Below are 60948 nucleotides of genomic sequence, written 5' to 3' on the forward strand. Positions count from 1 at the left end.
TGAGTGGTTTGTCTAGTTTCTCCACCCTAACCATAGGTTAATTCATGTCAATTATAACATTTTGATATAACATCTAACTACATTGCATTGGGTCTATCTAACAGTAGCACACAAAATGGTTTTTCTTTCTTTTGCTAGTCCAAGGAAAAACTTGATTCTCATAGGCTGCAATCAAGATGGATATGAACCCATCTGGCCCTAGAGCAGGCCTCCATCGATAAAGACAGCCTCTATGCTCCTCAGCAGTACTCGGCTTTGCAGCAAAGGACACACACCCTGAATATCAAACTCGCAACGTTCTTCAACTTATATGCTTTTAAGCGGACTCAGCCAGGTGTGCAGAGTTCATGGGATTTAAAGTGGTTAAATTTTGAGATTATGGATTTGACAAACTTGAACTTGATCAAAAGGATTTTGACATGGTTACATCTGATCAGCTGTATGTTTAAAACTGGTAACAAGATGTCAAAGAATTAAGAATCTGCCCCAAGGGAGTTTGGCGTAGCGGGATCGGGCCGCGGCCGCTAGGCAGATGGTCTAGGTTCAAATCCCAAGGGTGTCAACCTTTATGCAAGCCAAAACGAGGTGATTCCATAAGGGCAAGGGGTTAAGCCCACAGAGTTTTACACTGCCAGGACATCGACCCTAAGTATGGCAGGCAGAGCCAGCGCTCGGTGTAAATATCAAAGAAAAAAAAGATGTGAAAGAATCGTTTGGCTAGGACTAAGTATGCTGAACCAACAAGAATGTGTTCAAGCCAATTCATAGGATATAGGCGTACTCATTAAGCTAGACTCAAATAATATTCATGGACAGCTTATGTCCACTCTAACCGGGTGCAAGTCAAGGTGATTGCTGGTGATAAGCTGACGCTGAGAACTTTTATAGGTTAAGACAAGGCACCCAGCTGCAGCCACGTGTGTATGGTGAGGGGTGATGAAGAAATTAACAAAGTGGAGGGTAATTTTGAGAAAAGTTGAAGAAATCCTTACAGGTGGCAACATAGAATTGCATTAACTTTTCCCAACGATTTCATCAATCATTTTACTCTCGTGTATGCGCTTAATTGACGACATGAAGGTCTTTATGGCTATAAATATGATGTTAACAGATTGGATTTATCCGATATCCGACCCAATTCCAGATGTGATTATCTGGATACTATTATGAAAATTGAATCCAATTTTCTTTCAAAAAGAAAATTGAATCCAATTTAGGATTTCATTATCGGAATCCGATTACACGTATTAATTTGGATTTGTTATTTGCCTCTCCATTCAAATCTGAATCTGAAGTCAAGTCTGATTAGCCAATATCCAGTTAATCGGATTTGATATGGGCTATATCTGACCTGAATCTAGACTGTTTACATCCTAGCTATAGAGCACAGATCTGAAGATGCCTAACCCAACTGCTTTCAGACATACTAATACCCCCATCCAATCCATTTGGAAATTCATTTCCATTGAGTATCTTGTTCCTCCGTTTTTTTTTTAGGATAATTCAAGAAAAAAAATTTCCTCATCACTGACCGCACATTGGCTAGCCTTAGATTGGTAGAACTCTTGAGGTCTCTTCTGCCCACCGAAGATGCCACCCGTGGGTTTCAAACTCGCGTCATCCTGTCAGCTTGTTGACATTCACAAGTCACCCCTACCAAATGAGTGAAGTCCTTGTGGGCTACATTTGTTCCTCTTTTGACCTCTCAGATATTTCAGATTTGACATGAAACAGGTGATCTATCAAGATAATGAATCTTTGATGTAGTAAGATCGTTGCCGCCCATTCAAGAGATCAACGGCTCCTCAGTGGAGCCGCTGATGATGATGATGTCATGTGAGCCAATCAGCCTAGAGTCCTCTTGTTTGCGTAATGCAATGTGGCAAAAGGAAGGACGACGGTGATCTCAAAACTACTTTATCTCAATCAAAATTCCTAACCTAAGTGATCCATTAGTTATGCAATTTTGAGAGGAGAAGATGAACGACATCCAAATCACCATGGATGGAAATGCCAATTATTTGGCTTGGCCAAGAAGGGGCTATCATAAAATTTGCTTTGAGTTATGTTCAGTGTTCATTATAATGTTGAACGGACCAACGGGAGCTCCATTTGTTTGGTAGGAGCTGTTGGTGCACGTTACCTTGTGTTGGGACGTTGCAAGTTCAAATCCCAATGGTATGTTGTATAACTGGCAGGGTCAGACTAAACCCAGCTTGCCTATAAAAAAAAACATGAATGGCGTCCAAGGAACTTACATCAAATCACAAACTACACCAAAGTTCTCTTTTTTTATTAGTTTGCATTCAAAAATAAAATTTTGAAGAGCTAAAAGATAAGACCCCACCAGAAAGGGCAGTTATTGACCGATGCAATACACCCCTTGGAACATGTTTTTCTGACGCGTAGATCAGACTTGAAAAATCAATGGCTTAAAAATGAAGGATCTAAGAATTGATTCTCACTGTTTTGACCATGCTGAACACATTTACAGGGTGGGATTTGGTCAATACAGCCTGCCCCTATGAGCAAAGCCTTTTTTGGCAAATTCGAATCTTTGAACTAGGGAGCTTGAAACCCCAGGTGTAGCCAATATTTTTCAGATTAAGGGGTCTTGTCTAAAATGTTTAACTAAGGGCGTTTTTGAAAATGTCATACTTTGAAAACCCAAGTTCATCATCAATGTATTGAGGAACGACAAAGTATATAATTAGATGCAACTCTGCCCATAAATTAAGTGAATGAATACATAGTTGAACTAATGATCTGAAGAAAAATTGCTGAATCCAAAAATGAAAAAATTGGTCAAATTTATATTTTATTATACATTTCCCCTCATCCAAAATTATTCGATTACATATACAAACGTATTGTTGACTAATGATCTGAAGAAAACTTGGAATACATTGGGCTAATTTACAGGAGAAAATAATTCCTGAACAAATACAAAGGTCTCCCATATGTTTCTTCATTTAGTTTTACAAGGTAAGGTTTTCTTGGACCATTATAAAGGTCCCCAATATGTTCCCTCCACAATCGGGGAACGTTGCACAGCCAGCAAGTGCTTTCACCTTGCCTCTCGAATCGACCTCAATTGGGTATTTCAAAAGATGCCCTCTCATCTCTGTCACCTCGTCAGCTGCAAATTGTTTCCAGTTCAACTCCCCTAAATGGTTGATCCTTCTGATACATTCCAGACTCTCTGGATGTCTAAAACACTCTTCCAATACTCCAAGGTGCTCTGCCCAGAGGGACATACGGTAGCCATAGATCTACAAAAAGAAGACATTTACTGCAGCCCTTAAATGTAAAAAAATAGCATTCAGTAACCTGTAGCTCAATGTACAAGAAAACACAGCATTACATGATAGCTGAGAATTGAGTGTGCGCACACACTGTTGTGCAAGCAAAACATGTCATTACTTGATAGCAGAGTGTGTGTGTGGGCATGCACACACACACACACACACACATGGTATCTCAAGTATGAATTTAAGGTTGGTATCATGGGACCATAATTGAAATAATTTTGCACAATAAATTCCTTGAGATTCATCAAATTACAAGGCATCTCATGCATGAAATAAAGGTTGGTAGTGGGATCAAACATAGTTGATAGCATTTGCACAATAAGTTCATTTCGATTCATCAAAATAGTTCAAGCTTATTAGAATTGAGATTATTTTACAATATGAATCTTTTGGTGTTAGTATCTCCGGTGCCATAAACATGAAGTGAGAACATGAGAGAAATTTTGGTACACATAAAATTAGTCCATGACGTGCTATAGCTGTGAAAGCACGTTAATAAGAAAATCACACATGGGAACATATGATCACATTAGATTAGATACATAAAGAAGATATTGGAAGGAAAACAAGGGACCTTAACAATTAAGATGTGTTAAAGATGAAAATCAAAAGATTATAGTGAAAAGTGATGATCTCAAATAAAATGTGTATTTATCCTGACATGGTAAACGAAGAATGATAGAATGAAATAGACCGACAACAAGAGCTCAATCAAGAGACAACCATAAAATAAGTTTGGAAGTTGAAATTGTTACAAAAATATGATAAAAAAGCATGACACTTGGCTACAATCATGCTCATTAAGAAGTAGCTTCAATGGGCAAGACAAAATGCAAAATCATGTTTTCTGTAAGTTATTGGATATATGAAAGATGCCTAAAGACTGGAGAAAAAAGGTTTAGCTGACGTATTAGAAAAGAAATGGAACAATCTGCAATTACATCAACCTTAATGTATTAGCATTATGAGCCAAATATTAAGCTTTGATAAAAAGTGCCGGACTAGCATTTAAGAAGAGAAATAAATTTTTCTTTGAAAAAAAAAACAAAAACAGAAACAAAAGAAGAGAACCAAATTTGTGTAAGCTGAGATAGCACCATCCCAGAAAGGAGAAAAATATAGGCCAATTTCTTAGCAAGGACAACTTATCTAAAAATTTAGACAGTATGAATAACTTGCATGCAATTTTTTTGTTCAAACTAAAAATAAAACTTAAAAGGCAACTTATCTAGTCAATCCTAAGGAGGAACATACATCAAATGTCTCCTAAAATTACTCAGGATATGTATGTCAAGATAAGAACTATAACTACATCAAGAGAGAGGTGTGTATTGCCAACTAAGAATAGATTACATCAAAGACATGCTTCAAACCAAGGTTGCCAGACTAGGAAGCGGATGCGGGAAACGATACGGGAAGCGAAAACGAGAAGTAATGCATTTAAAAATGTATAGGAAGCGGGAAGCGATAAATAAATAAAAAAGCAATATAAGAATTGAATGAGAATCGAAATGGAATGCAAATAAAAACTAAAATAAAAGTGATTATTCTTAAATTTCATGATTTTTTTGTGTGAAAAATAAATTTTTAACAAAATCTAAAAATGATCACTGCCAATTTAGAGAAAGCACATGGAAGTGAGTGAGAAGCGTGAGAAGAAACACATAAAAAGTAGAGTAAGAGAACATATAAGAAGAATAGATGAAGCGTGTGGAAAGCATAGGAGAAGCATGGGAAAATCGAGATTCTCATCGTGTTCGGAAGGTGGCTTCCCACTTATCTAAGAAGCTTCTGGTAACTTTGCTTCAAACCCTACTTACATTAGTTTTAGATGAAGTAATGCCATCTATATAAGTCCAGGTGAGTATTTCTCTTGTACAAGATAATGTCAGCAATATCATGGAGGATGCACACAGTAAATTTGAATAAAGTCAAGTCTCAAAGTAGAAAGATAAGTACAATATAAATGGGACAAACAGATTGCAAGCTCAATTTTACCTGCCCACGTGGATTAGAAGATTTTCTTGCCAATGTATGCTGAGGTTGATAAGCACCCATTGCAATCTCTGAGTCCCTTGTCCCATCCATAGAGCGCTGGTTGATATTTGCTGACCCCAAGATTACATACTCATCATCTACTATCATTCCTTTGGAATGGACATAGATCATGAAGCGACGGTTCTTCTGAGAAAGTGCCTAAAATGTTGAATAAAATACATTAACCAACTAATAGTGACATAAGATGAAAATAATTTGCAACTTAAAGTGTTGCACATGACACAACAATGTTAAATTAAATAACAATGGTGTCAATAAAAAATCGGGAAACTTTGGCTTTTGACATTGAGATAAATTAAAAAATCTTGAAAAAGAAACAATCTAACACTGAATGAGGTAGCAGTTTATACTAAGGAGGACTAAGATTACTTGAGGAGAGTTTTCTGGAGCTGCAGTTGGATATGATACAACGTTCCCATCTGCTACCTCACGGTTCCCAAGGCAGAAGAAGGTCAAATAATCTTGTGGGTGGTATGTCTTCTCAAGGCCAACTTCTTCAAGAGCTTTGTAAACTGTCTCATACATCATTTGCATTGTTTTGTTCTGTATACATGAACAGAAATGACAGAAAACAGTGCTATCTTAGCAACAAAATATAATAAAAATATTTCTAATTATAATAGACAATAAGATATTATGTAGACTGGTTAAATCTACCAAAGCAATCTAGACCTCATTTAATGATAGAACCTATGTTGCTTGGACACTGACACAGGAGGTGGTGTCAGACACAGTGAGTTCTGAAAAACTAGAAGCGTGAACACGGCTAATATTTATATTTATATATATATAGAGAGAGAAGTAATTAAGTAAAAAATAAAACAACTATTTCAAAAAAAATGAGGGAGACATCCTCGGTTCTCTCTCCCTTGCATGTGGCACCACACAATTTAATAAATATCAAAATTGTGAAAGAGGCGAGTTAGTTCTTAAATGGGGCTTAGCAGGGCTCGGTTGAGTGGGGCTCGACGGTAGTAACAATGAGAGAGAAAGTCTTTGTACCAACTAGCTTGACCCTTTCATCTTTGAGAGAGAGAGAGAGACCTTTCTGTAGGGCATGCCGACAAAATTTGAGATGCAAAAAGTTTAAGGAGAGAAAATAGGGTTTAAACAAGATTGGCACAAAGTGTTTGTCATTAAGCACTTCGTATCTAACCCATTCAAAAGTGTAGGACACACGACACTAAGTGTTCATTTTTTGTTGGACACTTCTATGTTAAAGAAAGAAGTGTATGAAGTGACTAGGAGTGTCAGTGCCCAAGTGTCCAAGTGTCAAGGCGACACGTTGGCTCTCCAGAAGTGTCAAGGTAACATAGGACAGGGGAGAGCTCTGTACCATATAACATTTCCACAGAATAAATCAGTATATACTCTTCAAAGTAGTATCAAAATAATCATATAATAAACTTGCCTAAAATGGGTGGAGTCGAGTCAGTGTAAAATGTACAGATGCAGATGACTGCAGAATAGGCTGCCAAAGTCATAGTTGGCAAACCTGGCGACTCAGATCAGACCCGACTGGGTCATTGATTCAGGTTACCGATCCTAATGCCGATTATAATTTTTTATCATGTATCTTATGATTTTAATGCACAATTCTTATATAAAGTCACTTGTTATGAAGAATCTAATATTGTTCAATGAAAAAAGTTAATAATCACGTATAATTATATGTTTTTGTAACTTAATTATTGGCACATTAACTTGAAGTTTAGTTATTTTCATGTCTTATTCATGTGCTTACACTATAAAATATAGAGTCCTGACTCGTCCGAGTCACTGAGTCAACCCGCTGACTCACGAGTCAAGGATTGGGCGATCCGAGCCCGAGCCACGAGTTTGCCAACTATGGCCAAAGTAGTAACTGAGCAGAACCCAACAGAGTCCAGACACAGTTTCTGGTGCTATGCCAGGCCTGGTTCCAGTTCGAATACGCAGGACAGTCCAGGTCTAGATTCAGAAGCAAGAGCCAGACCCGGTAAATATTTTTGCTAGAAGTATTTTACACAGAAATCCCGGTCCATCACAGTAAAATTCTCTGTTTTAAAATATTTTGTATGAAAAAGCTCCAGATCCTATTTGCATCTCAGGCCAGACTCAAGTTATAAACTTACAAACCAAATCTGAGACCATCAACTACTTGGATCTCGTGGGTATGACTGATTACATAATCAGGCCTAACTTAGTAGGTGCAGATCCTAATACTGTTGAATTGGTTGGTAAGAACAAGAAACTGACCAGTTGACAGGCCCAGTGCAGAATAATTTTGGAATACAGCTTGGCTTCATACATGTGTCATGAATTACATTCCTCAACTAATGCAGGATGTAGAAAAGCAGAAACCCTCACTAGGATTACGGTATGATGAAATTCCTACCCCTTTCAGCCCTGGGTTTGGTTAAAGCAACAAACTTCAAACAACCTTCTCTGGCTGGACACTCACTGGAGGAGCCTTATATATTAATGCAGATCATGTTACATGTTAATTTTGGCCTACATTCAAATCAACTCAAATGGCTGACCACTATTAGTCACTACATTTCTAAACTTTGTGGTACAGTTTCAGACGCATTATCATGCACCCTTCCATTGCTTATCTATCCCTCACTTGATACTCTCCATAAGGAAGAAAGTCAAAATATTTTGGCTACTGGTGATATGATGGTAGAAGCTAAAAACAAATTTTATCAACCAAGGACACCAATTTGTTGATTGAAGCACAGCTCATTTGCTAAATTTACAACCAATCCCAGACAGTGAAAAGAACTTAAAATGCCTTCTGCAATCACCCGCACACACACACACACACATGGAGGAGTATAGAATCTAGAGGATGTCTTGCCTGATAGGAAGTATAAAAACCCTTCATTCTAATTTTTACTCATTGATTTGCACATCATTGAGTCATTAAGATGAGGTATGTCTATCTCTATCTCATGCTAAGCTGGAAAATTCAGCTATATATGTTAAAATATGTTATATATATAGACTATGACACACACATATATTTTACATATATATGTATGTGTCATAATCTGTTAGAAAATAATACATATATGTATATTTTAATTCTGTAATTTTTCTTTTTTATTTTTTATGTAATCTGTCATCAGCTAATGACAGACTGTGCAGCTAATGACAGACTATGTGTTACACAGTTTGTCAGCTAATGATAGACTGTGTGCACAGTCTGTCAATAGCTGACAGACTGTGCGCACAGCTAATTACAGACTGTGTGTTGCACAGTCTCTGTCTACTAAAGAGACGTTGGGACTGTACAACGACTCCCTCTCTTTCACCCCTCTATAAATAAGAGCCTCCCAGCCCATTGTATTATTATTCAATAAGGGTTTTTATTCTCTTGTGCTTGTTAATAAAATAGTGCATTTTATGCACTTTCTTGCTTTTGTGGTGTGTAACATTTGAGTGCAACTTTGTGCTAGCCTGTGTTTGAAATATCAAGTTATTGTTTGTAAGGCTCTTTACATGGTATCAGAGCTATGTGTATGATCAACGGTGCATCGGTGGGCTGCCTCGTAAATCGTGCTTATTCTATTTCGTGGTGGTGATTTCTTTTCCTCCTTTAATTCACCATGGGTGAATCTTTTCCACACAATACAAGCAATTCCAACTTTATTCCGCCGTTCAAACTTGAAGAAAGCAACTATAATATTTAGGCGGGACACTTGGAGACATTCATCAAAGGTCAAAGTTTGTGAGGATTCGTAAAAGGTACTATTCTTAGACCCACTCCCAAAATTTCATTAGATGAAAATGAAGTTGAGACTAGTCTTGAAGAAAGAAACAAAGCCATGGAAGAATACTACAAGAAATTAGATGAATGGAAAATAAGAAATGCAAAAATTCTTTCATGGATGCTAAGTGGAGTTGAGACAAAAATCGCCTCAAATCTATTATGTTACAAAAAGGCAAATGAAGCGTGGGAATATCTTAAAGGTATGTTTACCGAAAAAGATATGGCTCGCAAGTATTATCTTCAAGAAAATGTTAGAAATATCAAACAAGGAGATAAAAATGTAAGAGATTACTTTATGGAGTTATCTTCAATTTGGACCCAACTTACCCAATTTGAACCCAAATGAGAAGGTAAGTGTATAGAAATGCGAAGAGTTCAAGTTGAAGAAGATAGACTCTTTGCCTTCCTCTATGGTTTGAGACCCGAATTTGAACAAACAAAGGCCTCATTGCTATTATGTTCAACACCCCCTCCTATTCATGAGATTCTCACTAAACTTAGTGGAGAAGAAACTAGGCTAAACATGAGTAAAAATGTTAGTGTTCTTGCTACTTCTAACAATGGTCAAGAAGAGGATTGCGCTCTTGCAGCATCAAAATCAGGATATTATATTAAGTCATATAAACCACCCCACTTCAATAGGAATAAAGGTGAATAAAAAATCATTTGCCACAACTGTAATGAGCTCTGTCACATTAAGCCTCAATGTCCTAAATACAAATATAGGCCTCAAGAAAAACGTGTTGCCGATGCACCATCAAAACAAGATGAAGATACTTTAAATCTCAAGGACCTCACCAAATCATTATCTCAACTGACGGAGGCATTACAACTATTGCTTAAAGGATCTACGTCAGGAGCGGCCATTGCATCATCTTCTACTCCTGGTATGTGCTCTTGGCTTCTAGATTCAGGAGCTTCTTTTCATATGACTCTACATAAGTCTATATTATCTGAATGTCAATCTAATTCAAATACATCATTTGTTTTCACTGCTGATGGTACTGCTTTAGAAATAGAAGGTGTTTGAACTTTTAAAAATAATAGCAAATTTTATATTTCAAAAATAAGATTTATACCAAAACTATATCTTAACCTACTTTCAGTTTCGCAAATCTCGACTCATGGATGTGATGTCATTTTCTTATCGAATAAATGTTGGGTGCAGGATCGCCAGTCCGAAAAATTGATTGGGGAAGGTTCTAGGCAAGAAGATCTCTATTATATGAATTTTCTTTGTATTCCAAAGGAATCATTTTGTAACATTGCCCAAACAAAAGATATACGGACTTGGCATCATAGACTTGGGCATCCAAATATAAAGAAATTAAATTTTGTACCAGTTATCAAAAATATTTGTAAGAAAAATTTTGAATGTAAAGAATGTTTACTTGGTAAAATGGCAGCCTTGCCTTATGGTCAAAGAACTTTTTGTTCTTCAATGCCTTTTGAATTAGTTCATTCAGATGTGTGGGGTCCAGCACCCGTAGCTTCTAAAGGAGGATTCTCCTACTATGTTGTGTTTATTGATGATTTCACTAGATGTTGATGGATTTACTTTCTTAAGTTTAAATCCGATGTATTTAAAATCTTCAAAACATTCCATAACATGATTAAAAATCAATTTGAAAGTAAACTCAAAATCCTCAGAACTGACTCTGGAAGAGAATATTTGTCAAATGAATTTAAACAATTTTTAGAAAATGAAGAAATCCTACATCAAAGATCGTGTCCTAGAACTCCACAACAAAACAGAATTTCAGAAAGAAAACACAGGCACATTATGGAAACTACAAGGACTCTTCTTATTGCTAAAAATGTTTCAAAAAATCTTTGGGCAGAAGTTGCATTAACTTCAGTATATCTTATAAACAGGATGCCTTCAAAAACATTGTCCAGTGAAATTCCCTTTGAAAATTTATTTAAATATCAATTTGACTATCAAAGACTGAGAATCTTTGGTTGCAAATGTTATGTTTTAAGTGATAAAGGAGATAAATTGTCCTCTAAGGCTATTCCCTATGCATTCATTGGCTATTCAGAACACAAAATGGATTCAAATGTTATGATATAAAAAATGATAAACTTCTCGTATCATGGAATGTCAATTTTGTTGAAAATGAAAGTGAATTTGAAGAATGTAATGAGATATTGCGGAAATATAAAGAGTGCATACAAGCACATACAACAATGAATAAAAGAGAAAATATCACAAGTCCACGAAGGGACAATACAAGCACAAGCCTTTAAGAAGGCAACAATACACAAAGCCTCTTATTGAAAAGAGAGAGAAGCTCTCCAAGATGAGAATATACAAGGGGATCACCCCTATTTATACAAGAGGAAGAGGAGGAAAAAGGAGGACCAAAGGGCCTCAAAAGGAAAGCCAAAAGGGGGCTCCCATAGAGTCGTTGGGAGCCCCCAACGGTCACATTTGTGACCGTTGGGGGCTCCAACGACTTCTATGTTGGAGCCCCTTTAGGTCCTCAAAAAGAATAAAAAAGAAATGAAAAAAATAAAAAATAAAAATTACATTTATTCAAAAAAGAAAAAATAGTTGTTTTCTAAAACAACTGTGAAATTACAAAAATACCCCTATCGGGTATTGATGTAATATACAGAATATATATATATATATATATATATATATATATATATATATATATATATATATATATATAATAGGTACATTTTAACACCCCCCTCAAACTTTACGGGGGAATGACGGAAAGTTTGCCGAGAAGAAACATGAAGCGAGGAGCCGGAAGAGCTTTAGTGAAAAAGTCTGCCAACTGATATTCTGAAGTGACATATGGCAGAGCAATAGTTCCTCGTAAAAATTCGTCACGAACATAGTGGCAATCCATTTCGATATGTTTCGTACGTTCATGAAAAGTATGATTGCTCGCAATATAGATGGCACTCTTATTGTCGCAACACAGCTTTGAGGCTTCAGTAATATCAACTCCCATATCTTTAAGCAAACTGCGAAGCCATACAAGTTCCATTGTTGTGGTTGTCATTGCCCGGTACTCAGCTTCAGTAGATGATAGTGAAACTTTCTGCTGCTTCTTGCATCGCCAGGCATTCAATGAGTCCCCTAAAAAGACACAAAAACCAGTAGTTGAGACTCTATCATTGGGATTACCTCCCCAATCTGCATCAGTATAAGCAAGAAGATTCAAAGGGGAAGAGGAGGATAGAAATAGCCCTTTATTGATGGTATTCCGAATGTAGCGGATGATTCGGAGAACCGCACTCATATGCACGGTTGTAGGAGCATGCTGAAATTGACTGACTGAGTGAACCGCATGAGTGATATCTGGTCTGGTGATGGTTAAATATGTAAGAGACCCAATGAGTTGTCTGTACGGTGTAGGATCTTCCAGAAGAACCCCATCCTCTAACCGCAAATTGGCATTAATAACCTCGGGAGTCTCTACCTTCTTATCATCAGAAATCCCAGACTTAGAACATATATCTGCAGCAAGCTTCATCTGTGACAAAATATATCCTCTAGGAGAATATGCAACCTCAATTCCAAGAAAATATCTGAGAAAACCTAAATCAGACATATCAAAATTATCTTTTAACATATTTTTAACATTAATAATACTACTTTGATCATTTCCAGTGATAATCATATCATCAACATAAAGCAACAAAATTACGATACTAGAACCTGCATTTTTAACAAAAAGAGCAGTGTCAGTATAACAAGAATGAAATCCTAATTTTATCATGATATCACTAAAACGATCATACCAAGCCTTAGGGGCTTGTTTAAGACCATATAATGCCTTTAAAAGCCGAAGTGTTTGACCTTGCTTAATATTTATTCCGGGTGGTGGATCCATATAAACTTCTTCACTTAAACTTCCATTTAAAAAAGCATTTTTTACGTCAAGTTGATAAATAGGCCATTTTTTGGTTGATGCGACAGCTATTAAGGTTCTGACACTTGTCATACGAGCTACGGGGGCAAATGTTTCTTCGTAATCAATACCATATTCTTGGGAGTATCCCTTAGCAACCAATCTGGCTTTATATCGTTCTAAAGAACCATCGCTTTTAGTTTTAACTTTGAAGACCCAACGACAACCAATAGGTTTTTTGTGTGAGGGTAGATCAACTACTTCCCAGGTATTGGCCTTTTTTAAAGCATTTAGTTCAACTTGCATTGCTTCAACCCAATGAGGTATAGATTTAGCTTGATTATAGTGAGCTGGTTCAAAATAAGAGTGTAGAGTTATCAAACATGCCCGATAGTTGGGAGTTAAAGAGTCATAGGAGACAAACCTATTTGGGGGTATTGATATTCTAGAAGAATGCCTAACTTGTGGTTCCTCAATGGATTCGGAAATTTGAGAGTATTTTTCGAGGGCACTAATAGGTTTTTCTTGATTTCTTCTTGAGTAAACATTTATATTGGCATCGCTATCATGAACATTTGTATTTGAATTACTATCATTTGAGAGTGTTATGTCAAGAGGGGATACCTCGTGAGTGTCATCTATGTTTTCAAGAGAATCTTCTTGTATGTCATCAATAAGATCATATAAGAATATATAATTGATTTCATTTGTCTCTTCTATTTTATCAAAACCGTTTTCTTCTTCAAGAAATGTTACATCTTTTGAAACATATAGTTTATCATTCTTAAAATCATAACATCTATACCCTTTTTTATTTTCACCATATCCAAAAAATACACATTCAATTGCTTTTGGAGATAACTTATCCCTTTTATGTAGTAGGACAAAACATTTGCAACCAAAAATACGAAGTCGATTAAAATCGGGTGAAAACTTAAAGAGTTTCTCATAGGGAGAAGCATTTTTTAACTTAGAAGAGGGCATTCTATTGATTAGATAGGTTGAGGTAAGAACGGCTTCCGCCCAAAAATTTTTTGGAATATTTCTAGACACAAGTAATGTTCTAGCGGTTTCTATAATGTGCCTATGTTTCCCTTCCGCTAGGCCATTTTGTTGAGGAGTCCTAGGACATGACTTTTGATGACAAATGTCATTTTGGTTTAAATAGTTTTGGAATTCGTGAGATAAGTATTCACCACCGGAATCGGATCTTAAAATAGATATGTTACTTTGAAATTGATTTTGAACCTTTTTATGAAAATCTTTAAAGAAAGTAAATACTTCCGACTTATGACTAAGGAAATAAATCCAAACATACCGAGTAAAGTCATCAATAAACGTAACATAATATGAATAGCCCCCTTTAGACATAACCGGAGAAGGACCCCAAACATCCGAATGCACCAATTCAAAAGGCCTTGATGAGAAAAAAGATCTAGTTGGAAAAGGAAGACTTCATTTTTCCAAAAATGCAATCTTTGCAATTAATTTCTTTTTCCTTACAAAATTTGTTTCCAAAAGGAAAGAGATACATTTTGGAATAACTTGGATGACCAAGTCTTTTATGCCAAGTTTCCATATTTTTTTCTTGGACATAAGAACAAAAAAAATTTGTAGGGAGATCAAGATGGTTCATATAATAGAGGTCTCCCTTTCTATGGCCTTGCCCAATCCGCTTCCCGGACCGGAGATCCTGCACAAAGCAACCATTAGATGAAAAAGATATTTCACATCCATGGTCGGCAATTTGAGAAACCGAAAAAAGGTTTAAATTTAATTTGGGAAAACTCTTACTTTTGGAACACAAAAATTTTGAGAATCTTTAAAAGAACCAATACTTGAAATTTTCGAAAAAGTTCCATCGGCCGTTGAGACACAAGAGTCCTTTGAATTGATGCAAACATCACTAAGTGCATTCTCATGAGGGGTCATATGAAAAGAAGCTCCGGAATCAAGGATCCAAGAATACGTACCGGGTGATGATGTTGAAGCAATGGCCGCACCCGATGTGGAGGAAGAAACTTTTAGCATTTGTTGGAGAGTCATAGATATTTGTCCAAGAGTTTCTTTAATGTCATTGTTTTTGCCTTCATCTTCTTTGGTGGTGGTTTCTTCAAGAGAGGCTACTTTAGGCTTGAAGGCTCCCATAAGCTTTGGACAAGCGGGTCTAATGTGACCCGGCTCATTGCAATAATGACAAACAATCATTTTTCTTTCTCCATTGTAGTTCCCTTGTTTCCCAAAATGAGGAGGCTTATAGGTTCTAACATTGTTACCCGGTTTGGATACGGCTAGGACTTCATCAACATGCTTACTCATGCCAAGCCTTGTCTCCTCTTGAGTGATTTCGGCAATAGCATCCTCAATAGGAGGAAAAATAGATCTATGGAGAAGTGAGCATCTCACTTGCTCAAATTCGGGACGTAGCCCAAAAAGAAATTGAAACAATCGCTCTTGTTCCATTTGTTTTTGTCTTAAATCAACATCTTCCATAGAAACCCACTTTGGCTCTAAAAGAGCCAATTCATCCCATAGTGGGTTAAGGGCACTATAGTAGTCTTGAATGCTAGAATCACCTTGCTTGGTGGTTCTAACCTTTTCTTGCAAGAAGTATGCTCTTGCAAGATCCTTTTGGGTATACATACCCCTCATAAAGGACCAAGCCTCATTGACTCTACGAAATTTAGCTATATTAGCACATACCTTAAGCTCCACATTGTTCATAAACCACGCAAGGATTTTTGCGTGATTGCTTTCCCAATCTTCCACTTCCTTTTGATGATTTTCAATGGCCTTGAGACGAGCATCTCCCTCAAGAGCTTTTTCTTGATCTTCTTCCATCTTCGTGAGCATAAGCTTAGGTTCCGGAACGGTCCCCATGACATAACCCCAAAGCTTCTTTCCTTTGAGATTATTCTCCATTGCCGATGCCCACATCATATAGTTCTTTCCATTGAGCTTGAAAGAAAGATCAATCTTTGTCTCCATGATGTTGCCAAGAAGTGAGAAGATGTTCACTAAAATAAGAGATACACGAACCACACCTTTCCTTCAAGAATCGAGTGGCTCTGATACCATGTAATGAGATATTGCGGAAATATAAAGAGTGGATACAAGCACATACAAAAATGAATAAAAGAGAAAATATCACAAGTCCACGAAGGGACAATACAAGCACAAGCCTTTAAGAAGGCAACAATACACAAAGTCTCTTATTGAAAAGAGAGAGAAGCTCTCCAAGATGAGAATATACAAGGGGATCACCCCTATTTATACAAGAGGAAGAGGAGGAAAAAGGAGGGCCAAAGGGCCTCAAAAGGAGAGCCAAAAGGGGGCTCCCATAGAGTCGTTGGGGGCTCCAACGACTTCTATGTTGGAGCCCCTTTAGGTTCTCAAAAAGAATAAAAAAGAAATGAAAAAAATAAAAAATAAAAATTACATTTATTCAAAAAAGAAAAAATAGTTGTTTTCTAAAACAACTGTGAAATTACAAAAATACCCCTATCGGGTATTGATGTAATATACAGAATTTATATATATATATAATAGGTATATTTTAACAAAGAAAACATGTCAAAAGACATAAATTTTGATTATTCATTCTTATTTAAATTATTGTCTAATGATGAAAATATTTATGTAGAACCTCCTATTGAGAATATAACAACAGCTGAACCAATAGTATACACTAGAAGGAATCAAAATGCAACCAATGAAGGTGTAAATCAAAGTAATCATGAAGCTTTAGAAATCCCCTCACAACAATCAACTATTCGTAGATCTGAACGAACCTCAAGGATCCCAAGTAAATTTGTGTCTTATGATTCATTCTCTCCTAAACATAGAGCATGTCTTATAGTCATTCATTCTTACTTTGAACCTTCATGTTACAATGAAGCAAAAAATTTACCTAAATGGATAAAAGCTATGCATATAGAATTATATGCTCTTAAATAAGCTAATACTTGGGAAATTCTAAATTTACCTATTGAAAAGAAGACCATAGGTTGTAGATGGGTTTTTAAGGTAAAAACTATTAGAATAGGGAGTATGGATTGGATATGGATCCGATAAATGATCCATATCCAATCACGTGTTTTGTTTCCTTTGTACTCTAATGTAACATGTGTTACTAATGAGGGGCATTTTTGTCCTTGTAAGGTTATTGTAACCCTATTAAGAGTAATGTAGCATTACTGCAGCGGCCAAGGGAAACCAGGGGCAGCCGATTCCCAAATATCGAGTTCTCTCTCCTCTCTCTCTCCCCTCTTTCTCTCTCTCACACTGATTCCTTGATTATTTTAAGAGTTCTTTCATGGTATCAGAGCAGATCACGTGAACTGCAAAAGCACTTCATCTGGTCCTACTGAAAAAGGGTACCCCAGTCCTCTCTGCGTGAACAACAGATCACGTGTCTGCAGTTTCCTACTGAACTGCAGTTTCCTGCTGAAAAAGTTGCCACTGCTGAAAAAGGCTGCCCAGCCTTCTGCGTGAAAAGCTGCCCCAACTCCTCTATTCCTTTGCGTGAACAACAGATCACGTACCTGATCTGCGTGAAAAGCTGCCCCAACTCCTCTTCCTGACCAGCGTGAACAGCAGATCACGTGTCTGCAGTCTGCGTGAAAAGTTACCCCAACTCCTCTATTCCTTTACGTGAATAACAGATCACGTACCTGATCTGCGTGAAAAGCTACCCCAACTCCTCTTCCTGACCAGCGTGAACAGCAGATCACGTGTCTGCAGTCTGCGTGAAAAGCTGCCCCAACTCCTCTCCCTGATCTGCGTGAACAGCAGATCACGTGTCTGCAGTCTCCTGCGTGAACAACATTGTTAAAATATGTGTATTATCGACATTTGTAATCTCGTATATATTTATATTCATATATATATATAGATATATATACATATATATATATGTATATATATATCTATATATATATGAATATAAATATATATACTTTATTTCACCCAAAAGGGTATTTTTGTAAATTCCTGTTTTACGCATATTCCATTTTGGAATAATGCTTGTAATTTTTATTTTTATTTTTATTTTTCTTCTTTATTTTTCTTCTTTTTCCCTTTTTTATTTTTTGGCTTTTGCGCCACATAGGGAGGCTCCCCAAAGAGTCGTTGGGGAGCCTCCAACGGTCACATATGTGACCGGGGGCTCCCAACGACTCTCTTGGGAGCCCCCTTTGTGGCTCCTTCTTATGCTTATAAATAGGAGCTCTCCCCTTTGTATTTTTGTATCCTTGAGGGAGCTTATGCTCCATTGTAATGGGGTTTTTACCCCTTCTCCATTATTCTTCAATGATATGCAACTTATGACTTTATGTCATATTTTTCCCTTTTTATGGGTTTTATGTGTTAGCACATTATGTGCTTATGTTGTTTCCCTTTAATGGGTATATTTGCACTTCAAGTGCATAAGTATGGGTTCATTATTGAACCCAATGTATTCCAAGTCACTTTCTAACATGGTATTAAAGCGAGGTCACGATGGGGTTGTCCTTTGGTGCAACGGAAAGCGTGTCGCTCAAGAAATGGTGAAGTATTCATTGCTCTTCCTTTTTTCTTTGAAGTTATTCGGTATGTATCCCTTTTCTTAAAATATTATGCATTTGAAAATATGTTTCTTGCATATAGTTTGTTCGTTTAATGGTTATGATAGTTGAATTATGTTTTTTCCCATTTCGTTTGCTCGTATATTTTAAAATTATCTCCCTCAAATTTGGTGAACTCGTTTGTTGTTCAAATATATAATTTGTGTTTATCGAACTACTCATCGCATATAATAGTAATTTATGTTTTTTTTTAAAATTACCTTCAATTATGTGAGATTTATAATTCTTACATAACTATTTCATGATTGACCTATAAGTTAATTTTTAAAATTATATATATGATTTCTTGCTAAAGTAATGATCTTTGCTTAAAATTTCTTAACTCTCATATGAACCCATATTTGATTTGAGTTCCTCTTTTGATTATAAATTTTAGTGCATTTTTTGAAAAATTTGATATAATCCTTATATGAAAACCTCTCACATCTAAAAATCTTTGTTGAATCCTAAAGTAGTTCTTGTTAATGATAACTTATAAGAACTCCTAAAAGTTTTTCAATGTTTCTTTTTTGAAAAATTGTTTATGATAAACCATTAGGAAAGATTTTTTAAAAGGAATTTCTCACACTACATAGAGTGCATAGTTCATCTTTTGCATCCTTTTGGTATAAATGATTTCATTTTTCATCTTTATAAACTTGTTGGTTTGTATTTTTCATAAGGTTTCGAAACCTCTTAATAATATCTTTTAAAAATGCCTACATTGACCATAATATGGTTTTCTTTGTCCTCAATTGCAATTGTTAAATTTTGAGAATTTCAAGCATTGCTCTTTTTATAAAGTGCATACTTGCTCACTTTTATGTATTTTTGTGTTTTGTGCACATTTGTTTCTCAAATATTTGCGCTTGTATGCATTCCCTTTTTTTTATGAAATACATGCCTTAGTGCATGTTTGTTTACACCTTGGTGTGTATTTGTTCAAGTATTGTATGAGTGCCTTCGTGCACATCTTTCATAAAGCCTTCTTTGTGAACCATTACGGTTCTTATGATTTCTTTGATTAAAAGCTTGATTGTCTTGATGAATTCTTTATGTTGTGTTTATTGCTTAATAAGTCCTTTTTGGTATAAATGACTTGTTTGAAGATTAAGCATAATTTGTGTTTATGCAAAATTGTTGTTATAAAGCACATTATTGATTATTGGACCTTTTGATTCAATTTTTTAATCGGTCCTCTTTTCTTTATTCCTTAAGTGTTTATTGCCTTTTTGTGGCATTTATATTTGTCCATCACATGTTATTTAATGCATCTTCTATTTGGCCTTATTATTATATTAGAGATGTTTGTTGAGGTGAGTTATGGGCACCTCGTGTTATATCATTTTAGTTTGTCCACCTTCCATATTATAGATGGTTGTTGAGGTGAGTTATGGGCACTTTGGGACTCTAAAATGATTTGTTGTATGATCTCTAATTATGAGTGTGTCACTCATTTTTTCTCTTGTGGCCATTGATATTATGGATGCTTCTATGTAAATGTGATGGACATATGGTGTTTTTAAAACCTTAAAAGTTTTAAGGTATATTAAATCAAGGGTTTTGGGATTATTGCCCAACCTTTTCTTGTTTATGAATCTTATGAGTGCATTTGCACATTTATGATTTTGTGTTCTTGTGATTTTGCACAAGTATTCTAAGTGTTCTTGGTGTGTGTATGTTCACACATTTGTTCTCAAGAATTTTATTTTATCAATTATAGTATCTTGTTGAAGATATTTTTTTACATGCATGTTATTGTTATGAGAATTCATTTTAAAAGGAGTATTGTTTTATTCGAGGTTTATTTTCATTACAAGTTTATTGCCTCAAAAGTCTTTTCCTTTTATGCCCATTATCTAAGTGTCATCATATGTAGACAAGAATTTTATTACACCTTCGTGTGTTTTTAGCCCTTTGTTGGCTTTTGCTCTCTTGGTCTAGTAGCTGAACACACTTGTCTTGAGTGTTTTTATATGTAGACAAGGCACGTTGATTCACACCATGGTGTGTGATTTTTAGCCTATGTTGGCGTTTGTGTCCTTGTTCTAGTCGCTTAAGATGTATGCCCATGGTTGACTTATTTCACTCATTTCAAGTGCTATCATATGTAGACAAGAGATATATTATGTTTTAGCCCATGGTTGGCTTATTACTCTTGTTCTAGTAGCTGAACATACTTGGTTTTAAGTGTATTTTTTACGTAGACAAGAGATACTTTTTAGTCCATGTTGACATGTATTCTCTTGTTCTTGTCGTAGATACACTTATTTCAAGTATTATTATATGTAGACAAGAGGTTCTTTTACACACCTTTGTGTGTGTTTTTGGCCTTTAATGGCTTTATATTCTTGATCTAGTAGCTTATACACTTGATTTATGGGTTTTGGAGGACTAATGAGGAAGATGTTTGTAATGGATAAACTATTGTTGAAATTTGCAAAATTTCATTCATGACTTGTGTTTTCAAGCAAATCATATTTTTGATAAGCATGTCAAGTTGATTTCTTAGCATTTAATCTATATATTAAGTGCTTATGGTTTTTGCCACCCTTATATGCAAAATGTGTATTAAGTATGTCTTTCATAAATGATTTTAAAACCTTGTGAACTCTTGGGTTTATTTTGCCTAAAGTATGCTTGGAGACTTTGTTTCTCTTGTTTGGCACTTCATTACATGTTTGAAGCATGTTCATTAATGAGTTCTTTGAGTATTAATTCATTTCATGATAAGTATATGCATATGCTCTTTATGGCCTTTTTGGGCCCTCATGCAATAATGTTTTTGTATATCATGCCTCTTCGTAGGCTTATTGTGGTGTCCCTTAGTAGACCAGTTTATTATTCCCCATTATGGGGTTATATTTGTCCAATATTGGACCTTATGAATGCATTATGCATTCTTGCAATTTATTTCTGCATAATTTGCTTCCGCTCATTTTGTTTTAACATGATGTATGATTTTGAAACTTTGGTGTCATTTCTACATAATTTGCATAACTTCTAACATGTGTCATCCATAATTATGCTAGTTAGAAATGTTCCATTTGAGTAAAAGTGCAAAGATATGTTTTACTTGTTTCTTTGTTGTTTTTCTACAGGATCGCTAAGATGTGGAACATCAGGTACATCATGGATTCGATCGATGGTGAATTGGATTTGAAGACCTAGCTCAACTGTCATGAAGATGGAGTTTTTTCCTTAAAGATTTTTTGAAGAATTGGACTTTGTTTCAAGACTTCCCTCTGTTTTGAAGAAATGTTTTTCCAAACTTTCGGGTTTTTTCCCGCAAAGTTTGAGGGGGGATGTTAAAATATGTGTATTATCGACATTTGTAATCTCGTATATATTTATATTCATATATATATAGATATATATACATATATATATATATGTATATATATATCTATATATATATATATATGAATATAAATATATATACTTTATTTCACCCAAAAGGGTATTTTTGTAAATTCCTGTTTTACGCATATTCCATTTTGGAATAATGCTTGTAATTTTTATTTTTATTTTTCTTCTTTATTTTTCTTCTTTATTTTTCTTCTTTTTCCCTTTTTTATTTTTTGGCTTTTGCGCCACATAGGGAGGCTCCCCAAAGAGTCGTTGGGGAGCCTCCAACGGTCACATATGTGACCGTTGGGGGCTCCCAACGACTCTCTTGGGAGCCCCCTTTGTGGCTCCTTCTTATGCTTATAAATAAGAGCTCTCCCCTTTGTATTTTTGTATCCTTGAGGGAGCTTATGCTCCATTGTAATGGGGTTTTTACCCCTTCTCCATTATTCTTTAATGATATGCAACTTATGACTTTATGTCATATTTTTCCCTTTTTATGGGTTTTATGTGTTAGCACATTATGTGCTTATGTTGTTTCCCTTTAATGGGTATATTTGCACTTCACGTGCATAAGTATGGGTTCATTATTGAACCCAATGTATTCCAAGTCACTTTCTAACACAACATATCCCTTTTTTCTGCTGTAAAATTGGTACCTAATCTTCCTTTCTTTTCAGCATGAAAGTTGGTATCCCTCTTTTCTTTTCTGCACCTATTTCTTTCCCTTTTCTTTTCTACACCTATTTCTTTCCTTCTATTATTTTGCAGGTCTGATATTATCGTGTCTCTCCTTCAGATTTATTATCGTGTCTCTCTCTCTCTGTCGCAAATCTGAAAGTTGCGACAGATCTGCCTTCTTCTATTCCTCGCAGATCTGAAAATATTTTCAGATCTACTGTCAGTCCTTTATTTTTTGTCCCAGCCACCAGTTTCTTTCCGCTGTCAAACAGTCTATCAATGGATTCTTCGGGTAATTCAGGTCTCTCTTCCAGTTTCCTGGGGCAGTTAGTTTCAGAAAAGTTAACTACCAACAACTATTTGACTTGGAAAAGGCAGATTGCCCCTTTTATTCGGAGTCAAGATCTTTTAGGCCACTTAGATGGATCGACTCCAATGCCTCCAGAATTTATCACCACCGAAGCCAAAGAGGATGGATGATTGCCGAATACTATTCGCAACCCTGCATTTGTTACCTGGATGAAGCGTGATCAGGCACTCGTCGCATACATCACTTTCACATTGTCACAAGAAGTCTTGATTTCCATTCCTGATGATTGCACATCTAAAGTTTTGTGGGGTGCTTTAGCTCAGACCTATTCTCAAATATCAGAGGCTAAAGTGTTGTTTCTTAAACGCGAATTTCAGATGTTAAGAAAGGGTGGAATGAGCATTGTTGAATTCTTAAATCAAGTCAAAAGCATCACAGATCAATTAGCCATGGTTGGATGTTCAGTCTCAGATAAAGAAAAGGTGCAACAAACACTGAATGCCCTGGGATCAGAATATCATGTTCTTGTTACATCCTTATTATGCTTGCCTATGCTGCTCTCTTTTGAGGAATTACGCGCCAAACTTTTTCAGTATGAGATGACACTGAAAAGCATGTCTGAAGCTTCAACAGGACAATCATCTACGCATGAGGTCCTTGCCACAGGGGTGATAACTGATCGTGCACGAGGAGGACGTGGCAGAGGCAAGGGAAATCCAATCCAGGGTGGACGCGGGTTACTATCTACACCAACTTCCAATGTCAGTTTTTCAAAGAATGTTCCCACATGCTATCAGTGTAACAAATGAGGTCATATCAAGGCCAACTGCTGGTTCAACCCACAAAATCGGAATAGAATGCAAAACAATAGAAATGTTGGTATATCAGGAACTGCAGGTACATTTCGGGTCAGTGATGATGCTAAGGATCTCCTACTATCTGCTATGGCCAACTTGAATCTGAAGCAGAATGATGATGGAATATGGTATGTTGACTCTGGGGCAGCAACTCATGTCACTGGCAATGCAGGTAAGTTCTCTACTTTGACTCCCTATTTTGGTAAATCTAATATTGTAACCGGAGATGGGACTCACCACCCTATTTCAAACCTAGGCAATGTCCTTATTCATTTGTTTGAGTCATCTATCCCTTTATCTGATGTTGTTCATGCACCGAACATAAAGAAAAATATTGTATCTGTTTCTAAACTTGTTGATTCTACCAATTCTTATGTGGAATTTACTCCTACTTCTGTCTTTGTCAAGGATCTTCAAACGAAGGAGATGTTCGCTAAAGGAGAGCGACGTGGAGACATGTATGTCTTTAATGAAGATCCAGCCTCCAGTGTCCTGAAGCTCAAGTCTGATCTCATCTTTAAAAGCGTCCTAAGTACATCCAAATGTAATAAGTCAGATCTCTGGCATTCTCGTCTTGGTCATTGTAGTCAAGTCTTTATTGAAAAGTTAGTGTCCAATGGTTTTCTTTCAGAGTTTGTTTCACCCTCATTGAAGGATAAAATATGTCCCAGTTGTCAGGTCTGCAAAAGTCATGTACTCCCTTTTCATCAAATAAATAAAAGAGCTTCCATGCCTTTTGAGATAATATGTTCAGATGTTTGGGGCCCAGCCCCTAATCCCTCCTCTTTTGGAAGTAAATATTATGTATCTTTTATTAACAGTTTCTCTCGTTTTACCTGGATATTCTTTGTGAAACACAAATCAGAAGTTTTTTCCATTTTCCGTCATTTTCATGCCTATGTTAAAAATCAATTCTCTCAAAATATCCAAATTCTCCAATGTGATGGAGGTGGTGAGTATTCCTCCGAAGAATTTTTAGATTTTCTCCAAGATAATGGGATGCATCGTAGAGTTTCTTGCCCGTACACTCCACAACAAAATGGAATTGCTGAACGTAAACACAGACATATTGTGGAAAGTGCAATGAATATGATGCATGGGAGTAATTTACCCATTAGTCTTTGGACTGAAGCTTTTCACACTGCCACTCATGTGATAAATCGTCTTCCTATGCCTATTCTTGAAAATCAATCTCCCTATTATGTTCTCTTTGGTGCACATCCCGATTATAATGAGTTACGAGTTTTTGGATGCACATGTTATGTACATATTGACAAATCCATGAGGACTAAATTTCAGGACAAAGCCTCTATATGCCAATTTGTAGGTTATGCAGATGAACACAAGGGTTACAGGTGTTATGATTCTGCCAATAAGAAGATTAGAATTTTCAGAAATGTTGTTTTTGATGAAAATAGTTTTCTGGAAAAAGGAGCAGACGTTAATCGTGAACATATTGGTGCAGTTGCTAATTGGTATGACCCATGGCTTAGTGCTGAACTTATTTCACATGCTACTGAGCATACTATTTTGACTCCTGAAAACAGACATGGTGAGACAGTTTCAGATGATACATCACAAGCAGAGTGTCTGAGATACAAAGGTAATGTGTATACCAAGAGACCTAGAGAGCAAACGAATGTACCTGCTGAAGAACACATTGCATTATCTAATAACAGAGAAGCACCAAGAAGATCAGGCAGGATAAGGCATCCTATTGAAAAGTGGGTTAGTTATGACAACTTTTCTATGGACTTTCAGATTTTTCTATCCCAGATTGAAAAACACGATGAACCTCTTGGTTTTCATCAAGCTATCCAATCCAACAAATGGATTGAAGCGATGAATGAGGAGATTGAGGCACTTCATGAGTGTCAAACATGGGAGATAGTTGGCCGCCTTCCAGATAAAAATGTTGTTGGTTCCAAATGGGTTTATAAAATTAAATATAAACCGGATGGTAGCATTGAACAGTATAAGGCGCGTCTTGTAGCCAAGGGTTTCACTCAAGAGTATGGTCAGGATTATGATGAGACATTCAGCCCAGTGGTAAAAACGGGAACTATTCGCATTATACTTGGCTTGGCGATTGAACATGGCTGGATCCTTAGTCAGCTTGATGTTAAGAATGCATTCCTTCATGGGGACTTAAAGGAAGAGGTCTACATGGAGCAGCCTCAAGGTTATGCAGAGGGAGACCCAAAAGAATATGTATGCAAATTAACCAGAGTTTTGTATGGATTGAAGCAAGCTTCTAGGTCATGGTTTGAAAGTTTTTCCTTAGAAATCCAGAAACATGGTTTCTTTCGTTCCCAACTTGACCATTCTCTGTTTATATATAGGGACGGTACCACTATGGTTTTCTTACTCATATATGTTGATGATATTGTTATCACCGGTAATGCTCCATACCACATTCAGCGAATTAAAGTTTTGTTGAGTATGCGATTCAAAATGAAAGACCTTGAGGAGCTGAGATACTTTTACTAGACCAGACATTGTATATTCTGTTAATCAAGTATCTCAATTTATGCATGAACCAAAGACTAGTCACATGGATGCTGTCAAACGCATCCTTCGCTATCTAAAAGGAACGGTGGGTGATGGACTCACATATATTCAATCTTCATGGAAGACACCAAAACATGACATACTGGCCTATACAGATGCAGACTGGGCAGGGGATCCAGATGAGAGGAGGTCTGTTTCAGGATACTGTGTTTTCATTGGGAGAAATCTTGTCTCATGGAGTAGCAGAAAATAGAAGGCAGTGGCAAGATCTAGCACAGAGGCAGAGTATAGATCTATGGCAGCTGCCACAACAGAAGTGACTTGGATTAGGCATCTACTTACAGAGATGGGAGAGGATATCTCAAACTCAACACTTATGTGTGATAATAGAAGTGCTATACAAATTGCATTCAACCTTATTCATCACAGTCAGACTAAGCATATTGAGATTGATCAACACTTCATCAGACAAAAGATAGCCGACAAAGAGATTGAACCAGTTTATGTCCCTTCGGAAGACCAAGTTGCCGATATATTTACAAAAGGTCTCACAAGTCACCGCTTCTGGTATCTGAAGAACAAGTTGCACATGGTTTAACCCCATGCACAACTTGAGGGAGGGTATTAGAATATGGAGTATGGATTGGATATGGATCCGATAAATGATCCATATCCAATCACGTGTTTTGTTTCCTTTGTACTCTAATGTAACATGTGTTACTAATGAGGGGCATTTTTGTCCTTGTAAGGTTATTGTAACCCTATTAAAAGTAATGTAGCATTACTGCAGCGGCCAAAGGAAAACAGGGGCAGCCGATTCCCAAATATCGAGTTCTCTCTCCTCTCTCTCTCCCCTCTTTCTCTCTCTCTCACTGATTCCTTGATTATTTTAAGAGTTCTTTCAAAAACCAAAAGTGACGGATCCTTGGAAAAACATAAAGTCAGGCTAGTTGTCAAAGGATATTCTCAAGAATACAGAGTTGATTATGAAGAAACTTTTGCTCTTGTTGTCAGAATGACCACTGTTCGGATGCTTGTAGCTATTTCAGCTATTAAAAATTGAAATATATTTCAAATGGATGTTAAAAATGCCTTTTTGAATGCGCATCTTAATGAGGAAGTATATATGGATGTTTCACCTGGATTGATAATTCCTTCAGGTAAAGTGCTTAAATTGAAAAAGGCATTGTATGGTCTCAAACAAGCACCTAAAGCTTGGTTTGATACTTTTAACGACGTTATTACAATATATAGTTTTAAAACATGTTATACTGATACAGCTTTATTTATTAAGAATTCTCTTGTAGGTATTATAATTTTACTTTTGTATGTGGATGATATGTTGATTACAGGTAGTGACAAAGAAGGAATCAAGAAAGTAAAACAGTTTTTGAAAAATTCTTTTGAAATGACAGATCTTGGGTTTCTAAGATACTTTCTTGGTATAGAAGTATCCTACTCTAACAGAGGATACATATTGTCACAAACAAAGTTTGCTTCATATATTATTAACAGGTCAGGACTATCAGATGATAAAGTTGTTGACAGCCCAAAGACAGTTGGAATGAAGATACGAGTCGATGATGGAGTTCCTTTGGACAACCCAACCCCCTTCAGACAACTAGTGGGATCTCTTATGTATCTAAGTATTACAAGACCGAATATAGCTCATGTTATACATATAGCCAGCCAATTTCAACATGCTCCAACATCAGCTCATATGAGTGCAGTCATGAGAATCATTAAATATGTCAGATGTACAATAAATAAGGGAGTTTTTCTATCTTCTTCTTCCTCCTTAGATCTTATTGCATACTCTGATACTGATTGGGGAGGGGATCCAAATAATAGGCGTTCAACAACTGGTTTTTGTGTGTTTCTAGGTGAATCATTGATTTCATGAAGATGCAAAAAACAACAAAAAGTGTCTCTATCATCTACCGAAGCCGAATATAGAGCAATGACAACTACTACTATGGAAATCGTGTGGCTCAAACAACTAATTTCAGATATGGGAATTCATCTTCAGAATCCTACAAGATTATGTTGTGACAACAAGAGCTCCATATACATTACTCGAAATCATACGTTCCATGAAAGAACTAAGCATATAGAGATGGATTGTCATTTTGTTCGTGAAGAACACTTAAAGAAGACTATTGATCTTCCTTATGTAACATCAAAATATCAACTTGCGGATTTCTTCACCAAGGCACTATGCTCACCAAGATTCAACTTTTTACTTGACAAACTTTCGGTGATTTCACCATAAATTTGAGGGAGGCTGTTAGAAAATAATACATATATGTATATTTTAATTCTGTAATTTGTCTTCTTTTTTTTATGTAATCTGTCATCAACTGAACATTGTCAGCTAATGACAGACTATGTGCTGCGCAATCTGTCAGCTAATTACAGACTGTGTGTTGCACAGTCTCTGTCTACTAAAGAGACGTTGGGACTGTACCCAACGGTCGTTGGGTACAGCCCAACGACTCCCTCTCTTTCACCCCTCTATAAATAAGGGCCTCCCAACCCATTGTATTATTATTCAATAAGGGTTTTTATTCCCTTGTGCTTGTTAATAAAATAGTGCATTTTATGCACTTTCTTGCTTTTGTGGTGTGTAATATTTGAGTGCAACTTTGTGCTAGCCTGGGTTTAAAATATCAAGTTATTGTCTGTAAGGCTCTTTATATATATATATATATATATATATATATATATATATATATATATATATATATATATATATCCCTTGTAATACCCACTAGGGGTAAAATAGTCATTTTACTATTTCATGCACAATGCTTTCTTTTTTCTTTCTTTTCTGTTTTCCTTTTTCTTTTTTTTTTCTTTTTCCTTTTCACCTTGGGAAGGCCCCCTTAGGGGACGTTGGAGCCTCCAACGGTCACATTTATGATCGTTGGAAGGGCTCCAACGTCCCTTAGGAGCCCTTCCAAGGGCCCTCTTTTTTGCCTATAAATAAAGGGGTTCTCCCCCATGTAATGTATGCTTCTTTGAAGCCTCTCTTGAGTGGAATATATTTTTTCCTCTTCTTTTGTGTGTTTTGCCACTTTTATGGTTTGGTGTAATCTTGCCCATTAGTGGCCACTTGTGTATGTGCATGCTTTCTTGTTTGCCCTTGGAGATATCACTTTCGGCACTTCATTACATGGTGTCAGAGCCTTGGTTGTGAAAGCTTCATCGGATACTCTCTTGTCAAGTAATATCTCTCCTCTCTCTTGCTTTTAAACTCTTTTTCTATAAATGGCCAACAAGGATGCCAAAATCGATCTCTCATTTAAATTAAATGGGACCAATTATCGTATGTGCGTGGCCGCTATGGAAAATAACCTCAAAGGTAAAAAACTTTAGGGTTATGTGTGTGGAACCATTCCGAAACCACAATTGAAATTAACCAAGGTTGAAGGCAATGAGGAAAAAACATTAAATGAAGAAGAAAAAGAGAAAGTCATTCTTGACTTCTCTTCAAAAATGGAAGATTGGGAAAGTGAGCATGCTAAAATTTTAGCATGGTTCATGAATAATGTTGAATTAAAAATTTGTGCAAATCTAACAAAGTTCAAGAAGGCCAATGAAGCTTGGTTCTTTATGAAAGGCATATACACAAAAAGAGACCTTGCTAGACATTTCTTCTTACAAGAAAAAGTAAGAGAAACCAAGCAAGGTGATATGAGTATTAGGGACTATTATAGTGCCCTATCTTCTTTATGGGTTGAACTTGTTCTTCTCGAACCGCAATGGAAAGGTATTGCTATTGCCATGAGGCAAGAGCAAATAGAAAAAAAAAAGATTTTTCCAATTTATTCATGGGCTTCGTCCCGAATTTGAGCAACTAAGAGAATCCCTCCTTCATAGGGCTTCTACTCCTTTAAGTGACATTTTGGTTGATTTATGTCAAGAAGAGACTCGTTTGGCCTTGCAAAGAGATGTTGATGAAGTTCATGCCGTGTCTAGACCCGACAACAATGTAAGACCTGAAAAGAAGTCATTGTTATCCTCATTATGTATGTCTGACCCGATCCATTTATGTAATGGATCGGGTCTAGACCCAGTTCATGTATAATGAAGAAATTGAGGCCTTACATGAATGTGGGACATGGGAGATTGTACCTAGACCACTGAACAGAAATGTTGTTGGGTCAAAATGGGTGTACAAGATAAAATATAAACCAGATGGGAGCATCGAAAGGTACAAGGCTCGACTTGTAGCCAAGGGATTCACACAAGAGGAAGGTCAAGACTTTGATGAAACTTTTAGTCCTGTAGTTAAAATGGGGACCATTCGCATTGTGTTGAGCCTAGTCATTAAACATGGATGGACATTGAGCCAGCTGGATGTAAAAAATGCTTTTCTGCACGGGGATTTAAAAGAAGAGGTCTACATGGAACAACCCACTGGATATGCAAAACGAGACGCCAAAAAATATGTATGCAAATTAAAGAGAGCACTCTATGGTTTGAAACAAGCTTCTTGTTCCTGGTTCGACAGTTTTTCTCTAGAAATACAACGGCATGGCTTCTCTCGGTCTCTTCTGGATCACTCATTATTTATTCACAATGAACAAGGAGTTACTACTCTTCTGTTGATATATGTAGATGACATCATCATCACAGGGAATTGTAAAAGTCACATTGAGCAGGTGAAGAAGTTATTAAATCAGAGATTTAAGATGAAAGATTTGGGAGAGTTGCGATATTTCCTTGGGGTAGAAGTTGATAACAAAAATGATACACTTACCCTTACTCAACACAAATATACGTTGGACATTCTCGGCAGAGCAGGCATGACAGATTGTAAGCCGTTAACAACTCCAAGTGTCATTCATCAGAAATTGAGTTCACAGGAAGGGGATATATATGGAGATCCCACTAAGTATCGTAGTTTAGTTGGCATGTTGCAATACCTGACTTTTACTAGACCCGACATAGTATATTCGGTTAATCAGGTATCTCAGTTTATGCATGAACCTCGTGTGTCACATATGGAGGCAGTCAAACGTATACTTCACTACCTAAAGGGTACAGTGGGTGATGGGCTGGTATACAAAAACAAGGAAGAATTAGATCCAGGCGGGGGCCATGAGATCGTCACTTATGCTGATGTTGATTGAGCGGGTGATCCAGACGAACGACGATCAGTATCTGGTTATTGCAGCTTCATTGGGCCAAACTTGGTATCCTGGAGCAGTAGAAAACAAAAGGCAGTTGCTAGATCAAGCACTGAGGCTGAATACAGATCGATGGCCACTGCCACGGCTGAGGGTACATGGATAAGACATCTCCTGACAGAAATGGGAGAACCGATTGCTCGGTCACTGTTGTTGTGTGACAATCAAAGTGCCATCAACATGTCATTCAATCCCATTCACCATAGTCGAGCAAAGCACATTGAAATAGATCAACATTTTATTAGGAAAAAGGTTAAAGACAAAGAGATTGAGCCTATGTATGTGCCAACTGAAGAACAAGTTGCTGACATCCTCACTAAAGGGTTGACAAAGGATAGATTTTGGTTTCTGAAGAACAAGTTGTTCATGGTCCAACACCATGCACAACTTGAGGGAGGCTGAAAAGAAGCCATCGTTATCCTCATTATGTATGTTTGACCCGATCCATTTATGTAATGGATCGGGTCCAGACCCAGTTCATGTATAATGTAAATTAACACTCTGTTAAGGGGTATTTTCGTACCCTAGTGTTTTACATCTTTATTATTAATAGAATGAGAGGGCAGTCACGATGGACTGAACCCTCTCTCTCTCTCTCTCTCTCTCTCTCTCTCTCTCTCTCTCTCTCTCTCTCTCTCTCTCTCTCTCTCTCTCTCTCTCTCTCTCGATGATAGGGTTTCCTTCTTATAAGACCCCCATTTTTTAAAATACAATGGTGGTGGAGGAAGAAAAATTATTTATCATAATTGTAATGAACTGGGCCATATTCGTCCGGATTGCCCCAAGTTCAAGAAGAAGGTGACTTTCGTTGGGGAAATTCCTCCAAACACCAATGAAGATTCAAAGAAGGATGGAGACATAAAGGAGTCCATCGCTCATCTTACAGAGACTCTACAACAATTCATAAAGATGAACTCCTCTGCATCATCCTCTACACCTTGCACTTCCGGTGTCGCCATCTCGTACTTTCCAGGTATGACCACTTGGATTCTTGACTCGAGTGCCTCCTTTCATATGGCTCCGAATGCATCACTTTTGTCAAAACCAAGTCTCAATAAATTCAAATCATATGTTTTCACTGCCGATGGAACATCTTTAGATGTTGAAGGCATTAGAAATCTTGAGAAAACTTATGATCAAAACAAAGAATTTTTTGTTCCCAAAATATGAATTATTCCAAAACTTAACCTAAATCTTTTTTCTATTTCTCAAATTACCGATTTTGAATGTAATGTCTCTTTTTCATCTACCCATTGCTATGTGCAGGATCTCCAGTCTGGTAAGCGGATTGGGCAAGGTCATAGAAGAGGACATCTTTATTATATGAATTTTTTGTCTTTGTCATCCAAATCTTTTTGTAATCATGTTCAATCTAAAGATATCGAGACTTGGCACAAAAGGCTTGGACATCCTAGTATCTCCAAGTTGTATCTCTTTTCTTTCTTGAAAAATTTTTATAATACAAATACATTTACATGCAATGATTGCATTCTTGAAAAAATTCATTCGCTTCCGTATTCTCATAGTAATTTTGTGTCAAAAAGACCTTTTGAACTTGTGCATTCCGATGTATGGGGGCCATCACCTGTTATGTCCAAAGAAGGATACTCTTACTATGTGGGTATATATTATTAAAAACAAATCCAATGTCTTCACTAATTTTAAAGAATTTCATGTTCTCATTCAAAATCAATTTCAAAACACTATAGTCATACTTAGATCCGATTCTGGAGGTGAGTACATGTCTAAAGAATTTCAAAATTATCTCAAATTAAATGGAATTCTATACCAACGATCTTATCCTAAGACTCCACAACAAAATGGTCTTGCGAAAAGAAAACATAGACATTTAATTGAAACCACAAGAACACTTCTTATCTCTAAAAATGTTTCTAAGAATTTTTGGGCCGAAGTTCTTCTTACCGCAACATATCTAAATCGTATGCCCTCCTCTTCTTTAAAAAATGTATCACCATTTGAAAAATTATTCAAAATTATTCTAGATTTTAATAGATTAAGAAACTTTGGATGTAAAGGCTTTGTGCTTGTTCAAGGACAAGACAAATTATCACCAAAAGCTCTTGAATGTATGCTCATTGGCTATGGTGAAAATCAAAAATGCTATAAATGCTATAATATACAAAACAATAAACTCTATATGTCAAGAAATATAAACTTTCTTGAAGAACAAAATGGTTTTGATATTCACACAACTAAAGAAGACAGTGATTATTCCTTCTTATTTGACTTAGCTCCTAGAATTAAGTTCCAAGATGCAATTATTTGCGATAATTCTTGTGATGACATTTTACATCATAATGATATGCCACAACATAATGATGATTCTCAAAATGAGAACCGTAATGATATTAATGTATATACCCGGTGGCTAGGAAATGAACATCAATCTGCCCTTGAAAGATATTCCCAAGATTTCTCTTTAGAAGAACCAGTTGAAGACAATCAACTTAGGAGATCCGCTCGTAATAGTAGGCCACCACAGAAATTTGTGTCCTATGAATCGTTTTCACCTAACTATAGGACTTTTCTCATGTTGATACACTTCTATAATGAGCCTGCCTCATTTAAAGAAGCTAAGGATCATCCACATTGGATTGAAGCTATGAAAATTGAATTAGAAGTTATTAACAAAGCCCAAACTTAGAGCATTATTCGTCAACCCTTTGAAAAAAAGGCAATTGGGTGTAGATGGGTTTATAAAGTTAAAACCAAATGCGATGGATCTCTAGAAATATACAAAACTCGGTTGGTTGCAAAAGGCTACGTCCAAGAATATGAGATTGATTATGAAGAAACATTAGCCCCAGTAGCTAGAATGACTAATGTGTGAACTTTAATTGCCTTAGCTTCTATTAAACAATGGTTGATATATCAACTTGATGTTAAAAATATTTTTTTAAATAAAACTCTATGTGAAGAAGTCCTTATGGACCCTCCGCCAGGTCTTTGAATTAGACAAGGGAATATCCTAAAGTTAAACAAAGCTCTTTATAGTCTTAAACAAACATCAAAAGCTTGGTATGATCTCTTTAGCAAAGTAGTTCTCGATAATGGTTTTTCTTCTTGTTATACTAATACTGCTTTGTTTGTTAAAAAGTCTGATAAATACATAACAATTTTGTTACTATACGTGGATGACATGATCATCACAGGTAATGATAAAAAAGGTATTGAATCTATTAAAAATGTCTTAAAAGAAAATTTTGATATGTCTGACCTTGGTTTTTTAAGGTATTTTTTAGGAATTGAAGTTGCATACTCCTCCAAGGAGTATGTCCTCTCTCAAATGAAGATTGCATCCGACATCATTACTCGATCTGGGCTAACAGATGACAAGAAGGTGGAGACTCCAGAAGTGATCAACGCCAAGATGAGAGCCAGTGATGGCGCTCCTTTAGCAGATCTCACTCTTTATCATCAGTTAATTGGGTCACTAACATATTTATCTATCACCAGGCCCGATATTTCTCATGTGGTTCATAGTGCAAGCCAATTTTAGACATCTTCAACCATTCACATGGCCGCAGTTATGAGGATTATCAGATATTTGAAAAACACCATAACTAAAGGATTATTCTTACCCTTCTCTTCACCTCTTACTTTACTTGCTTATACTGACTATGATTGGGGGGTAACCCCGATGATCGTATTTTCACAATAGGTTATTGTGTGTTTCTTGGAGAGTCACTTATTTCATGGAGGTGTAAGAAGTAACAGAAGTATCTCTCTTCTACCGAAGCGGAGTATCGTGTGATGACCACTACCACCACTGAGATTGTATGGTTAAGAAGTTTGCTTAAAGATATGGGCGTCTCATTCTCAACTCCTTCCAAGTTGTGTTGCGACAACAAGAGTTCTATCTACATTGTCAGCAATCACACCTTCCATGAACGAACAAAGCACATAGAGATGGACTTCCATTATGTTCGTGATGAGTTCCTACGGGGCACCATTCAACTTCCATATGTTCCTGCCGAATACCAATTGGCGAACTTCTTCACCAAAGCTTTGCTATCGCCTCATTTTTACTTTCTCCTTAACAAACTCACGGTGATCTCCCCGTGTGTTTGAGAGGGGTGCTAAAATATGTTATATATATAGACTATGACACATACACATATATTTTACATATATATGTCTATGTGTCATAATCTACATATACATATATATATGTATTTCCCTTGTAATACCCACTAGAGGTAAAATAGTCATTTTACTATTTCACGCACAATGCTCTTTCTTTTCTTTCTTTTCTTTCTTTTCTTTCTTTTCTTTCTTCTTTTCTTTTTTCCTTTTTCCTTTTTCCTTTTCACCTTGGGAAGGCCCCCTTAGGGGACGTTGGAGCCTCCAACGGTCACATTTATGACCGTTGGAAGGGTTCCAACGTCGCTTAGGAGCCCTTCCAAGGGCCCTCTCTTTTGCCTATAAATAAAGGGGTTCTCCCCCATGTAATGTATGATTCTTTGAAGCCTCTCTTGAGTGGAATATATTTTTTCCTCTTCTTTTGTGTGTTTTGCCACTTTTGTGGTTTGGTGTAATCTTGCCCATTAGTGGCCACTTGTGTATGTGCGTGCTTTCTTGTTTGCCCTTGGAGATGTCACTTCCGGCACTTCATTACAATATAAAGTATAGACATAGACTATTACTATTATTGATTCAAAAGGAGAAGAAGAGGCAGGAATGAGAAGAGAAATATCATTTGATTTGGTGATCCTCAAAAAGAAAAAAGCAAAGTTTTATCGTTGAGCAAGAAGTGGGAAATTTATTCCCCACCACATAATAGTGCGCATATATATGTCTTCATCAACATTGTTTTTCTAAATGGAAAACCTAAAGCTAACTATGGAGGCTTTGGGCTATCACATGTACTCTGCAAATTGGTTCAAGCATGTAATCAAAACTTCAACAAATTGTGCATGTAAATAACAGAATGACCAAAATTTCACATCATATATCAAAATATTGGATTTAGAATCTCAGAAAGAGATAGAACTCTAAAATATGAAAAAGGCATTACCTGCCAAAAGAGAATCCGCTGGGTAGTAGTAGTAGTTGGAAGACCCTCAGGCCACATTGGGATTACAATATAAGCAGAAAATCTTTCATTTGCTTTGATCTTATTTGCAATTTTCAGTGCTATTTCCATAGGTATTAGGTTGTTAGCACCTGCATGCAATGATTAATAAAGACAACCAGCAATGAAGAAATGAGCATATGAAAAAAAATTGTCATCAAATAACGATCTGAGACTTACAGTAGGAAGAACTCAATATTCCACTTATAAAGAATGAAATATGGGAATGGAGCAAGTAACATAGACTGCTAACGTACACAGAAAGATTCATAATGAATATACACCACAGAAAATAATACCAAAAGATTAATCAGGGGTTTCACATAGGCATGAGCAGGAGTTAGAAAGCCTATTTCCAGCAACAGGCAACCTATAGCATCTAAGGCACATAGAGCAAATATATCATGTGGGTTTGTATTCTACAAACTTGAGATGCTTTTATTATGGATCACTCAGTATTTTTAGGTCAAGCAATATTGATGGAAAATAGTCCAGGTCAAAGAGATGCAATGGTCAATTTTTGTTAAAGATACACTATCATTTCCGCCAACTTACACAGAACACAATTAAAGAACAGGTTAGTAAGAAAAACTAAAGCCTAGTATGGTTATTATACAATCATGACATTACAATATATGGTTTGTACCTTGTAACCACACTAGTTCTTCTAGATATAATACAGCATAAACTTTATACAAGTTCATCAACATCCCCTATAAGTAGACAAACTGTCAAATCGATTAGTCTGAAACATACCTACATCATTGTGAGAAGACCAGTTGTACGAGGACCCAATGAAGTACTGATTCTCAATATAAATGAAATGTTGTGAGGCTCGAATGGCCTCAACATACGCTGTATGTATGCTCATATCAATTGTTACATTTTTCCCGCATGTCAAATTCTGTCACATATAAAGTTCATCTTAGTAGAGCTAAAATGCAACCATTAAAGTAAAAAAACTTCAAAAATATCAAATATCAATTTTAACCTTGCTCATAGCCATTTTTGGATCCTTTGGAAATCCTTTGACAGAATTGGAGTCAATTGAGCGGAATATCTGCAATCATTAAGGAACCTAAAAATCAATAACATAAATGGTAGTGAAAGATGGACTAAACATGTTGCCACACCTCAGTGAAGCACATGAATAACCTGCAACTTTTTCTAAGGAACAACGAATTTACCTGTACATGCCATGCCTCTGGGTCACTTTCATCCAAGCATGGTGTATCTGCTATTCCAAGTATGTCAGGAATTCTTGAAAGCTTGAGTAATGAATCATCCTCAGACCTCTTGAGTTTTTCAATCCCACGGTGCTTTGAAGATTTGGACCACCTCTCCTCAAAGTTGGTTAAAACATCGTAAGCAGCAGGACCATCAATTTTGCAGTGCAAGTCATGCCATGGCTCTCTTGGGGAAGTCACACCTGCCTGTAAGGGGCCAAGCACAACGAAAAAATGAATGTCCCAATTGTAGATTTTATAACATATGACTGTTAACATATATATATATATATATATATATATATATATTCCTTCAAATACACCATAATACCCGATAGGGGTATTATGGTCTTTTCACATAATACCCGATAGGGTATTTCTTTTCTTTTCTTTTTTCTGTATTTTTCCTTTTTTCTTTTCTTTTATTTTTCTTTTTTTAAGCCACATAGGGGAGGCCACCATAGAGTCGTTGGGGCCCCCAACGGTCACAAATGTGACCATTGGGGGCTCCCAACGACTCTATTGGGAGCCCCCTTGTGGTCCCTTGAAGTGTATAAATAGGGGCACTCCCCCTTGTGCTTTGTAAGACTTTTGGAGCTCCTCTTTTAATAAAAAGAGTATATTCTTGTTATGTGTAGCCTTCTTGTAAGGCCTTTTCGTATTATCCCTTAGTGGATTTCCTCTTTGTGTGCTTTTGTGCCAAGTCCATTGTTGGACATTATGAATGCATTTGCATTCTTGATTCATTCGCATACTTCATTACAATGACTTCCACAGAGTTGCCTCAAAAAACTTAAAAGGAGACATAACATTCATGATTATGTGAATGTTGCTCATTAATGTGTGCATAAAGCAATAATAAATCCATTTGATTAATCCTTTCGAACTTTACAGTAATGGGATGCTTCAAGGAATTCAAACCAGGATTCAGAAATACATATAAGCAAGAATTTTTCAAATAGGAATAGCTTAGAAAGCAAATATCAGGTTTAAGGAGAATGAACATTCCAATGGGAGATTGTTCTGGCCACTAAAAGTCAATCAAAACTTAGAAGACTTCACAGACTGTATTATATGTGTATCAAGAATGACCTCATCAGAGGGTCGGTTGCTCTAGGAAAAGAGAAAAGGCAGATGATCAACATGATGAACAATCAAAATGATAACATTATGTGTCACATCGACCAGAACCAGAATGGAAGGCCAAAAAGTGTATTAGACTATTCACTCCATACGTTAGCAATAATGAAATAGAAATAAATATATTGCAAGGGAAAAGGAAAAGCAAACAACAGAGAGAATATAATTACTGGAAGAGATGGATTGTGATAATCTTCTTTATGCACAGTTTGTAATGTCCTGAACAAGGAATGCTTTGGAGTATCATATCGCCCATCACATAAATCTAGCCCTCCAACAAAAGCAGCAATCCTTCTCTTGCCATTACCAGCATCACAGTCCAAGATCACTGACTTTTGATGATGAGTATAGATTGCCCCAGTTTCCTGTCAACAACAAAGCCAACCACAATAAATATTTCCAGTCCCAGATGCAGGTATCAGAATATCTGCTTAATGAGCTCAGCCCTGAACAGTATGACCACTGGGAAACTCATAAGGGATTTGGTAAAAAAACCAACAAGCATTTTTCACATCTCTTGTGAAGAATTTACAAGCCACTGTACTCCAGGGAGGGCCAGTGCCAGTTAGAAAATGTCTACCCAGCTGCTTAGACATTCTCCAACCTTACCAGAACTCAACAGCTGAAAAGAGAGAGAGAGAGAGAGAGATAAAATTTCAGACACAATTTTTGTGTTTAGTTTTGTCCAAATTTATTATAGTTCAGACATCCCGTTGTGGGCCAAGAGGTGCCATGTTGACCGCGGCCCTGTTTTGATGTTCATGGTGTAAACCTCCACGAGTACAACCCCCCATCCCCACTCACTGGGGATAGTTTCCCATTGTCTCTTACCTTGTGGCAAGGGATGCATACCCTGGGTGTCAAACTTGTGACATCCTCCAACTTGAACACCTTAAAGCAACCCACCTAGCCAGGCGTGTGGAGCCCTTGGGGGCAGCATCTTGATGAACTAATACTAAAATTACAAAAATTACCAAGCAAAGAACTAGAAAATAAAATACTACCAATTTACTGATTTATAGTCTCAAACATTATGATACTATGTAAGAAGATGAGTTCTTGGATTATCACCAAGTGAATCTTTAAATGGCAAGCGAATCTTCAAATGGCTTCAATCAAAATACCAAAGAGATCATTCACAAGAACCACAAGGGTTCATACACAATACCCAAAAAAGGGTATGCCACAACACAAGAAAAAAACATATTTTATTAGCTGGGGAAAACACCCACTAAAAATCATACTTTACAAGGCGGCAAAGCCCCATATTTATAATACAAGAGAGGGGAAGAGGGAGTCGTTGGGCTCCCAATGGCTTTCTTTTTGACTTAAGTCAAAAGTTCAAAAAGACTAAAAATGTCAAAAACTAAAAAGAATAAAAACATAATCTAACTAAACTACATAACTAAACTAAAAAGAAAAGGATTACGCGTGATGTTATATTTTATTTAATCATTATTTAACACTCCCCCTCAACCGAAAGATTGTACAAGACAAAGTGAAATCAAGGAGCAGCAAGAGGTTTGGTAAAGAAATCTGCTAGTTGATATTATGAAGAAACATAGGAAAGATCAATGGTGCCATGTAGAAATTCCCCTCGCACATAGTGACAATCTATCTCAATAAGATTGGTGCGTTCGTGAAATGTCTAGTTGCTGGCAATACAGATAGAACTTTTGTTATCGCAGCATAGTCGTAATGTTCATGTACTTTCAACAACCATGTCATGAAGCAAGCGCCTTAGCCAGACTACTTTCATAGTAGTTGTAGTCATAGCCCTATACTCAGCTTCAGTTGACAAGAGAGAGACTTTTTGTTGCTTCTTGCACCTCCAAGAAATCAATTATTCATCTAAAAATACACAAAAACCAGTAGTTGAGTGTTGATCATTGGGATCACCTCCCAAATCTGCATCAGTATAAGCAGTTAAATCTAAGAAGGAAGAAGCAGACAAGAAAAGTCCTCAAAAAATGAAAGTTTTAATATATCTAATAATGCGTAAAACGACTCTCATATGAGCAGTGGTAGGTGCATGATGAAATTAGCTTGTTGTGTGAACGACATGCGCAATGCCAGGTCTTGTAATAGAGAGATAAGACAGTGTATCGACAAGTTGTCTGTAAGGTGTTGGATTTCCAAGTGATTCTCCATCATCAATCTTCATTTTGATGTTTACAACTTCGGGAGTGTCAATCTGTCTTTCATCTAAGATACCAGACCTGTCAACAATATCTAAAGCAAATTTAGATTGAGTTACCAAATAGCCTCTAGAAGAATAAACAACTTCTATGCCAAGAAAGAATTTTAAGAAACCCAAATCACTCATTTCAAAGTGTGTTTTGAGAAATTTTTTAATGTTGTCAACTCTCTGCTTATCACTTCCAGTGATGATCATGTCGTCTACGTAGAGGAGAAGAATAATAATACATGCATCAAAATTTTTAACAAATAAAGTTGTGTCAGTAAGACAAGATTGAAAACCAAAATCAAGCATAACTTGACTAAATTTATCATACTAAGCTTTTGGGGATTGCTTAAGCTCATACAAAGTCTTATTTAACCGAAGAAACTTTTCTTTTGGAATATTGATGTCAGGTGGTGGTTACATATACACTTTTTCAGACTTTAATTGACAAATGCATTTTTAACATCCATTTGGTATATATGTCATTTCTTTGAGCAAGCAAGAGCTATTAAGATCATAATTGTGGTCATTATAGCAACTGAAGCAAAAGTTTCTTCATAGTCTATTCCATACTCTTGGAAATAGTCTTTGACAACTAATCAGGCTTTAAATCTCTCAAGAGTATTGTCACTCTTAGTTTTAGCTTTATACACTCATCGACAACCTATAGGTTTTTTACCTGATGGAATATCTTAAATAGTCCAAGTATTTACTTTTCTAAGGCTTTTAATTTTGCTGTCATTGCTTCGACCCATTCAGACTGTTCCTTTGCTGCAGCATAGTTTGAAGGTTTTACGTAGAGAGTATTAAGGCAATGTAGGCTTGATACTTTGATGAAAAAGACTCATAGAACACAAATTTATCTTCATCAATTTTTGGAACTAAGTCCAACAAAAATGAATACTCATCTATTTTCTTAGAGTTCTTACTTTCCAAAAAACTTTTCTTTTCCAAGAAGGATACGTTCCTTGATACATATAACTTTTTAGTTTTAAGATCAAAACATCTATAGCCTTTTTTATAACTGGCATATCCTAAAAAGGCACAAGGAATAGCACGAGGGGAGAGTTTATCGTTTTTGTCAGAAAAGACAAAACATTTGCACCCAAAAACCTTTAACCTAGAATAATCTTAAATTTGTTTAAAAAGTTTTTCAACATAAGATATATTGTTTAATGAGAAAGATGGCATTTTATTAATAAGATAAATTGCGGTTAGAGTGGCTTCAACCCAAAAAGTCTTTGGTACTTGATGTGTAATGAGTAAGGTTCTTGTTGTTTTTATAATATGCCTATGATTTCTTTCTGCTAAACCATTTTGTTGAGGAGTATAGAGACATGATCTTTGATGCGTAATATCATATAGATTCAAATAATCTTTAAATTCTTTTGATAAAAACTCGCCCACTGAATCGATGCAAAAGATTGAAATATCATTCTTAAATTGATTTCTGACTAGATTATGAAATATTTGAAAGTGCAAAAAAACTTCAGATTTATGTTTAAGAAAATAGATCCAAGTATGTCTTGTAAAGTCATCTACGAAAATTACATAATACATAAAACCACCTTCTAATATAACAGGTGTGGATCTCCATACATCCGAATGTATTAACTCAAGTAGATGTGAAGAGACAAAAGTTCTTTCTTGAAAAGGTAATCTCTTCATTTTTCCAAGAATACATTTTTCACATGTAAAGGTTTTAAAATTACAAAAAAAAACATCTTTGGAAAAAACTGGAACTTAGATACACTAGGATGACCAAGTTTCTTGTGCCATAGATTCAAGTCTATTTTTTAAACATTACAACATAATTTATTCTTGGGTATTTCCAAAAAATCCATGTAGTATAAGCCTCCTTCTCTATGGCCTTCCCCAATCAGCTTCCCTGACTAGTGATCTTGCACTCGACAACCACGAGAGGAGAAGGAAACATTACATCCATGGTCAGACAATTGAGAGACAGATAAAAGATTTAGGTTAAGTTTAGGAATATATCTAACTTGTGGAATAGAAAACCTTTTTGAGTTTTGAAAAACATTTTCAAAATTTCATATTCCTTTGATTTCAAGAGATATTTCATCAGCGGTAAAAACATTTGACCCATTTGAGTTATGACATTCGGATAACATATCAATGTTTGGTGTCATATGAAAAGAAGCACCTGAGTCAAGAAGCCAAAGAGATTTACCAGGGTCTGAGATGCCGACGGAAGAGACAGCGGCTTCAGTGGATGAAGATGCTCCTTTGAGTAGTGGTTGAAGTGTCTTCACTAATTGTGTTAAGGACATGCTTCTAATGGATGGTTACTTGATTCTTGAGGAGGTCCGACAGAGGCAACCTTCTTTTCATATGGTTTCTTCAATTTTGGACAATAGGTTTTCACATGTCCTGGTTCTCGGCAATAGTAACAAATGACTTTCCTTTTTTCAAATTCATTTTTGTGTTTCTCATCATTTGTCCTTCCATAATTTGGGGGTTTGTACGTGCGAACATGGTTTTCCAGTCTAGATACGGTTAGAACCGAGTCATCATCACTCATGGTAATTCTATTCTTGAGCCTATTCTCTTCCATGCTTAATTTTTCTATTGTGTCTTCTATTGAGAGAACCTTTCCTCGATGAAGAAGAACGGACTTGGTTGATTCAAATTCTGATCTTAATCCACTATAAATTGAAAAAAGTGCTCCGCATTTATTTGATTTTGGCGAAGTTCTATGTCTTGTAGACAATGTCACTTTGGTTCAAGAAGAGCCAACTCCTCCTATAATTCGAACAAGCTATTATAGTATTCTATAATGCTCTTGTTCCCTTGAACTGTATTTCGAACTTTATTTTGTAAATTGCACACATGTGCAATATTTTTAAGTGAACACATTCTCATAAGATAGTCTCAAGCATCACTGGCATGTTCAAATTTTGCAAGACTTAAACATTTCTTGATATCCACACTACTTATGAGTCAAGACATAATCTTGGCATGTCCCATTCTCCATTCCTTCGACTTTTTCTCTTAAGTCGTAACAACTTTGGTTTTCTTAACCTCCGTAAGAGGTACTTTTTTCTCACCTTCAATCTTTGTGAGAATTAGTTTAGGTTCCAAATCGGTCTCATCAACTAATCCCCATAACCCTATGTCACACGGACTCGGCGAAGGAGGTGTTGCACCCGAGTCGACACGCCCTGACACGAGTACGGACTCGGGTGCGGCTTCGGACTCGATCAACGCCGAGTCGGACTCGGTCAACGAGTCGAGGTCGAGTCCGTCCACATTTTGGACTCGGTCAACTTTGACCGAGTCCAAAAACGTCCATTTCGATTTTTAAATTACATTTTGGATCCGGGTCGGGTCACCCAGATCCAAAAATCTTTTGCAACCGAACCCTAAAAGGGGTTTATCGACAAGGGGAGGGGCTTACTCTCTCGATTTTGCCTCTCCCCCTCAGCCCCTGCAGCTTTCTCCTACACCCACATCGGCGATCCAGACTCCGGCGACGGTACGCACAGGCAGCCACTGTCTCCCCCTCCATCAACACTCAAGAGGTATGTCGATCGACCCTCCCTCTGCTCGCAGCCTCCCTCCTTGCACCCTCTGCTCGCAGAAGAGGGGCTCGGCCCCTCTCTGTGCCTCCTATTCACAGAGGAGGGGCTTGGCCCCTCCTCGTTTCGCTTATGCCAGGCAGGCCCCTCCCCCCATACCCTCTGCTCGCAAAAGAGGGGCTCGCCCCCCCCCCCCCCTCCCTACACCCTCTGCTCGCAGAAGAGGGGCTCGGCCCCTCCCTGTGCCTCTGATTCATAGAGGAGGGGCCCAACCCCTCCTCGTTTCCCTTTTATCGCAGGGGTAAGAAGTAGGAGTGGGGGAAGGAGGGGCTCGGCTGACAAGCCGATCCTTGCCCCGCCGAACAACAGGGGAAACGAGGAGGGGCTCGAACCCTTCGTTTCCCTTCTGTCCGGCGTGGCAAGGCTCGGCCTGTCAGCCGAGCCCCCTCCTTCCCTCACTCCTTCTTACCCCTGCCGAACAAAAGGAAAACGAGGAGAGGCTCGGCCCCTCCTCGTTTCCCCTGCTGCCTTTGGCTTTTTGGCAAAGGGCGAAGCCCTTGGCACGGATAAGGTTCAGCAGGGGCTTGCCCTGCCCCTCCTTTTTTGCGTTAGATAGGGGGTAGCTCCTATTACTATTATTTTGAAGTGTTTATTAACTTTATTTTATTTACTTATTTTTTTTTCAGTTTTCACTTTTCAGATATAATGGCGAGTTCTAGCGGTAGTGTCAATACATTTGGTTCAAGTTCTAACCCTGAATTAGAAGTTTCTCAACCACTTTGGAGGCTTGTGACAAAAGGGGTAAAAGCAAGTAGTGGTGGTGGTGGGAATGTGCAATTTCATTGTAATTTATGTAAGACTGTTTTCACAGGTTCTTATACGCGTGTGAAAGCACATTTTTTGCATATTCGTGGTCAAGGAATTAGGGCATGTTCTGGGGTTGACAAAGACATGCTAAAGCAATTAAAAAAAGAACAAGAGGAAGCTGAAAAGAAGAAAATTGCAGAGATGAGAAGCGATTCGATTAATTTGTCTTTTCCTACTGCTAGTGATATACAAGAAGAGCTTTTAAAGAAAAGAAAGATGGAAAGCAATAAAACAATACAAGCGTCATTCAAAAACATGGCAAGAGCAGAAATTGATAAAAAGATTGGCCGATTCTTTTACTCAAGCTCAATTCCTTTTAATGTAGCTAGAAGTCCATACTGGAAAGATATGATTACATCTTTGGCTAATTGCAATTTGAGTGGTTATGTGGCTCCTAGTTCAGAAAAACTAAGAACAGTCATTCTTGCAGAGGAAAAAAATAGAATTGAAGACTTGTTAGAGACCCAAAAATTTGCATGGAAACGACATGGAGTGTTGATTGTTTCTAATGGGTGGACTGATATACAAAGGCGACCACTGATAAACTGTAAAAGTATCTTAAACAAGATACTTTAGTTGATAACGCAACAACCTTGAGAACAAACGTGTGAACATACACACCCAAAAACACTTGTGCACAACAAGCACAACACACCGAATCACAAATGTGCAAAAGCACTCATAAGTTTCATAAATAACTAAAGAGGTTGGGCTATAATCCCAAATCCCTTAAGAAAATACAAGAGGAGCTGCCCATATATATAGGGCTTGGAGGAGGCCTTGGGAGGGGCTCCACATAGTCGTTGGAGCCCCTCCAACGGTCACAAATGTGACCGTTGGAGGGTCCAACGACTAGTGGGTTGGGCCCCTCCCAATGCAAGTACAATGCATTAAATGCGAAAAATGTGACCGTTGGAGGGGCTCCAACGACTAGTGGGTTGGGCCCCTCCCAATGCAAGTACAATGCATTAAATGCGAAAAAGAAAAGAAATAAAGAAAAAGAAAAAGAAAATAAATACAAAAACATATTCTTGAAAAAGAATATGTGTAAAATTCCTAAACTACCCTTACTAGGAATATATATATTTTATATATATAATTGGTAAATACATATACATATATTATATATATGTATATGTATTACCTTATATATATAAAATATATATGCGAAATTACAAGTTTGATTATATAATTTAACACCTCCCCTCAAACTTAGGGCAAGATGATCGAAAGTTTGCCAAGAAGAAAGTTGAACCGCGGAGCGCACAAGGCTTTAGTAAAGAAATCTGCCAACTGATATTCGGACGTGACATAAGGGAGATCAATAACTCCTCGGAGATATGCTTCACGAACATAGTGACAGTCCATTTCGATGTGTTTAGTCCGCTCATGAAATGTGTGATTCTTTGCAATGTAGATTGCACTCTTGTTGTCGCAGCATAGCTTGGTGGGTCCTTCAATTTTGATCCCCATGTCTTCTAACAATTGGTGAATCCAAACAATCTCCATGGTAGTAGTTGCCATGGCACGATATTCAGCTTCAGTTGAGGAGAGCGACACCTTTTGTTGCTTCTTGCATCTCCACGAAATTAGTGAGTCTCCTAAGAACACACAAAAGCCAGTGGTGGAGTGACGGTTATTTGGGTCACCTCCCCAATCCGAGTCAGTATACGCAATCAATTTTAAGTCAGAAGAAGAGGACAGAAAAACTCCCTTATTTAGAGTACCCTTTATGTATCTTACGACTCGTAAGATGGCACTCATGTGAACGGATGTAGGCGCATGCTGAAACTGACTTGCAGTATGGACTGCATGGGATATATCTGGTCTGGTAATACTCAGATACATCAGAGATCCTACAAGCTGTCTGTAGGGTGTAGGATCCAAAAGGGGAACCCCATCATCAATTTTCATCTTTGCTCCTACTACCGCAGGAGTTTCACAAAGCTTCTCATCTGTAATACCTGACCTGTCAATGATCTCAGAAGCAAGTTTAGTTTGAGATAAGAAATATCCTCTAAGAGAGTATGCTACTTCAATTCCCAAAAAATAAGTTTAAAACCCCAAGTCAGACATTTCAAATTTATCTTTTAAGATAGATTTTATGCTCAACCCCGTTAGAATCACTCCCAGTGATGAGCATGTCATCAACATACAGAAGTAAAATTACAATCCCTACATTGGATTTTCTAACAAATAGAGCAGTGTCAGTAAAATAAGAGGAAAAACCATTCTCAATCATAACAGAGTTAAATTTATCATACCAAGCCTTGGGAGCTTGTTTTAGGCCATAGAGTGCTTTCTGAAGACGAAGCACCTTTCCCTTAGGAGTCTCCATTCCAGAAGGGGCATCCATGTAAACTTCTTCGCTTAAGTCGTCATTTAAAAAGGCATTTTTCACATCCATTTGATAGATGTTCCATTTGTTGATAGAGGCAACAGTTATAAGACATCGAACAGTGACCATACGAGCTACAGGAGCAAAAGTTTCTTCATAGTCAATACCATATTCTTGACTATATCCTTTTGCAACCAAGCGAGCTTTATACCTTTCAAGGGATCCATCACTTTTAGTTTTTACTTTGAAAACCCATCTGCACCCTATTGTTTTCTTGCCTACAGGAAGATTTTGAAATTCTCAGGTTTTGGCTCTTCTTAGATCCTCAAGTTCATTGTCCATGGCATTAATCCATTCAGGGCACTTTCGTGCTTCTTCAAAATTTCTAGGTTCTATATAAGAGTGGATGGCACTAAGGCAGACTCTATATCTTGGTGAAAAAGAGTCATAGGAGATGAACCTAGAAGGAGGCCTTCTACTTCTCTCAGTTCTACGAGGGATCACTTCATTCTGAGAGGCACTGGAACTGGCATCATTATATCTGTCAAGAGCACTCCTAAAGTTGTTTTGATCTCTATGAGAGTAGGTGATAGGGTCTCTAGGTAATTCAATAGATTGATGTGACGAAGGAGGCAAGGAGATGTTTTCCTCGGTTTCAAATTCATTTGGGTTACTTTGATCTGACTCATTATCACTAGTATCATCGTCCTTATTTAGTAAATCAAATAGAAAGGAATAATCCATTTCTTCATTATGGGGGTCACAACGTTCAAATCCACTAATATTTTCCAAAAAACTCACATTTCTGGAAACATACAATTTGTCACTTTTGATATCATAACAACGAAACCCTTTTTGGGTTTCAGAATAGCCAAGAAAGGCACATGGAATGGCTTTAGGAGAAAGTTTGTCATTCTTATCAGTGAGAACAAAACATTTACACCCAAAGACCTTTAACCTGCTATAATCAGGTTCTTTATCATACAATTTTTCAAAGGGAGAAATTTTGTTTAAATTTTTCGATGGGAGACGGTTTATGAGATAGACAGAAGTAAGGGCTGCCTCAGCCCAAAGATTTTTTGGAATGTTTTGAGAAATGAGCAAAGTCCTAGTTGTTTCAATAATGTGTCTGTGCTTTCGTTCGGCTAACCCATTTTGTTGAGGGGTTTTCGGACAAGATTTTTGGTGAAGAATACCAAAATTTTCAAGATAACTCTTAAATTCATTTGAGAGATATTCTCCTCCAGAGTCAGACCTAAAGATTTTTAAACTTCCATTGAATTGATTTGAAATCATAGTGTGAAAATTTTTAAAGGTTGAAAAAACTTCATGTTTATGTTTAAGGAAATAAATCCAACAAAACCTAGTATAGTCATCCACAAAGATCACATAATATGAAAATCCTCCTTTTGACATTACCGGAGCCGGTCCCCATACATCGGAATGGACAATTTCAAATGGTTTTGTCGTAAACATGGATCTTTAAGGAAAAGGCAAACTTTTCATTTTCCCAAGAATGCATTCATTACACAAAAAGTCACTTTTACAAAGATGTTTAACAAAGGGCAAATAGGAGATTTTAACAATATTGGGATGACACAATCTCTTATGACATACATGAATATCTTTGTTTTGGACGACGTTGCAAAATTGACTCTTGGGAACTTGAAAAAAATCTACGTAGTAGAGGTCTCCTCTTCTAGAGCCTTCCCCAATCAATCTCCCGGACTGGCGGTCCTGTATCCAACATTTATTAGAAGAAAATTTTATATCGCAGCCATGGTCCGTGAATTGGAAAACGGAAAGAAGATTTAGATTAAGGTTTGGGATAAAACGAATTTTTGGAACAAAGAAGTCTTGTTTTTCAAAATTACCTATTCCTTTAATCTCAAGAGATGTTCCGTCCGCGGTTGATACAAAGGATGGAAAGGAATTTTTAGAAAAATTTGAAAAAGAGCAATAGCTAGGGGTCATGTGAAAGGATGCCCGGAATCTAAAAGCCAAGATGACTTACCGGGGGAAGAGGATGACATAGCGACTCCGAAAGTACCTCCCTTGAGAAGAGGTTGTAGAGCTTCTACGATTTGTTGAAGTGAAAAGGACTCACTTGATGAAGAAGGTCGTTCTTCAACTTGAGATGCCATAGCCGTTGCAATCAATTTCTTCCATTTAGGACATAAAGGTTTGATATGTCCGAGTTCTTTACAATGATAGCAAGTCACTTTGCTATAGTCTCTTTTGCCATACCGATCATTTCCTCCTTGCCCTTGATTCTTGAAATGAGGAGGTCTATAGGTCCTCATGTTATTTCCCAGTCTTGACACGGCATTAACCATTTCACCATCTTCTTAAGTAGAGGAAGCAACAAGAATGCTAGGATTATTTTTGCCAATCCCCATACGGGTTTCTTCACCACTTAGCTTGGTGATAACATCTTCAAGTGAGGGGGATGTGAAGGCGGAGAGAAGAGAGGACCGAACTTGTTCAAATTCGGGTCTAAGGCCATTTAAAAAATTGAAGAACCGGTCTTCTTCAAGTTGTTTGTGCCTTAATTCGATTGCCTCACCACTCCATTTAGGTTCAAGGATTGCGAGCTCGTCCCAAATAGAGGATAATTCGGCAAAGTACTCCCGAATTGTCATGTCATTTTGTTGGAGAGTCAAAGCCCTCTTTTGGAGAAAGTACTTGTGGAATAGATCTCTTGAGATGTACATTTTCTCAAGATATACCCAAGCTTCGGAAGCCCTTTTAAATTTGATGATATTGGCGTTTATCTTGGTCTCAACGGATGAAAAAATCCAAGATAAGATCTTGAAGTTCTTCATTTCCCAATCATCATGTTTCTTAGAATACTCTTCAAGGGCCTTTTGTCTTTCATCCCCTTCAAGGATCTTGATATCCCCTCCTTCAATAATGGTAATTTTGGGTTCCGGTTCCGGTATGGATCCATGAACGTAACCCCAAAGCCCCTTTCCTTTAATATGGGCTTCCATATTACCGGCCCAAACATGATAGTTTGAGCCATTAAGCTTAAACCCAAGAGAAAAATGGGAGTCTTTTTCGCCAATTAGAGAGGAAAGAATGCAATGGATAGTACGTACCTTAATTACTTTTTGTGTCTTTCTTGACAAGAGAGGCTCCTAAAATATTGCTCGAAGAAGGTGATCCTCTTTGATTTTAAGAAACTTGAAGGCACGCTTTTCGAGGAATGCACGGGAAGGCGAATCGCAATTCTTCTTCTTCAACGAGGCTCTGATACCATGTAAAAGTATCTTCAACAAGATACTTTAGTTGATAACGCAACAACCTTGAGAACAAACGTGTGAACATACACACCCAAGAACACTTGTGCACAACAAGCATAACACACCGAATCACAAATGTGCAAAAGCACTCATAAGTTTCATAAATAACTAAAGAGGTTGGGCTATAATCCCAAATCCCTTAAGAAAATACAAGAGGAGCTGCCCATATATATAGGGCTTGGAGGAGGCCTTGGGAGGGGCTCCACATAGTCGTTGGAGCCCCTCCAACGGTCACAAATGTGACCGTTGGAGGGGTCCAACGACTAGTGGGTTGGGCCCCTCCCAATGCAAGTACAATGCATTAAATGCGAAAAAGAAAAGAAATAAAGAAAAAGAAAAATAAAATAAATACAAAAATATATTCTTGAAAAAGAATATGTGTAAAATTCCTAAACTACCCTTACTAGGAATATATATATTTTATATATATAATTGGTAAATACATATACATATATTATATATATGTATATGTATTACCTTATATATATAAAATATATATGCGAAATTACAAGTTTGATTACATAATTTAACATAAACTTCATTGCTTACTCACTTAATGGGCCAATCTTTTTTAAGACTGTTGATGCATCTGGAGAGTATAAAGATGTTATATATTTAAAGAGATTATTTGTCGAAGTGATAAAAGAAGTGAGTGAAGAAAGTGTAGTGCAAATCATTATTGACAATGCTCCAGTTTGCAGTCGTGCAGGAATGAATTTACCAAGTGAAGATACATATTCACATATTTTTGGGGCTCCTTGTGCAGCACACCGTTTAAATTTGGCACTTAAGAGTATATGCAATCCATCAAAAGATGATGCACATGCACATGAAATGTGCTTATGGATTGAGGAAATAGAGCATGATGTTCGAAATATTAGAAATTTTGTTGTAAACCATCATCATGCACTTTCTATATTTAATAGGCATTCTGATCTCAAGTTACTGAAAGTTGCTGAAACTCGTTTTGCTTCTCTCATTGTTATGATAAAAAGAATTAAGCAACTCAAGAATGCATTGATGATAATGGTGGTTGATCAAGATTGAGATTTTTATCGTACTGAAGATGATGTCAAGGCTCAAGCTATCAAAAAATGCATCTGTGATGATTTTTGGTGGGATAAAATTACATATTTTGTTGAATTTACAGAGCCTATTTGGGAAATGTTGAGAGAAGTTGACAGAGATGTACCCATGCTTCATAGAATTTATGAAATGTGGGACAATATGATTGAAAAAGTTCAAAGTATCATTTTTAAACATGAGAAGAAAGATAATGCACTTGATGATTCAGAATTTTACAATCATGTATATTCAGTTTTAGTAAGAAGATGGGATAAAAGCAATACACCTTTGCATTGCATGGCATACTCTCTCAATCCAAAATACTACGCAAAAAAATGGTTGACAGCAAGTGTTGGTCGTGTTTCTCCAAATAAAGATCCTGAGATATCAAGAAATAGAATGATATATTTGGAAAGACTTTTTAATGATCCTCACATGTTTAAGGTTGTAAATAGTGAGTTTGGCAAGTTTTTTACTGGGAGAATTGATTCTTTAGCAGCACTTGTGGCAAGGGACGAGGAAGATCCCCTTAATTGGTGGGCAACATATGGATCAGAGACACCAAATCTGCAACGTCTTGCAATGAAGTTGTTATCCCAACATGCTACATCATCTTGTTGTGAAAGAAATTAGAGTACATATGCTCAAATTCACAACATTAAAAGAAACAAACTCACTAGTAAAAGAGCAGAGGATTTGGTTTATGTTCACTCAAATCTACGATTAATTTCTCGCCGCACCAAAGAAGAGTATAGGTACTTTTTTTACTTTGTATTCAATGTTTGTATTTAAATATTTGTATTCAAAGTTTTAAGTTAGATACTAATATAGTCATTTTTTGATGCAGTTGTGGACCATCCAAAAATTGGGATGTAAATCCAGAAGATTTTGACTTGGAGGGAGAACATAATTTACATACTCTCAACATGGACTACCTCGATCATGTTTTTCCCTCTAATTCAGACGATGAGACAGATTTATGATAAGTTTTGTTGTTTATCACACTCACAAGCTTTTTTATGTGTTATATTTTGTAAGTTTGTGTTGTTAAGAATTGTTTTTTTTATTTTTGCTTTAAAATTTACAATCTTTATGTGTTAATTTATTGTTATATATATAATTATATATATTTAAAATATATATATATATTTTTTTTTATAATATATATTTTTTAATATATATATAGCCGAGTCCCCGTGTCCAAATTTTTTTGAATTGTGCCGCACCCGTGTCGCACCCGCACCCATGTGACATAGTCATAACCCCTTTTCCCATATAAAGTGCTTCATAATTGAAGCCCATGTAACATAGTTTGAATCGTTGAGTTTAATGAGTTTAATGGTGACATTATCATTGTCATCAATTTTACAAGGTTTGGGTAAAGAAATAACAAAAGAAAAAAAAAGAAGAGTTAGAGAAGAAGAAGATAGAGAATAATGGGTACTCCACCACGGATAATGAGTACGAGTGCTCTTCCAAGCTTTTAACTTTTACACAATCACAATTTCACATACCCTTGAAAAGAATGTCACCGTTTTTCCAAACTTTGAATGGCATGCTTCCCAATGCACCGAAAAAATTTAGCTTGATCACTACCTTGCTTTGATACCATGTAAGAAGATGAGTTCTTGGATTATCACCAAGCGAATCTTTAAAAGGCAAGCGAATCTTCAAATGGCTTCAATCAAAATACCAATGAGATCATTCACAAGAACCACAAGGGTTCATACACAATACCCAAAAAAGGGTATGCCGCAACACAAGAAAAAAATATATTTTATTGGCTGGGAAAAACACCCACTAAAAATCATACTTTAGAAGGGAGCAAAGCCCCATATTTATAATACAAGAGAGGGGAAGAGGGAGTCGTTGGGCTCCCAACGAATCTCTTACTTCATGCTTTTTGACATTAGTCAAAAGTTCAAAAAAACTAAAAATGCCAAAAACTAAAAAGAATAAAAACCTATTCTAGCTAAACTACATAACTAAACTAAAAAGAAAAATATTACATATGAGATTACACATGATGTAGCATTTTATTTAATCATTATTTAACAACTATCCACTAGTGTGCGTGCATAAATATGGAAGGAGACTCACAAGCCAAGATTTCTTCACTTAAAAATGTGATAAAACCATATGTTTTGCCAAATCATTTGCTATCGTTGGATCTGCTGAAGAGAAGAAATCTCCCAATTCAAGAGTTTAAGCCCTCCATACCACGCAAAAACAAGAATTCTGAGAACCTGGATGAGTTAACCAATCCATCTGATTGCAAGAAGTAAAATTCCCTGGGACTTTTATTAGAAGTTTGAAAAAAAAGTGCTCACAAGGATAGATAGGAATCTGGAGCCTGACCAAATGGTCCAACTTCCCTACATCTTTAAATTCTTTGAACTAGTTGGAGATTCAGCTAGATTTTGGCAAATTCTATCCCTTCTGGCACTCCCAAATTTTAAACTAGAGATGAAGGAAAAAAAATTGAGTTGAGATGGAAATTAGCGAAGTTCAAGCAGTCCTGAAACCATCCATTTGAACTAATGGTATTATAATCCAACTTAACATGATCCAATAACTAAAAGTTAAACCCAAAAAAATAATTATGGCATAAGCCATCAGCAAATAACCAATCAAACAAAAGTTGCAGATCATTTCCTACATGGCTATATATGGTCTGAGTATGCAACTAAAGGTCCGATGCTAGCTGAATGCCCCATGAGTGGCACTGTGTGCATCATACTTTCGGCACCAGGCTCCTTCCCTAAGATGGCATCAGAGCAATGTGATGCTCTTCACAGGTCACATGAATTGCAGCATACCCTGGTTGGATGAAATTAGTAGCTACAAATAGAATCTTATCAGATTCAAAGTGAAAAAGAGTGAAGAACCTTATCTGTTTCAAAGTGAAAAGCAGTGTACTAGCCCCACAAACAGGAACAATAAAGAAATTGATACTTTTACCACTTAAAAGATCACCTGTTGCTTGACCCAACCATGGCGCTTTCCAGCAGATCGAGGACAAAGCAACACACGGACTGATGAATGCTTGAAAAATTTTCTCGTCTCCTCATCATGAGTTTGCATTAGACCATCCTGCATATGATAAAATAGATTACTAAGTCAACAATATACAAACATCTGAAAAATGCCAATAAAATGACAGTAACGTCCATCCATTTGAAAGAAACTTAAATAAAAAAATAAGCGCCATATGAGAATCATCAAGTAAAAGCATAATCAAAATCCAGGATGAGTCGTGCCATAGTCCGCACATCTCACCATCTTCTGAATTTATCACATTTTTATCCCACATTGAAGGAAATGGAATTTCTCGTGAAAATCGTAATAATCTGACCCTTTCCCCTGTTCCCACCTACATTCTCACTATATTTTAAATAAAATGATATGCTCCCGATATTTTCCAAAGAATTTCAATTTTCAAGAAAATCTCAGTTTATTCAATTTTCCAAATTATATCAACTAGCCATAATCACAGGCCTTTCTTGCATATACTCCAACAAAAGTTTCTTATCCAGCTATGGCAAATAATCATTACCCACCATCATCCACAAATCTATGAACAAGCTTCTGTCTTCCATGCATGTTGCAGAACTATTTTTGCTATAATCATACTTTGCAAAAAATAAATCCAAATGGCATATGTGTGTGTGTGTGTGTGAGAGAGAGAGAGAGACCGTATGGAAACCCAAAATGCTCCTTGAAGTAGGATCATCCCACAACAGGAGCAAAACTCTCAGACCTTCCTGTGACTTGGCCCTCAGAAGCTCTCCTAGAGTGTCATAGTCTGGATCTCGAACCAGCCTAATCATGTGATACACCGACCACCCAGTAATGTAAATCAACCGGCGAGCCTGCTTCATCGCTTCAAAGATGTCCCGCCAGCACTTACCATGTTGGTAATGCATTTCTCTGTCAAGCTTCAAAGCAGGAAGACAATCATCCGGAACGTGGGCATCCTGATAAAGGGTCACCCTTCCTCCTTTCCTCAAGGGAAAGAATGTACCAGGAATTCCTCTGTGATCTAGGCCACCCACTCCACGATTGTACAATGTCTGCCTCTCTATGGGTATATACTGAATTGAGAGCTTCAAAGTAGCTCCTGCTTTGCAGGGCTTCTTGTTGGGACCAAGAATTGGAAACGATCCCTCAACTTTTGCACCAGAGTAGATCTGCTCCGCCGGAATCGAAACGGTCCCGATGAGCTGAGAGCCGATGACATCGCTGTCCTTCACCACGAATCTCACCTCGGCGGCGTGATGCGCGACCGGAACGAGAGAATGCTGATTCCATACCGGGTTTTCGCTGTTGGAGATCACGTAGGTTCTTGCTACCACAGCGTTTGTGATGCAAACAGAGACATAGGGGTCGCTCGTCATCGAGCTCTGGCCGGGCATATTCTCGTCGATCTTATCGGCAATTCGATTCGAACCCTTCGTTCTGAAGAGATCAGTAATGGTCTTGGAGAACATATCCATGTTGGGGAGATTTCCAGCTTCGTAAATCCAGATATCAAGGCTTCCGTGCAGCAACAGTACCTTGAGAGACGCTTGCGAGCAAGGGACCATCTGCAAGCTTGAACCATGCTGCGATCCTTCAGATGGCGCAGGGAAGGAATGATTCGGGTACCCGTAAATCCCAGGGCGCACTGATCCCGAATCCTGCCGCTGAATTCCGCTGAACGAACTCGAAGTAGAAAGAGATCCGGACGCAGGGCGATCGTCAGAGATGCGGATCGAAGCCAAGACGTCGTCGATCGGACAGAGCTGAGAGGAAGAAGGCGTCGAAGGGGCCGGCGAATCCGGAGGCTTGTGAATGGACAAACTTGGAGCTAAGGAAGGATGCGTCCCTTGATAAGAATGAGGCGATTCCTGGTGAGGAAATTGAGCAGAGTGATAATGGTAGTGTTGGTAGGACGCAGAAGCATACTGAAAATCCCCCTGGTGCTGGTAACTCGGTTGGTAACCCAAAGGCGGTGGGATCGGAGGAGGGCTTGGATAGAAACTAGGAGGGGGATGATGATGATTAGGGTTCGGATACGGAAACTGAGGTTCGGAATGGGGGAATACGTACTGATGCGGAGGTGAATTATCATGGGGATTAGGATTCCCATACAGAGGAGGATAAGCGGCAGGTGGCGGCGGCATGGCAGGTGGGGGATAGGAACCAGGAGGAGGGTAAGAAGGTCTCTGGTTTCCAAGAAACGAATTCGAATGGTGGTAATTCGCCATACCGATCAGCAACGACGATGGATTCGAATAGATTCGATTCTGTAGAACGAATTCTCGCGAAATTCAGGCGGAATCTTTCTTCCCGAAGCAAAATTCTTGGCGGGAGACTAGCGTTGATACACTCGAGACTACAAAAGGTGAAAGTTTGTAAAAGAATTACAGGTTATCGACGCAAGCGAAAAATCTAAACAGACTTAACAGTACCGAATGAGATAAAATAGGATCAAAAGATTGGAAGAAACCAACGGAGATATGATTCTAAAGCTTGAAGAACAAGATAAACTGAAAAATCCGAAGGATTAATGTGAATGGTTAGCGAAACGAGGTTCGGGAGAGTTAGCGTGAGGATGAGAATCGAATGGGAAGGAGGAAGATGAAGATTGACGAAGAAAAAGGAGGACGAGAAGGAAAGGGTGGGTTGGTGGGGAAGGTAGGAAGGACGAAGGAGAGCAGAAGGGAGGGCTGCTGAATCGGCAACGGGTTTGAGGTTAGCAGCAGAACATTCTCTTGGAAATTTAGGGTCGGGTCCAACCGTCCAACCCTTTGTGACACTACGCAAGGGGTTAGTCGGCAATTAGTGAGCTCATTATGAGCGTTGATAGGCTGAGGACGGAAGCAGATCAGGTCATGCGTTTTTGCTCATGCCCCGACATCGTGGCCGTCTGTTTGCATTTTGGATGAATGCCACTGCTTCAGCTGAGGACCTGCACTTAGCTTCGTTATGGCATCTAGCGATATGTATCATTTTCACATTTCGGTTCTGTTTTAAAGATATGCCAACGTTAGGTTATGGGTTCACTCCGCGCATTTCGCTGTGCGTGTGAGTGCGTTGGTGACGTTCATTCAACGTTCATCGAATTTATTGTCAGAGTTTTTTCTTCCTAAAAAAATTTCTTATTTTCACCCATCCGTTATCGCTGGTCGCTTGCTTTTAGCAGGTGCAGCCTGGTTGGATGACTGGCTTAGGCCAACGGGCCCAAAGTACAAGTACTACCAGAGCTATCTGGCACAACGAAGCAGGTTATATGTTTCCCCAAAGAACATGCAGGTGTGTGTTCTTGGGTTTTGAATGAGTGTCACGTATGTAAGCACCTGGGGCTTATTTCTTCGTGTGTCTGCATCACTTAGCATCAAAGTTCGGTGCATTTGCAAAGACTTAAGTACCTTTTCTTGTCATTAGCGTCATAAAACAATGTTTCGAGTAAAGGACAAAAATATCTTTCTGCCAAAGTTTGCAAATACTCAAGCACTCTTTCCCGTCATTAGCATCGTGAAACGACGTTTCGAGTAAAGGACAAAAATATCCTCCCTCCAGAAAGGGTTAAAATCATCATCATTTTTGCCCTAAGGAGTAAACTCTTCTTCTTTAACAGGAGCTCCTCCGCAATATGTCACCCTAAACCTTTTGGATCACCTTTTAACGACGCACTATCTGTTATAATAGGAGCTCCCTTTGACAACGCAACATTTGTCATCGTTTGTTGTCACCGGAGCACCCTTGTTGTCGTCTGCTGCCGCTAGAGCACCTTTTGTCGTCGTCTGTTATAGTCAGAGCGTAATCAGAGCACCGTTGCCACCATCAGTTGCATCTACCTTCTAGGTGTTTCTCCTCTACTGTTGGATTAACAAAACTTGTGTCCTAGAAGGTGAGTTTTGTGTAAGTTTTCGTTATGTAAACAAATCGATTTGTAAATCCGAATGCTCAATCTTACAAGTGGTTGTACTATACATGCTAAATAACATCTATTTTCATACTGAAAAAAGAGTCGTGAAAGGCAACGATATATACTTATGAAGGCTAAATTCCTACAACGATTTGTAAGTTTGAAATTAACAAAGAGTTATACATTTAATACATTAGTGATTTGTTCAATGCAGCAACGATTTATACGTTTGAAGCAATAGTGATTTATGATTTATGATTTATGATTTATGATTCATGATTCATGATTCATGATTTATACATTTAAAGCAGCAACGATTTATACATTTAATGCAGTAGCGATTTATGATTTACAACGATATGTACTTATGAAGGGTTCAATTTCTACAACGATTTGTATGTTTGAAGAAGCGATTTGTACGTTCAATGCAGCAACTATTTCTACGTTTGAAGCAGTATTCATATGTATTTATGATTTATGAAGTTACCACAATTTGTACTTAAATTTGCTAAATCGTACTACGATGTTTACTTAGGAAGCCAAAATGTTACAACGATATGTACTTATGAAGGGTGTGATTTGTACAACGATTTATATATTTAAAGCAGCAACAATTTATACATTTGATGCAATAGCGATGTGTAATTATAAAGTTACCTCGATTTGTACTTAATTTTGCTAAATTGTACTACGATGTTTATTTATGAAACCAAATATTACGACGGCTTGTAATGTTGGTGATTGTTTAACGAATGTGATAATTTGTAATAATATATACTTGAGAAAGCAATTGTAACATACAATGATGTGGTTAAATTTATGTGTTGTGCAGGTTAGCAATGACTACAATTCGTAAGACAAAAAAGCCTTCATCGTTTGAGGGGATGACTCTTGGAGAAATCATCCGTCAATCCGATATATGTGAGGGTTATGTAAAGAACATTGAGAATGAAAAAGACAAGAACAAATTGTTGGATATTTATTATGCGGAGCCTGATCCTTCAGATATTGAAGATAAGAAAGATGAGAAAGAACTAAAGATTAAGAAGAAGGATGACGAAGAGATGAAAAATCAAAGGAAGAAGGAGAAGGAGAATGAAAACTACGCGCACTTATGAGGCAAAAGGATTTCTGCTTGTCGACCATGCAAAATTAAATCTAGATTCACATCATTCTTCATGTTATTTGTCATGATCGTCAGTTGTATCGCACTATACTATGCATCGAGTTGTTATTTACTGTGCCAATAAAAAAAACAACTTATCATATATGTGTGTTGACAATAGCGATTCAATAGACAACGATTTAATGACATCTACGACGTTGCGAAGTGGTTTCAATTTTAATCGCTAAATGAACAGTGATTTGAATATGCACATCGCCACCGCAATCGTGCAACAATGTAAATAGTATGTTAAATACAAATATCATACAAATCGACACTAGCAAACACATAGTATGTTACAAATCGATATATATATCGCATAATATATTACAAATCGATACAAAAATTCAGCATAATAGCTTATAAATCGATATTAACAAACAAAATAATATCTCGCAAATCGATAGTATGTTACTACAACCATAATTTGCGTTATACTATTCCAATATTTTCTATACAAATGCAAATCATTATTGCTTACATAGACGTCATTGCTTAAATCACAAACATCATAATCAGAATCCAGGTCTCACAAGGCATTTCAATTTTTGACAAGGAGCCGAGTGTGAAATGACGTTTCTTTTACAAATGAATGACACATATT

The 60948-nt window shown here is 37.2% G+C and overlaps 1 protein-coding gene across 1 annotated transcript; it reads right to left on the reverse strand.

Moving 5' to 3' along the window:
• Positions 1-2801: 2801 nt before the first annotated feature.
• LOC149836309 (phospholipase D gamma 1-like) lies at positions 2802-57993 on the reverse strand. The gene is made up of 10 exons (XM_090009126.1): positions 55962-57993; positions 55243-55359; positions 39138-39332; positions 37789-38034; positions 37593-37661; positions 37358-37505; positions 36545-36693; positions 5739-5912; positions 5310-5507; positions 2802-3272 (listed from the first exon to the last, which is right to left on the reverse strand). The coding sequence occupies exons 1-10, from the start codon at positions 57513-57515 to the stop codon at positions 2979-2981; spliced, it is 3144 nt and encodes a 1047-aa protein (XP_089865252.1). The 5' UTR covers positions 57516-57993; the 3' UTR covers positions 2802-2978.
• Positions 57994-60948: the final 2955 nt, after the last annotated feature.

The sequence above is a fragment of the Nuphar pumila genome, chromosome 6 (genome assembly GCF_984573655.1).
Source record: "Nuphar pumila chromosome 6, dmNupPumi1.hap1.1, whole genome shotgun sequence".
Classification (NCBI taxonomy): Eukaryota; Viridiplantae; Streptophyta; class Magnoliopsida; order Nymphaeales; family Nymphaeaceae; genus Nuphar; species Nuphar pumila.

Bases quoted from the DNA above. Each gene is read 5' to 3' on its own strand.
- LOC149836309 (XM_090009126.1), bottom strand. From the start codon at position 57,515: ATGGCGAATTACCACCATTCGAATTCGTTTCTTGGAAACCAGAGACCT. The intron at 37,506-37,592 runs GTTAAAATTGAT...TATATGTGACAG, and splicing joins CAAAAATGGCTATGAGCAAG to AATTTGACATGCGGGAAAAA. The intron at 36,694-37,357 runs GTATGTTTCAGA...CATTGCATGCAG, and splicing joins GTCTTCTCACAATGATGTAG to GTGCTAACAACCTAATACCT.